Source organism: Cornus florida, unplaced genomic scaffold (assembly GCF_030987335.1).
Source record: "Cornus florida cultivar Cherokee Brave unplaced genomic scaffold, ASM3098733v1 CherokeeBrave_3.0.0_Hap2_Chr05, whole genome shotgun sequence".
Lineage (NCBI taxonomy): Eukaryota > Viridiplantae > Streptophyta > Magnoliopsida > Cornales > Cornaceae > Cornus > Cornus florida.
In genome coordinates this window covers 32712124-32784212 of record NW_026775575.1, presented here as the reverse complement: position 1 = coordinate 32784212, position 72089 = coordinate 32712124, and the positions used below count along the sequence as shown (strand labels likewise).

General features: G+C 36.5%; 1 protein-coding gene and 2 pseudogenes across 1 annotated transcript; all 3 read left to right on the top strand.

Moving 5' to 3' along the window:
• Positions 1–13424: 13424 nt before the first annotated feature.
• Positions 13425–13522, top strand: LOC132310853 (small nucleolar RNA R71; annotated as a pseudogene).
• A 19510-nt stretch (positions 13523–33032) lies between these two features.
• LOC132310642 (small nucleolar RNA R71) lies at positions 33033–33131 on the top strand (annotated as a pseudogene).
• Positions 33132–41233: 8102 nt separating this feature from the next.
• LOC132306252 (outer envelope pore protein 16-4, chloroplastic) lies at positions 41234–55219 on the top strand. Its single transcript, XM_059803576.1, has 6 exons — positions 41234–41349; positions 41513–41564; positions 41668–41699; positions 41939–41972; positions 43667–43734; positions 54830–55219. The coding sequence occupies exons 1-6, from the start codon at positions 41263–41265 to the stop codon at positions 54953–54955; spliced, it is 399 nt and encodes a 132-aa protein (XP_059659559.1). The 5' UTR covers positions 41234–41262; the 3' UTR covers positions 54956–55219.
• The last annotated feature ends 16870 nt before the right edge of the window (positions 55220–72089 follow it).

Sequence of the window (72089 nt, the reverse complement as noted above, 5' to 3'; positions counted from 1 at the left end):
GAAGGTCAAATTAAACATCTTCAATGCCATTCCATATTCCTCAGAAAAAGATGAATGTTTCCTTCTTGATGTTATTGATGAGGATTCAGACACCTTATGACTGGTTTTGGGATGAGGGAGGCAGTTGAGTTGTTGGATATAGGCTAGGGAGTAGCATGCTGTCGAGCTATTGACGTTAAACTTAGCACTTGTTGGTTTGTACTTTAGTTTAGTTTGGTTTGATTTGTTTTCTTTTTCTTTTTCTTTTTCTTTTTCTTCGGTTTATTTTGTTTTCTAGGTTTTTAGTTTATTTGTGTATTTTTCTTTTATTTTTATATTAGGTTTGTTTTGATTAAAAAAAATAAAAAATTTGACTTGTGCATAATGATATATATTTGTTTTCCTTCATATACTTGATACTCTGATGTGTACTTTGGAGTGTAATTATTTTGCCAGGTACTAAGGACTAAGTTTGGGGGTGAGGTGACTACTTTACCCTTCCATGCTATAATTTATGATCTTTGCTGGTTCTGCGTATCTATGGTAATATCTTTCTAATTCTACTTCTGTTTTCACACATTGAGGATAATGTGCATACTAAGTTGGAGGGTAAGGCAGTGCTTTTTAAAATTTTTGTTATTGATATATTGTGTACAAGTGGATGCAATTTAACTGTTTAAGCATGATTTTGAATCTATTGATTGTTGTGATGCCCATATGCAGTCTGATATTGGTTTAAGACGGCTTGTATGCCGAATTCATGCTAAATAGGGATTTTTGAAAATTTTGATATCAGTTGGTAGCCTGTGGTTCACTTTGTTAGAATAATTACAATTTGATAATTTTAATTCCTAGAATACTTCACTTTACACATGTTCATACTTAATTACATGCATTTTGTGGGGTATAAACTTGAAATCTTATTCTGATTTGTGTTAAACTGAGATGAATAGGTGAATTTGATTATTTTGAGAAGAAAAAATAACGGTATGTACGCAATGAAAGATGAAAAGAGTTTCTCACCAATGTGAAAGAAACAAAGGGTCAAGTTTAGGTCTGTACCTAGATTGCTTGAGCAATTAAGTCCTTAGGGGTGTTTCAACACCTAATGCCCTAAAACATCTGGTTTAGGAGCCATTAACTGAAAGTTCGTTACATAAGTGGTTTTGGTTATCTAGATTACTTGAACAATTAAGTCCGTAGGGGTGTTTTAACACCTAATGCCCTAAAACTGTCTGGTTTGAGAGTCATTGGCTGAAAGTAAGGGTGCATAAGGTTCTAGTCGAAACTGAAACTGGAATAGTTCACAACAGTTCCTAAAAAACGGAACCAGAACTGGAACTGTATAGATTGGAACTGAACCAGAACCAAACCATCATTCACAATTCCGTTCCAGTTCTGTTCCACGAAACCGTTGACTGAGGAAGATGATGAAGCCGTGATGATAATGAGAAGATGGCGTCAAAACGGTGTATGGTTCTGAGAAAATAAGAGGCCGGAATCACCAATGAACAACTAATCAAAGTTGAACAGAGGATACTGATACAGAAGATGGGAGGAGGCGGCTTCACCAAAAAATAGATGAGAGGTTTTTCATCGAAAGGAAAAAGAAAAAGATGGGAGGAGGCGGCTTTACCAAAGAACAGATGAGAGGTTTTACATCAGAAAACCAAAAAAGAAAAAGATAGGAGGAGGCGACAGCTTCACCAAAGAAGAGGTGAGAGGTTTTTCATCTGAAAAAAAAAAAAAAAAAAAAAAGATGGTAGTAGGCGGCTTCAACTTCACCAAAAAAGAGATGAGAGGTTAGGTAGGTTTAAAACTTTACTATTTTGCTTTATTGCTTTTGTGGTTTCGAGAAGTCATGTGGGTGAGGAATCTATTGACTAAAATAAACTATACAATTAAATATATATGGCAGACAAACTTGACACTTGACACAGTATGGTTAGTAATATAATATAGTTAAATATATAACATATATATATATACGGTTCCGGTTCTGGCTCCGTTCCACGGGTTTAGAATCAGAACCAGAACCGTAAGTCACGGTTCCAAATTTTTAAAACCGGGACTGGAACCGTGAGAGCTGGAACCAAAGCTTCCAGTTCAGTTCGGTTGTCACGTTTCCACAGTTCTTTTGTGCGCCCCTAGCTGAAAGTTCGTTACATGAGTGATTTAAAAAGCTTAATAGACCTGACCATTGCACAGTACCCTTTCGAAAGAAAAAAAATGAGATGAAAAAAACGAGTGATGAATGAAATAAATGCATACTTGTAGAAAATTAGGAAAAATACCTTAGGGATCAGAATTTAAAAGGTTTACTTGTGAATTGAGGGATAGCATGAGTCAGATATAAGTATAGATAGTAAGCCACATGTTTAAAATTGTGAGTTCACTATTAAAAAGGATTTTGGGGATCGAGATTGTTAAACATGTGATTAAACTAATATATGGGGATCATGGCTGCTGATATGATATTGAGAGTTTAAGATTTTTCCTGTTTAATATAGTTCCTTATATTTGTTGTACTTGACTGATTGATGTATTGCTGGGACATTATAATATGAAAACAAATTTGAATGAGCTTACCATGCAATTAAGGCACTGATTTGAAGTTTGTAGGTATCTTCACTAGAAACCCTCACAAGACTACAACTCGTCCACTATGGGTAACCTAGGGGTTTAAGGGCTTGTTGCATAAGCTAAATGCAACCATGATTCTCATGAAAACAACTTTTTAGTTCTGTATTACTAAGGGACTAGTAATATATAAGTTTGGGGGTGTGATGAGCGCTGAATATTGCATATTCAAGTCCCCTAAATATACGTATGTTATGACCTTATGTAGTACTTCTATCCAGTTTTAGATTGATTTTTATTTATTCTGTGTTTGTAGGTATTTTCCCAAAGAACAAGTTATTGGGATTTTAAGATGAAAAGACTGATATTGAAACTAACAAAGCCATTGCCGATCATCTGAAGCAAGCTTAGAGCCCCCCTCAAAAAGTCTAGACTTGCTTCAGTATTTTGGGCATAACTTTTGACTCGAAACTCTATATTGAGCAAACGAGGTGGCTATGGAAAGAAGACTCGAAGGTTGATGTTTTTATCTCTAATAGTAATTTTGAGATTCGTACTCCAAATATGTCAAAATTACATTACAACTTCAAAATAAGTTGCTGACAGAAAATTAACTAAGGCCTGAAAGCTTAAGCCCTGAGCCAAAAGCTCGAGCTCTAGACCTAGGGCTTGAGCACCATGAAGAAAGGATCGAGTACTATTAAAAGGAAAAACCTAAGTGTTGATAGAAAATACGCTTCGAAAAATATTGGAAGAAATTTGGCTACGTATAGAAGTAGGGATCGAGCACCATTCCTAAAAGCTTGAGCTCTGTCCTAAAAGCTCGAGCTCTGTGCCAAAAAGCTTAACCTTTGCCTGAAAGCTCGAGCCCTGTCCTGAAAGCTCAAGCTTTGCTATTAAGTTAGATTTTCAAGTTGCGAGATTTGTTCTAATTCTGTCATAATTCATCCTAGATGCCCAGATTACCCCAAAAGACCTAAAAGCCCATGCAACCATTATTAGAAATTAATTCTTTTATAAAAGGAGGCACAAGGCCATCATTTGATTCCTCTCTCTTACAGCAGCTTTTAGGGTTTTGAAGAAGAAGATCCAAAAGGAGTTTTGGCGGTCCATGGCGATGAAGACCACAACAACCCAAATTATATTTTGATTCATCATGAGTAGCTAATTCCTCTCTTAGGGCATTGATGTAACCCGAATCCAAATACTATGGTTTGATTGTTCTATACTTTGTGAATTTAAAAAATTATGTATTTTGATTGCATGATTATGGGCAATTAACTTAATTTTATTGGTTTTTGAATGATTAATACCTTGTCTTATATTTAATTATTCTAAAATTATATTCAACATTTTCTTAGTGTACGAGATTGGCGGCTAATAGCTTCTCGGACAATAAGAATAGAAAACATGCAATGATGTTCAAACGTATTTTGTAAATGAATATTTTCATAGTCTATGCCTAGGGAAGACGAGTTATACTACAAAATTATTTAGAAGTAGGTAGGGGGTGGTGGCGGTCGCTACACCATAAGCTTAAGAGTGTGCATTAAGGCGAGGGCCAAGTTTACATTTATAAAAACCACTACTACCTTCACTAAAAATATAGTTAGGGCGAGTAGAGATCGTCCCAAAGGATTGGAGTCGAATTTGGTTGTGGAATCACAATTAGGGTTAGTAGGTCGAGTGATCAAACAAATAGTTGGTTGGTTGATTGAACTAGAGAGCAAATTAAACTAAATAGTTGAATGCAATAAAGAGTAAGTAAAAGAGAGATCTTGGGGTTTAGAGGTCACCACTAAACAATACTTTTCTACACCCTTAACAAGTGACTAATGAGGGAAATGTGTGTTGCAATATTGATGTGTGTGTGTGTTTGGTTGATTCAACTAGCAAGGATGACCAATTAAGTATATATTGTCTAAGCAACATGTGAAAAGCACAATATATCTAACAATTAAGTATATATTGTCTAAGTAGCATGTGAAAAGCACAATATATCTAGCAAGTCATTAATCCTTTCATTAAGCTCACAAGCCAAATACACCACAAGGTTAGAGACATATGTTACTTGCATTCAAAAGTATGGAAGATCAAACAACAAGCATGGATTGTCCTCCCATCTAACAACTATACTACCACTACACTACAATTAAGCTAATGACATGAAATTAAACTAATTAAACTAAGGGAGAGGCACAATCCATCAAGCAATAAACATGAACCATGAAGAAAATTACAAGAGCATTCCATTAAGCACTATGTTTTGACAATCTCTAGATCTATGGCATTAATACACATAGACATGCATCAATAACACAAGAAATAAAGACAAACACATGAACATCTATTCTAGCATACATAGACATATAGATAGAATGAAATGATCAATTGGAAGCATTAAACCACATAAATCATTGAATAAACAAGATCTATATATATAAAAGTGCCAAAACATATATTACAACACTAATCCCTCAATAATACACAAAATTAAGATGTAGAAAGCTTGCTTGTGGCTAACTCTAGCCCCAAGAGGATATCTAGCCACTCATGGTAATGCTTCTCTAACCCTCAAGAGCAAACTCCATGGAAGAAATCTACTCCTTGGTTGATGAAGAGCTCCCAAGCTTGTTTCTCTAGCCTTCTCCTCATTTCTTCCTCCCTAAGAATAGCCTCTATTGTGATAGATCAATCTTTTGAATTCTTCCTCAAAAAATGTATCATATTCTATATATAGGTAGGTCAAGTGACACACAAAATGAGCTGGGGTCATGCACAATATATTCCCCAATGATTGGATAAGGATAGCTTTCAATGAGCTGGAAATTTAACTTTTTCGCACTGGAGGAAGTTCGATTGATCAAACCTCGGACTTGGATCGATCGAACATAGCTGAGATCTATCGAACTGAAGTTGGATCGATCCTCAATGGTGGTGCCGTTTTGGATAAAAACAAATCTGAGATATTTCGAATATATTTTTGGGAAAAGGACAAAAGTGGTTGGTAGGGTGGTACAACTAGATAAGATCAATCATTTGGATAAGGACAAGATAGTTTGATCGATCGAAGAATGATGTTGGATCGATCGAACTTTTGAGATCTCTGAAAATGTCATCATGGCTTAGATCCATCTTGAAGTGCAGAGATCGATCATGTTGGGTCGATCGAACTTTTCTTGAGATCGATCGAAGTTGCTGAAATTCCACCTTTTGCTTCCACTTGACTCCTTTCTTTGATTCATCCCAGAATTACTTCATTTCTGCCCTTATTTGGCTGAGTTAGCTTATTTTCGGGATAAGTGCCTGAAAATGGAAATAACACGAAATAAATCTAAAACAGTAAAGTAAGATAGATAAAGGTACTAGAATGCCTAAGCTTAAAGAGTTTAAATACGCACTTTTCAGCGCTCATCACACCCCCAAACTTAAATATTGCTAGTCCCTAGCAATGAACTAGAAAGTAAATGAATTAAATGAACAACTATACAACTATGTACTAGAAAGTAATAAATGGATAATGCCACTTTCGTAGGGAACACGATTACATTTAGCATATGCAACAAGCCTTTTAAATCCCTAGGTTGCCCCTAGTGGACGAGTGAAGTCTCGTGAGGGTTTCCAGAAATGATACCCACAAACATTAAGCTCATTCTTTCAAAAGAGACACCAATATTGCAAATAAGCATTGGGAGAAAACTACCTCAAGTATGAAAATTTTCAAACATTTCTAAGCAATCTCCCAAAATCTCAACATCAAGCAAGCAAGTATGATCCTCCACACATCAAGAAAATGATTATGAAAATCAAAACAACTCTATAATTCTTTTTGAGTGGACCGGCATCAAATATGTTGCTATCTTAGCCAACTAAAGAATTAATCACATCATTACCCTCAAACTAGCACACAAATCTAGTACCGATCATCAAGACAAAAAGTAGACCTTTTATTAAAGCTTTATTGTTCTAGGTGCACTTATTCTTTTCACTCGATAATATATATATATATTTTTTTTTTAGGATCAAAGATGGAAGTATGGTGTAATGTGGTGATCTATTAAGCTTTCTAGCGATTCATGAGGTCGAGCGTTAGGTCAATGACTCCCAAACCAGACGGCTTTAGGGCATTAGGTGTTCAAACACCCCTACGGACTTACAAGCTCAAATCAACTAGGCTACAAATCAAGACAACATTGATCTAATCATTTCCCACTTCTCACCATTTGGGAGAAGTCCTCACTTTTTATTACTTTTTTTTTTTTTTTTTTTTTTATCATGTTCAATTATTAACCTAGAGTTTGGGCCCTCCACCTTTCGGCGCAAGAAGTTCAGTGCTTGATGAGGCTAGAATCCCGGCTACTTAGTGAAAAGGGGTTGTTATCCACTTTTATCAAGAATGAAAGCTTTCAATGCACTACTAGCCCAATTGGGATATAACCAATTCAAGAATCAACAAAGCATGTAACCCACAAATAAATGCTAGTGTGCACCTGTGCTAGTGTAGAATACTAGAGTGAATCTCAAAACAATCACAAGATCAAGATGATGTGGACCACAAGTGCAAGCAAGATATCAATCTTTCAAAAAATTTACTCATAAATGGCATCCACAAGACATACAAGGAGTATTGGACTCTCAAGTCAAGTAATTTTAAAATTTTAAGCAATAGAGTCCTCAAAAGATCAAAATCATCGCTAATATGGACCAATCATAGAAAATCTCTTAAATACACAAGTCATGCTCAAAATTTTGAATTAAAAAGCAAACACTGTAACATGCACCATTACCCCCAAACTTAAACGGCACAATGTCTTCAATGTGCAAAGAGAACAAAAGGAAAGAGTATACCGGTGCAATTAAGGCAAAGAATGGCTGGGACTGAAGTATCCAAAGTGGGTGGCATGGCCCCCCCAAACTTGGGATTAACTGTGGTCCTGAATTTTGGCACTTGGATAAACTTATCAAATAACAAAAGGGATAATAACAGTGCACAATGGACATGTAAGTGTAAATGAAATAAAGTAATGAGAGAGGTATAAGAGTGGTCCTGAAAATTATGTAGCATTCTCTCTCACTGTAGTCACTGGGATGCACTTCATGGAGTTAACAGATAAATATATCAATAAAAGCATTTGACAACCATAACAAAAGCATACATATCAAAATAAAGTGCATAGTACATCAGAATGTCAAAGCCGCCAGATCCGGCTGTAAATAATATACAGTGACAAAAGTAACAGATATGAACCAGAAAGATGGAGTATAGAGAGATAGAAGAAACTGGGAATCTCAGGTGGACGAGGCAGGACGGGCAGGGCGTGCTCTGCAGATATCGTGAGATAAGTCTTGGAGTGCAGTCATGACATCCATGCGGAATGTAGCAAAATCAGCTCGGTGGGCCACAACATCGGCTCGAATGGCAGCAGTATCAGCTCTGACAGCAACCACTGCATCCTCCAGAGCCTGAAGATGCTGTCCAAAGCTTGGGATCTGACTAGGAGCCTCAGGTACATAAGAATCTGAAGAATGAGAATCCTGAGTTTGCTCCTCCTCGTGTACTGGGGACCCAGCTGGAGAGTGTTGCTCTGCATCATCTACAGCTTACTCTAAATCAATATCCATACGCTCGACAGCCGAATCAACTGGTGCGTCATCCGATGCCGGGTTTGCTGCTGCTGCTGGCTCCTCAGCATATAAATCCCCTAAATCTGAGTCCTCTGCCGCCTGAGCTGCAGCCTCCTGTAATCAGGTAATAATAGCATTATAGCTCTTGTTCCAGTCCTTCTTCAAGAAGTGACAGGATCCTCTCTCAGGGTGCTCCCGTGGATGGAAAAGATAACACTGATTAATCAGAGGTGATGAGGTGGCCAAATGGGATAGACTTAGCCCTTTTGGGCTTCTCCTTGCTGATATGCTCATCTTAGAGCTTCCTCATAACGCTCCAGATGAGCACGGGGATAGATACCCAGTGGCCTGTATAGAATGCGTAGAGGGCTGTCAGATAATCACCTCGCCGCTGAATCTTGTGACCGGCCATATATATGTTCCGAAAGAGAACGGAATCAAAGAACCATAGGTCATCTGGAAAATAAGTGCAGGTGGCGAAAGTCTCGCCATCGGCATGGTGACCTGTTAAGAAAACTGCCATGTCGGCATAAGAAAGCCAGTATAGCCTGGGATAAAGCTCCTGTAGCTCCGAAGGGCATCGGTGTGGACAATGGCATGATCTGGCTAGTGTGTCCACAGTAATAGAAATCTGGTGGCCATCTATGGTAGTGACCAACTTTGCTGTGGTGTGCGGGGACGGTCAGAGCTTCTGGAAGAACACCCGAACTAGCCACAGGTAGACTGGCTCAGTAACTGGGGCAAGAATAGCTACAAGGCCCCTCCGAATAATATCATCATAAGCTAATTGGGTCAGTACCAATCTGGAGAAGAAATCTGTGTAGAAAACTGACTCATGGGCCACTGACATCTGTGCATATCTAGGCGCGGGCCTGTCACGCTCTCGAGCTGGCTGAGCTGGTTGGTGTGGTGGAGATGGTAATGGTGTAAATGCAGGCTAAGCCTGAGAAGGAGATAGATAATGCTCAGCCTCAGCCGTATGAGAAGGTGACTGAGGTGGAATAGGCTCTAATGGCTCCTCCTATGCAGGGTCATGGTCATGAGAAGGACCGGCCTCGGCATCAAAAGTGTGCCTGCCCCAACGGTGATAGTGACCGCGGGCTACAGTCTTGCGCTTAGGCATAGCCTAAAAATAATTTAAAACTTGCAAGGGGAGTCAGTGCCAGAATAAAGAATTTAAAGCACAAAATAGAAACATGCATGTCAAATAAGATAGACAAAATATATATGACATGAATCTATACAAGTGACAGGAGGTGAATATGCTAAGCAGTATGAGTATGAAATGCATCCAATGTGGAATATCACAGGCATTGGGCATATATAAGATAGCATGACACAAGATAAGATGCATAGAATGTGTGTATGAAATCTGTGAAGTTCGATCGATCACAAAAAATGTGAGATCGATCTCAAAACTTTGATCGATTTGAGAAACTGAAAAACTGAGTTCGATCGATCTGAGAAATAAATTTTATCGATCGAACTGTGCGATGTGAAAATCGAAAAGTCACAGATCTGTGACGTGGATGGCACGGGGCCTTCACAAACAGTGTCGTGGGCCCATCAACACAACATACAATCAATCCTACTCATTGTACAAAGCCCATACTCCCATAAATCGAATCAAAACACAGAAATATATACACAACATATATACACATATATAAGCATATAAACACAGTGCTTCAAGCTTCATCAATGAAGGAAATCATCATCAATATATCATGGATTCAACATTTAAAACATGTATTTAACAACTTGAAGCTTGAAATCAAAGATGGGGTTCGGATCTTACCCAAAATCAAGGAGAGAAGATGAGATGCTAAGGGGGTGATGCAAACTCAGATCCGAGAGGAGAGAGAAAAGAGAGAGAGAGAATCGAAGCTCACTAGATCTCGCCGAATATTCGCCAGAGATGATGATGAAGATAGGTGCACAGTGGCGACGGTAATTAGGGACTGAGGGTTTGGAAGAGGGTTGGATCGATCTAATGAATCGATCTTGAGACCCTCAGGTTCTATTTTTTAAAAAACTTTTCCCGTCCAGTTCGATCGATCGAACTGATATTTCAGATTGATCGAACTGTGATGATCTCTCTTCAAAGTATTTTTGAAATTTTTGAAATTTTTGAAAATTCAAAACTAAAATTAAAAATTAAAAATTAAAATTGAAAAATAGAAAATATTTTTGGATTTTTGAAAAATAAGAATAAAAATAAAATAAAATAAAATCTTTTTGGATTTTTGAAAGTAAAATCTCTTTTTTTTTTTTTGAAAAATTAAGTAAATAAAAGAAAATCTTTTTGGTATTTTTGGAAAATAAAATAAAATAAAAATATTTTTGGATTTTTGAAAATTAAAAAGTCAAATAAAGTCAAAGATGATGAGATGAAGAATAGAGATCGATCTGAACAAAATGTTCGATCGATCTGACAGAGAGCAAAAATATGCAGGTTTTTGGTTCAAAATTTTTTCTAAGTGTTGGAACTTGCAGATCGATCCAATGATTAAGTTGGATCGATCGAAAAACTTCAGATCGATCTTGAAATGTTTTCGATCGATGAGATAGAGAGCTGAAATATGCAGGTTGATGCAGGCTCAAAATTTTTCTAAGTGTTGGATCACAAGATCGATCGAACTTTGAAGTTGGATCGGTCTAAGGTCTTCTGATCGATCTGAGAATAAGTTCGAACAATGGGACAGAGAGGTGATTTGGATGCAGGTGGATGCAGGTCAAAATTTTTTCTAAGTGTTGGATGCAGGTAGAAGTTCGATCGATTGAACTCTCCTTTAAGATCGATTGAACTTATACAAAAAGCTCAATTACAACATAAAAGTGCATGCAATCCTAATCACAGTTCCTAGCAATGCATATGAACTAAAAACAAGTATCTAGACTTCACAAGAAATGAAATTAAAGATAGAAATGAGGGAGGAATAGGGTTTTGACACCCTACGAAATGTCGTGCTAGTCTTTAACGTCTCTAGTAAGACATTGGGCTTTTTTTAGCCCGGATCAAAGATCTTGTAATGCATCCCCTCCTTATTGGGGTGATAGATGCATTGAACTCCACCCAACAAATCGTTCTTTGAAGAACTTATTAAATTTAGCTCAAAAGAAACTTTTGATCCCTTGTCAGTGCAATCACAATCTTTGGGCTTCCATGCCCTTTCAAAGTAAGAATTTGAAACAACACTTTGAGAATACAAGGTTGAAGATGATCCCTTTGACGTTTTGGTCTTACACAAAAGCTCACTTCCTTGACATTGAAGATCATAGCATTTATCTACAACATTAACCTCTCCTTCATATTTGTCAAATGAGTTGGGTGTAGGGTTGAAGATATTCAACTTCACCTTCATGTGGCCAAATGAGACCTTCATTATCCTTGTCCTACAATTGATGTTGGCATTAGTGGTTGCCAAGAAGGGACGGCCAAGGTAAAGGGAATTTGGCTTTTAGGTTTGGGGACCGGTTCCGTGTCAATGACAACAAAATCAACAGGAAAGAAAAAAATTTCAATCTTTATCAAAACATCCTCAATGATACCTCTAGGCTTCTTAATGGATCGGTCGGCAAGTTGTAAAACTACCGACGTCGGTTTCAATTCACCTAGGCCCAACTTGACATAAACCGAGTATGGAAGAAGGTTAACACTTGCTCCTAGGTCAAAAAGCACTCGATTAATGATATGATCACCAATGATGCATGATGTGGTAGGTGAACCGGGGTCCTTAAACTTTGGTAAAGTGTTATGTTACAAAATTGAGCTCACTTGCTCGGTCAAAACCGTTTTTCTTGGTGCTTGGCTCTTGTTCTTCCGCTTTTGGGTGCACAAGTCTTTCAAGAATTTAGCATAAGCCGGAATTTGCTTGATTGCATCCAAAAGTGGAAGATTGACTTTCACTTGCCTAAACATTTCCATGATTTCATTGGTTTTTGCCTTTTGCTTGTCTTTTGAAATGGATCCTTATAAGGCATCCGGAAATGGAGCTTTTGGCTCAAACACTTTTTCAGCATTTTCTTTTGAAAACTCTTCAACACAAGAATTTTTCAAATCACTTTGTTTCAAATCATTTTTTAACAAAACCTTTTCAAATTCATTTTTCGGCAAATCTTTATTCAAATCATTTTTAAAATCATTCTTCAAATCACATTTTGAAGCTTTCTCATTCACAAGATCATGTATATGCAATGAAGGAGGAATGGGATGTGAAACAGGATGGGTGACAACTTGAGGTTGCACCAGTTCACTCTCTTCATTGAACATTTCAACTTGATTGTCCACAATCCAACCACTTCGCAAGGTAGTCACCGCATTAACATGCTCAATGGTGTGGCCTTCCGATGATGAATGGGTTTCCACAACACATTGTTGCTTAGGTGGGACATTCATAGGTATCTTTCCCTTCTCTCTTGCATTAAGAGTGCTTGATATTTGCCCTACTTGGGTTTCTAGCTTCGCAATAGATTGAGAGTGGGAATGAAGCAATTGTGTGTTTGCCTCAAGCATGCCCAAATCATTCAAAACTTTTTCTTCAAAGGCGAGACATCTAGCATTTCCTTGGGAATAAGATTGGTTGGGAAAATGAGAGTTAGCAAATTGATTCCCTTGTGATTGATAAGGTCTATAACCTTGGGAATCTTGGTTTTAAAATGGAGGTGGAATGTACTTCCCTTGAAAATCACCTTGGGAAGGGTTTGAGCCTTCTCCTTGGTTTTTCCAAGAGAAGTTCGGATGATTTCTCCAACTTGGATTATAATGAGTACCATAAGGATTGTTCCCTTGGTTCACAAAAGCTGCATTGACTTGTTCATTAGGTTCATTTTGCACTTGTCCGTAAGGACAATGAGAAGTAAAATGAAGAACACTAGAACAAGTCATACATGATTCATTTGATGCACGATGAGAATGGTTAGGGAAGGAAGATACTTGGTTCACCGAGTTTTGGTTAATCAAAAATTGATCAAACCTTTGAGATAAACACTTCATTTCGGCGGCTATTTCATTTGAGTGGTCGACTTGATGTAAGCCAACACTCTTCCTACCTTGTGAATTTCTACCATTCTTGGATGATATTATTCTATGTAAAGAATTTTCACTCATGCTCTCATAAAGACGCCACACGTCACCCTCATGCCTATCAATGTAAGAGCCACCCATAGAGGCATCAACCATGCCTTTGTAATTATCCGATAAGCTCTCAAAGAAATATTGAACTAATTGCCATTTGGGCATGTCATGATGTGGACACTTCCTAAACAATTCATTAAAGCGTTCACATGCCTCATAAAACGTCTCTCCATCCCTATGTGTGAATTCTCTAATGGAAGTTCTCATGGCATTAGTCTTAGAAACCGGATAGTACTTCATCAAGAACTCTTGTTGCATTTCTCCCCAAGAAGTGATTAAAAAAGGCCTAAGATTGTTAAACCAATATTTTGCCTTGTCCTTTAAGGTGAATGGAAAAAGTTTGAGCCTTAAGACCTTTTCCGGCATGTCCGTATATTTTACAGTGGAACATACTTCTAAAAACTCATCCAAATACTTGTAAGGTTCTTCACTTGGAAGTCCATGATAGTTAGGAAGCATTTAAATGGTTTGTGGCTTAATTTCATAGTGATGTGCTCTAAATGGTGGCAATTGTATGTATGTGGGTGCATTGTATTCATTAGGCACATAATGATCTCTTAAAGCAAGTGGAGGATTAGCAATTTGAGGTGCAACATAGACACCTTGGTTGCCTTGAATGATGGGAGGTGGTGGAGCATAGATTGGCTTTGACATTCCCAATGGAACTTAGCCTTGTTGTTGTTGTGATTGGTGAATGAATGGCCTAGGCATGTCTAATGGTACTTGAATGTTCTCATGATGCACATTTGGATGGAGGATACCTTGTTGGTCTATGTGACCAAGGTCCTCTACATGCTCTTCATTATGGCTTTCCATTGATGTGATGGATTGGGTAGAACTAGAACATCCTCTTCCCCTAGGATTTCTAACTACGGATTCAAGATGCAAATCAAGAGGGACAAGAGTTGGTCTTAATGGTCTACGACCTTGCATGCACAATGTAAAACACACAAACACAATGAATGAATAAACACTTCGACTTCACAACAATTCAATGAAACTTCCTCCACAAACACTTAACCCATACTCCTATACTTTAACAATAATGATGCAAAGAATAATTAAGAATGCCTCTACACTGGCTCACGATTTATCTAAGAATTGAAATACAAGCCTCCACGCGGGCCGACGATTTAACTAAGGGATTGAGTAAAGAAAATCTCACAAAGGTCCTTTACCACTTCAACTCCAAATTTATAGCTTAGCTTAGCAAAGCAATTTTTTAAATTTTTAGCATTTTTCCTTGCTTGTTTCGCTCATTTGCTTGCCTCTTAACTCAATGCTCCTTGTCAAAGATGAACAAACACAATAAGTAACAAAAATTGAAAACAAAGTAAAGACACGATCAAAAGAGTACTAATTCCTATTTGATTCCACAAATACGACGTTGCCTAATCCCCGGCAACGACGCCAAAAACTTGGTGGTGGCAGTCGCTACACCATAAGCTTAAGAGTGTGCATTAAGGGGAGGACAAAGTTTTACATTCATAAAAGCCACTACTACCTTCACTAAAAATATAGTTAAGGCGAGTAGGGATCATTTCAAGGAATTGGAGTCGAATTTGGTTGTGAAATCACAATTAGGGTTAGTAGGTCGAGTGATGAAACAAATAGTTGGTTGGTTTATTAAACTAGAGAGCAAATTAAACTAAATAATTGAATGTAATAAAGAGTAAGTAAGAGAGAGATCTTGGGGTTTAGAGGTCACCACCAAACAATACTTTTCTACACCTTTAACAAGTGACTAATGAGGGAAATGTGTGTTACAATATTGATGTGTGTGTGTGTTTGGTTGATTCAACTAGCAAGGATGACCAATTAAGTATATATTGTCTAAGCAACATGTGAAAAGCACAATATATCTAGCAATTAAGTATATATTGTCTAAGTAACATGTGAAAAGTACAATATATCTAGCAAGTCATTAATCCTTTCATTAAGCTCACAAGCTCAATACACCACAAGGTTAGAGACATATGCTACTTGCATTCAAAAGTATGGAAGATCAAACAACAAGTATGGATTGTCCTCCCATCTAACAACTATACTCCACTACACTGCAATTAAACTAATGATATGAAATTAAACTAATTAAGCTAAGGGAGAGGCACAATCCATCAAGCAATGAGCATGAACCATGAAGAAAATTACAAGAGCATTCCATTAAGCACTATGTTTTGACAATCTCTAGATCTATGGCATTAATACACATAGACATGCATCAATAACACAAGAAATAGAGACAAACACATGAACATCTATTCTAGCATACATAGACATATGGATAGAATGAAATGATCAATTGGAAGCATTAAACCACATAAATCATTGAATAAACAAGATCTATATATATAAAAGTGTCAAAACATGTATTACAACACTAATCCCTCAATAATACACAAAATTAAGATGTAGAAAGCATGCTTAGGGCTAACTCTAGCCCCAAGAGGATGTCTAACCACTCATGGTAATGCTTCTCTAACCCTTAAGGGCAAACTCCATGGAAGAAATCTACTCATTGGTTGATGAAGAGCTCCCAAGCTTGTGTCTCTAGCCTTCTCCTCATTTCTTCCTCCCTAAGAATAGCTTCTATTGTGATAGATCAATCTTTTGAAATCTTCCTCAAAAAGTGTATCATATTCTATATATAGGTAGGTCAAGTGACACACAAAATGAGCTGGGGTCGTGCACAAAATATTCCCCAATGATTGGATAAGGACAACTTTCAATGAGCTGAAAATTTAACTTTTTCGCACTGGAGGAAGTTCGATCGATCGAAGCTTGGACTTGGATCGATCGAACATAGCTGAGATCTATCGAACTGAAGTTGGATCGATCCTCAATGGCGGTGCCTTTTTGGATAAAAACAAATTTGAGTTATTTTGAAAATATTTTTGGGAAAAGGATAACAGTGGTTGGTAAGGTGGTATAACTAGATAAGATCAATCATTTGGATAAGGACAAGGTAGTTCGATCGATCGAAGAATGATGTTGGATCGATCGAACTTTTAAGATCTTTGAAAATGTCATCATGGCTCAGATCCATCTTGAAGTGTAGAGATCGATCATGTTGGATCGATCAAACTTTTCTTAAGATCGATCGAAGTTGCTGAAATTCCACCTTTTGCTTTATTTTGCTTCCACTTGACTCCTTTCTTTGATTCATCCCAGAATTGCTTCATTTTTGCTCTTATTTGGCTGAGTTAGCTTATTTTTGGGATAAGTGTCTGAAAATGGAAATAACACGAAATCAATCTAAAACGGTAAAGTAAGATAGATAAAGGTACTAGAATGCCTAAGCTTAAGGGGTTTAAATATGCACTTTTCAGCGCTCATCAGTAGGCAGATAATTCGTGCCAACCGAAGATAGGTTATTATTAAATTCATGTAACATCTTTCTTTAAATCTAAATTAAATGAATGTTATTAAGTTTAATTCCATATATACATAAATTGTGAATTCCCAAAGTTGAACAGTTGACCATAGTATGAGGTTCATGGTGAGGTTAATCCCTAAGATTCTCTCTCTCTGATCTCAATCCCTTTACTTTATTTATTTTCTTTTATGTTATTGAATTATATCACAATACAACAAATCAAATCCTCTTTCTAAATTAAAATAGTGATTAATTGAAGACTCGATAAACCACTGTGATACCCCTTAATTTTGGAACACGGGTTGATCAAATCCGCGCACAAAATTAAGGGATATCAAAAAAAATTAAAGTATTTAAACAAATACAGAATACAAAGCTGAATAATAAAGAATAAATAAGTCGCTGAAAAAACTAATTAATATTAAATCCATTAATCACTCCCAAATGGTTACAACTCGGGAATCCCGTAACTCAATGACCCCTTCACCCAAAAGTTACTATCCAGAATTCTAGAAATAAATACTAATGTCAAATGGAAAGAAAAATAGTAATAATAATTTCCTACTTTTAAATAAACCAAAGAATGGATAAGTCCTCCAGTTGCGGATCCTCAACCTTGAGACTTGAACTTCTACTAACCTGAAAAATAAATCGCGGGTTAAACCCTACGAGCAAGTTCTCTCTACCAAACCTCTGAAAGCCAATAAACAGATCATCTATACCAAAACAAACCCTAATAAAGTTTAAACTTTAATATACAATGCTACAAATATATATAAATACTTTTATACAATATAATAATCCTATCTATTAATAGGTGTAGTTAAATTGTTAAATCCATTTACCAACGATTAATTAATAATCTGACCTAGACCAAAACCATCATTTATAATTTTCCTATAAAATCAACTCCATTCACCTTAATTCCAACCTAACCAGTAACTTAACCATTTGAGCCATAAATTACAATTAAATGAATAATCCACTAAAATCCAAAACCCAGTAATACTTTGATTGTTTAAATTACATATTCAGAAATTTAAGCTTTCACAAATCATTCATGTTTCCAGAAACAATATTTTATTAATATATATCAAATAATACACTAACATGTAACCACTAGATTATTCTAATTCAAGAATATCTAACTTAAAATAGATGAATTTAATCATCTAACATACATAACAATTTAATTATGCTATAACAATTCAACCATGCTATTATGAATATATTTATCTATATATTGGCAACTCAACCATGCCTCCTCAAGTATATATATTTATACTTTTAATTAGCAATTCATCCATACTTTCCATGTATGTATTTTATCTATACGAATAATAAGGCAATATATTTAAGCCTTTGGCAACTTATCCATGCCTACAATTCAACCATGTACCAACCTTAAACTTAACTAATAAGCTAAATCACACATACACATCTTATGCATATAGTAAGCATATCAATAATTAATAACTAACCTCTCTAGATATACCAAATAAGACTAATAATATTAATTATCTTAAATGATATCCATATACACATATATTATGTAATATATACGTATATAATATCTTCCATAATATATATACATATACATATGTATATATATATATATAACTACTTCCGTCCATCCTAATCGCACGTTAAATAAAACATATATACTCATATATGATTATAAATATATATATATATATATATATATATATATTCATTCCCTTCTATAATAATCATTAATTTATTATATTACACAAGCTAAAGGCTACTACATATCTTAGTAACACTCTACAACCTTTAGAAAAACAAGAACACCTCGAAACTTATTCTAGAACCTCTTCGGACTTTACCGGACCTTTTCGAGACACCATACGCACCTTACACTATTCGAAGCGCCTTGTACACACTTCCACACATCTTGCCACGTGCGCACGCACTGATACGCGCCCTTACAAGCGCTGGAGAATGAGCACACGCTCACACGCGCTAAGACGCGCTGACACGCGCATGCACGCGCAGCCACGCGCTGCCACGCGCGCTGGCTGTTTCTCTTATTGACGCAGCGCGCTCCTATTGGTTAGTTGTACCGCGTCCCTGCAGGTGCGCTGCACCGAATCAATCCACCATCATCCACCTCATCCAACGGTCCAGATCAGCGTACCCATCAACATATTATACACCTTAATGGACTGAATCAATCTATTATGTATTTCAAAATTCAATGCCCCAGATTCAAATGCACACACTTTTAGCATAAGCCGCACCACACTGGAATATCACCCTTCTAAGCTACCTCCAGTGCGTAAACATATAACAGTATATATATATATAATTAATTTACACATATATAATTATATATATATATAATTCTAAAAATCCAAAAAAATTTATAAAAAATATCAAATCAGTCTAGAAAATTCTAGGAAAAATCCACAAGCTTAATTTATTAATTTTGGCCATAAATAAATATATGTAATTATATTCTGGTCCATTTAATCTAATTAATCATGCTACATAAAGTTAAAACAAACTATAAGAAAATTTCCGAAAAAAAATTTAATTAATCTACCCTCACATACAATATTTAAATTATCCGAACAATTCATACATATATTCACATGTTTAAATCTATAATTTTTTTTTTTAAAGAATAAACGTGCTCATCTAATCCGATTAATAATTTAATTCAATAAAATACAATTATTATTTCGATAATCAAGGTCATAAGTTTATGAGTTCTAAGAGGAGAAGTAGAGAAAAACTCGCCTGTCTCTTCTAAATTTGGCCTCTTCTTTCTCTGATTCGCCTTCCTTTTTGTTAGCCCTTTTTTCCTTCTCTCTCTAACTCCCTTATTTTTCTAACGTGAACAACTCCTAACCCTAAAATCTTATGTGTATATATAAGCACATTAAAAACCTAAATCCTTTTCCCATTATGATTACCATACAAAAGAAATATTATTTATCTTTTAAATAATATATATACACACATATAATTTAATATAAATATGTATATTACCTTCCATATATAATTATTTAGTTAAATAAATTATATATACCTATATATCAATATATATATATATATATATATATATATATTGACATATATACCCCTCCACATGATTGTTAATTAATTAAATTTATATACATATAATTATATAAATATAATTATGCAAAGATAATTATTAAATATCTTCATAACCATGGGCCTTTACTAATTAACCCAACAAGGCTTCCTTTAAGCCCAATACCACATCCGTTGGTCCAACTTCCCTTAAACCCAATCCAAATAATTTAAATATATAAAATAATTAAATTAAATCTAATAGTTGCCAATAATTAACAATAAAGTTACACAAGCATAAAATCACACAAATCAAATAAACAATTCACTAATTAGCATTCCACAAATCAAACACCATATAAATTTAACAAATAAAATTACAAAATATAATTTAATTAAAACAATACAATTTATCTACGCACTTAATTAAATAAAACAATCACAATTATCTACGTACTTAATTAAATAAAACAAGTCATTTAAAAATAAAATAAAAAATAACTAATTTTTAATTAAAAAATTCTTTTAAAATATCGGGGTATTATAACCACCACAGTCCTTGAGGTTCGACACCCTCAACATAGCCTTATCCTACAAGGATTCGTTCTATTGCAAGTGGTATTTTATTATTGATAAATAAAAACACACATCAGATGGGTCATGCTTAAACTTGATGGGTTGTGCTACACTTAGTTTACTTGTTGGTTAGGTAGATAATTCATGCTTGAATTTGATGGTCTATGCTTAATATCGCAATTGGTAGTTGAATTTTGTTCACAAGAATGTTTTCCTCAATTAGTTGAAAGTATGTGGTTTAGTGAATGAGCTTGGTGGCGATTCCAATGCCCTAAGACCTCTCTTCATATCAATCAAACCCTAGCTCACTTAGTCTAATTTAATTACATTTTCATTTAATTGAACTTAGTGTAATAAACCAACTAAACTCTTTCTCTTTTGCAATCTTGTGATCCACTAGAGTCGAAGTTAAATTCCAACTACGTGTTTAATCCCTACGGACGATCCCTACTCGCTATACTATATAGTAGTAGTGGTTTTATAAGTGTAAATTTGACTAATAAAGCTTCCTAAACCACATTCATATTTTGACCTTGTGAAGCGACCTTTCACATTAAAATTTCTTGTTTTTATCTCGCATAGAAGAGGACTCGTCAGGTATAGCTACAGGTTTTGAACCAAGATATATGATATCCTGTAAGAGATCAAGAGTATACTTCCATTAAGAGAGACCAATGCCTTGTTTCGACTGAGCCACCTAAATTCCTAGAAATACCGAAGTTTGCCCAAATCCTTAATAAGGAAGCTAGAACTCAAGTGATTGATTAAAACTTATATCCCATATCTGTCACTGCCAGTGATAACGATACCATCTATATACACCACAAGAATCATAATACCACGTTCGTTTTCTTTTTTTTTTTTTTTAAAAAAAAAAAAGAGGAAGTAATCATCATGGCTTCTGGTCATACCAGGAGCTACCACTGCTTTACTGAACTTATCAAACCATGCACGAAAGGACTCTTTGAGGCCATAAATAGATCACACACACACACACACACACACACACACACCCCTTTAGACTTAAACCTTGGTGGTTGAGCTATATAGACTATCTCAGTAAGGTTACCATGCAGAAAGGAATTTCTAACATCAAGTTAATGAAGTGACCAGTTTAGATTAGTTGTAAGAGAGATTATCACACAAGCATAATTCAGTTTGGCCACACGAGAGAATATCTCAGTATATCAAGGCCATAAGTCTGAGTGTAGCCTTTAACAACAAGTTGAGCTTTGAGATGGTCAACTGTACCATCAGGCTTCTGTTTAACAGTGAAAACCCAAAAACAACCAACAACCTGAGTATCAGTAAGCTTAGGGACAAGGTCCCAAGTATATTCAATCTTAAAGCATTTATTTCTTCTTCTATAACTTTCCTCCACCTTGGATGAGAAAGTGCATCCCTATAGGACTTAGGAAGAGCAATAGAGGATAACAACAAAGAAAAAGCTTAACAAAAGAAGGACAATTTATTATATGATACAAAATTGGAGATATAGTGATTAGTACAAGACCTTTTACCTTTTCGAACAGCAATAGGTTGATCAAGGTCAGAGTCCGGAGAGATGAAAGAATCTTCTAGCATTAAAATGGCAAGGCTGGGTTTATTACTTTAGTCGTTGGAACATGATTAACTACTGACGACGGCCATTCCTTGTACGCCAAAATTGATGTAGTGAATGTGCGGTTCAAGAAAAGCCTTTTGGGTCAAGTTTAAATTTATAAAAACCACTACCAACACTACTACTAACATAGTAAGAGTGAGTAGGGATCGTCCCAAGGGATTATGGGGATTGAGCAATGTCGGAGTTGATTGTGGAATTGCAATTAGGGCTAGTAGGTCGAGTGATCAAACAATTGGTTGGTTGGTTGATTAAAGAACAACTAAATTAAACTAAGTAATAGCAAAAGAGTGCAATTAAGAGTAAGTAAGAGAAAGAAGAGTCTTGGGGTTTAGAGATCACCACCAAGCAATGCATTTCTATATTATTGACAAGTGATTAATGAGGGCAATTAGGGTGTTGCAATATTGGTGTGTGTGTGTATTTGGTTGATTAAACAAGCAAGGATGACTAGTTAAGCATGTATTGTCTAAACATCATGTGAAAGGCACAATATATCTAAACAATGAAGCATATATTGTCTAAACAACATGTGAAAGGCACAATAAATCAAACCAAGTCATTAATCCTTTCATTAGGCTCACAATCCAAATACAACACAAGATTAGAGACATATGCTAATTGCATTCAAAAGCTTGGATCATCAAACAACAAGCATAGATTGTCCTCCCATTTAACACTACACTACAACTACACTACATCTACACTACTAGCATGAAAATAAACTAGGGGTGAGACACAATCCATCAAGAGATAAGTAAGAACCATCAAAAGAATCACAAAAGCATTCTTTTAAGCACAATTTTTGACAATCTCTAAATCTATGGCATCAATACACATGGACATGCATCAATAACACAAAATCTAGAGATAAGAACATGAACATCAATTCTAACATACATAGACATATGAATAGAATGAAATGATCAATTAGAAGCATTAAACCACACAAATCATTGATTAAACAAGATCTATATATATCAAAGTGTCAAAACATTAATTACAACACTAATCCCTCAATAATACACAAGATTAAGATATACAAAGCATGTTTGGGGCTAACTCTAGCCCCAAGAGGATGTCTAGCCACTCATGGTGAGGATGCTCCAACCCTCAAGGGCTAACTCCATGGAAGAGGTTTCCTCTTTGTTGATGAAGATCTCCAATGGTATTTCTAGCTTCCTCCTCTTCTAAACTTCCTCTCCAAGAGATGATATGAAAAAAAATAATGTTGGCTCCTCTTGAAAAAACAATCTTTATCATTGTATAGGTAGGTCAAAATGACACCCAAAATGAACTGGGGTCGTGCACACAATATTCCCTAATGATTGGATAAAGGACAACTTTCAATGAGATGGAATTTTAACTTTTTCGCACTGGAGGAAGTTCGATCGATCGAAAGCAAGTGAGATCGATCAAAAGTAAGTGAGATCAATCGAACTTAGGCTGGATCGATCCAACTGGCTGAGCTTTTTGGAAAAAGACAAATCCGAGATATTTATGGGAAATATTTATGAGAAAAGGACAAAAGTGGTTAGTGGGTGGTATAGCTGTGGATAGGATCAATTATTTGGATAAGGACAAAGGTGTTCGATCAATCGAAGAATGATGTTGGATCGATCGAACTTTTGACTTAAGTGTTTTGGGTCAAGGCTTGGATCTATCTTGAAGTGCTGAGATCGATCAATGTTTGATCGATCGAACCTTGAACTTGGATCGATCGAACTTGCTGCTTTGCTTCATTTTGCTTCTTTCTTTCTCCACTTTGCTCCTTTCTTTGTTTAATCTCAGAATTGCTTCAATTAAGCTCTTATTTGGCTGAGTTAGCTTATTTTCGAGATAAGTGCCTGAAAATGGAAATAATATGAAATCAATCTAAAACGGTAAAGTAAGATAGATAAAGGTACTAGAATGCCTAAGCTTAAGGGGTTTAAATACGCACTTTTCAGTGCTCATCACACCCCCAAACTTAAATATTGCTAGTCCCTAGCAATGAACTAGAAAGTAAAGGAATGAAATAAACAACTATACAACTATAAATTAGAAAATAATAAATGGATAACGCCATTTTCGTAGGGAACACGATTGCATTTAGCATATGCAACAAGCCTTTTAAACCCCTAGGTTACCCCTAGTGGACGAATGAAGTCTCGTGAGGGTTTCCGGAAATGATACCCACAAACATGAAGCTCATTTTTTCAAAAGAGGTACCAATATTGCAAACAAGCATTGGGAGAAAACTACCTCAAGTATGCAATTTTTTAACCATTTCCAAGCAATTTTCCAAAATCTCAACATCAAATAAGCAAGTATGGTCCTCCACACATCAAGAAAATGATCATGCAAATCAAAACAACTCTAGAATTCTTTTTAGTGGACTGGCATTAATGTGTTGCTATCTTAACCAACTAAAGAATTAATCACATCCTTACCCTCAAACTAGCACACAAATCTAATACCGATCATCAAGACAAAAAGTTAACCTTTTATTAAAGCTTTATTGTTCTAGTGCGCTTATTCTTTTCACTCATTTTTTTTTTCTTTCTTTTTCTTTTAGAGGATCAAAGATGGAAGCATGGTGCAATATATTGATCTATTAAGCTTTCTAGCGATTCATGAGATCGAGCGTTATGTCAATGACTCCCAAACCAAACGGCTTTAGGGCACTAGGTGTTCAAACACCCCTACGGACTTATAAGCTCAAATCAACTAGGCTACAAATCAAGACAACTTCCATCTAATCATTTCCCACTTCTCACTTTTTGGGAGAAGTCCTCACTTTTTATTGCTTTTGCAACTTCTTCTTCTTTTTTTCTTTTTTATTTATTTATTTATTTATTTTTTATTAAACAAGTTCAATTATTAACCTAGAGTTTGGGCCCTCCACCTTTCGGCGCGAGAAGTTCAGTGCTTAGGCTAGAATCCCGACTACTTAGTGAAAAAGGGTTGTTATCCACCTTTATCAAGAATGAAAGCTTTCAATGCACTACTAGCTTAATTGGGATATAACTAATTCAATAATTAACAAAGCATGTTCCCCACAAATGAATGCTAGTGTGCACCGGTGCTAGTGTAGAAGACTAGAGTGAATTTCAAAACAATCACAAAATCAAGATGATGTGGACCACAAGTGCAAACAAGATATCAATCTTTCGAAAAATTTACTCCTAAATGGCATTCATAAGGCTTACAAGGAGTATTGGACTCTCAAGTCAAGCAATTTTTAAATTTTAAGCAATATAGTCCTCAAAAGATCAAAATCAAAGCTAGATATGGACCAATCATAAAAATATCCCTCAAATACACGAGTCATGCTAAAAATTTGAATTCAAAACTAACACTTTAGAGCACCATTCCCCCCCACACTTAAATTGCACAATGTCCTCAATGTGCAAAAAGAACAAAAGAAAGAGTATACCAATGCAACTAAGCAAGAATGATCGGGACTGAAGTATCCGAAGTGGGTGGCATGGCCCCCCCAAACTTGGGATGAACTGTGGTCCTGAAAATTGGCACTTGGATAAACTTATCAGATAACAAACTGGGATAATCAGTGCACAGTGAACATGCAAGTGCAAATAGGATAAATAGATAACAAAATGAGAGAGGTATAAGGGTGGTCCTGGAAATTGGGTAGCACTCTCTCACTGAAGTCACTGTGATGCACCTGATGGAGTCAAACATACAGATATAAGAATACAATCATATGACAGCCATAGCAAAAATAGATATATAAAATAGAGAAAGTGCAGGTACAACAAAAATATCAAAGCCGACAGACCGGCTGTAAAAATAATACAGTGACAATAATAAAGTATCAAAAGGAGAGAGGGATCATAAGATAGAAAAGACTAGGAGCTCAGGAAGATGAGGTATGACGGGCAGGTCTGGCTCCGCGGATGTCACGGGATAAATCTCTGAACATAGCTGTGACATCCGTGCGGAAGGTAGCGAACTCCGCTCTGTGGGCCGTGTGGTCAGCTCTGATGGCAACAACAGTGTCCTCGAGGGTCTGCAGACGCACTCCGAAGCTGGGGGTCAAGTCTGGTATGGATGAGTCAAAAAACAGCTCCTGGGTCTGCTCCTGCTCGTGGATAGGTGACCCGGCTGAAGAATGCTGAGCTGTGTCATCCGCTGAGTGCTCCAAGTCAATGTCTATATCAATGTCATCATGATCGGCAGCTGGATCGACTGGTGCATCGTCCGCTGCGGGAGCTGCTGCTGCTGGCTCTGCTGGTGCCAGGGCTGCTTGTGTTGCCGCCTCTTCCTTTAACTCCAGCTCTGCAGTCGCCAGTACGGCATGGATCTGCAGGCGAGTGATAATAGCTCTGTAACTCTTGTCCCAGTCCTTCTTGAGGAAGTGACAGGAACCTCTCTCGGGGTCCTCCTGCAGGTGGACGGGATAACGCTGGTTGATGAGAATCTGGGTGATAAGGTGGCTGAATGGAAGAGACTTGGCCTTTCCGGGCGCCTCCTTGCTGACGTATTCATCGTAGAGCTTCCTCATCACGCTCCAGATAAGCGTAGGAATAGACACCTAGTGGCTGGTATAGAAGGCGTACAGGGCTGCTAGATAGTCGCCCCGCCTCTGAATCTTGTGTCCTGCCATGTATATGTTTCGGTAGAGCACCAAATCTGTAAACCACAGGTCATCCGGCAAGAATGTCTGGGTGGCGAAGGTCTCGCCACCGGCATGGTGACCTGTGAGAAAAATCGCCATATCGGCGTAAGAAGGCCTGTGGAGCCTGGGATAGGTTTCCTGAAGCTCTGACGGGCACCGATGTGGACAGCGAGTCAAACGGGCCAGAGTCTCCACTATAATGGTGATCTCATGGCTATCGATAGAGGTGATGAGCTAGGTTGTAGTACGCGGCGATGGTTGGAGGTTCTGGTTAAACAACCGTATCAGTCGCAGGTAGATCGGCTCTGTGACTGGGGCAAGAATAACTGAGAGGCCCCGCTGAATGATGTCCTGATAGGCAGATCGAGTCAGCACCGATCTGGAGAAGAATGCGGTGTCGAACACTCGTGCTCGATAGTCATGTGTGTATATCTAGGCGCGAACCTATCGCGTTGTAGATGAGCTGGCTAAATAGGTGGAGCCGGTTGAGCTGGCTGCTCAGTGCTTCTATGTGGTGGAGATGGTGATGGAGTGAATGCTGGACGAGCCGGCGACTGGGGTGGAGTAGGGTGTAATGGCTCATTTGTATGAGAGGGCTGTGCCGTCTCCCCAGTCCGCTGTAGGACTCTCCTCTGTGTGTGATCGACGGTCAAAATCAATTATAAATCAACCCTCTTCGCAATAGCATGAATCATTGTAAAATAGGGCTATTGGACGGGTAAGTCGAACCACTGGGACTGCGTTAGTCTTAAGGCAACCTAAGTATCTAAAGTCATTTTAGAGTGATGAAGGGTTTATAAAGGGTTTGTGTGTTTGTCACTAAACTAAGAAATTAAAATGCATAAAACAATAGATTACAATGAAATTGAAGAAGTGAGATACAAGTAGAAAAGAATAGGGAGATGAATCCACACTACACCCTAAGTACATGTTAGATTAGGTCTAAATTTGGGGATAAATAGCATATATGCAATGGTCAAGAAATATGAAGCAACTCCGTTGCTTAATAATCATCAAGAAGTTCACTTAATCAAAACAAGAATGATCCATCAAAAGCTACCATAGTTGAACTACTTAAACTAAGGTGTAGAATCAAATACACTATCTCAAGCAAAAGACCATCAAGCTTTCAATCAAATGGTGAAGCACATGAAGGTAGGAATCAAGTATAAACCATCAAAGGAGGTACCTAAGCAATGGAATATCAAGTTTCAAAATCAACATGCCTTGAAAAACATTCATAGTCTATATTTTCATTGTCACTATGAAAATAAAAGCAATAAGATTGATCCAAGAATCATCAAAGATATGACAATGAACTTACATCAACCATTTACACATTAAAATTCATTACAAGAAGGAATATGCTCTTAGACTATGAAACTACCATACATTATACATTATAGTCCCCAAAAGTATAGCCTAATCTAGAACATGATCAAAAGAGGAGGCTTCATCACCTCCCTAGATGGAGGTTTAGCTCTCCATTGATACAAAAATGGAAGAAGAAGACGAAGAATACAACTTCATTTTCGAGCTCTATTGTAGCACTCAAGAACACTCTCTTCCTTGCTCTCTTCTCTCTCCTCTAATCTTGTAAGAATGAATGATCACATCTATGTGGTCCTCCCTCTCTCTTATCAAGCTCAAGTCAAGGCTCTCTCTCCTCCAAGGAACACCTCCAACCACTTCATAAAGAAGGAAGATGGCATTGAGGAAACCAATGTGCAAGTGGCTAAAATTGAGCCATTTCCGAGTGCAATCTGCCAGAATTTCGAGCACTCGAAGGGTGGTCTCGAGCACTCGAAATTAGTGTAATGAGCAACATGCAATTCTTGCCCATCTCTGACCCACTGTGGAAGAATGACCATAACTTTGTACTCCGAACTCCGAATGATGATCTGTTTGAAGATTTGGAGAGCTGATTCAGAGCTTTAAAAACTTCATGTTTTAATGAAGACCCAATTCTCAAGTCTGGTTGGTCGAAAATGGGGAGAAAGGCAGCACTTCAGTGCTGCCAGGCAGTTCTGCGCACCTCTGGTAAAAAGATCATAACTCTCTGCTCTGAACTCCGAATGATGAACCGCTTGAAGATTTGGAAAGCAGATTCAGAGCTCTAAATCTTTTATGTTATGATAGAAGTCCAGTTCTTGAGTTTATTAGGTCGAAAATGGCAACAAAAGTCAGGTTCTACTGCTGCCAGAATTTCAGAATTGGCACCCTTTTTGTTCAAAATTCCACAAGGCATCATTTTTGCTTCCTTTTTGCAATTTAACCTGAAAATGTACAAAAACATGCAAATGGAGATAATCTACATAAAATAATCAATTAATGGACTTTGTTAATGTAATTTAGGGCGCTTGAATATACAGTATTCGGCGCTTATCAGTGTGTGGTCGGGAGTAGGGTCCCGGACATAAGATGAACCAGCCCCGTCGTCAAGTCTGCGTCTGGTGCCGTAATGGTGTCTATGCGCTACAGTCTTTACATGAGCCATAGTCTACAAATAGAAATTCAAAAGTTAGTGCCAGCATATATAGAATATAAGGTACAATATAGAAACGTGTATGTCAAATAAGATAGACAAAACAAAATATCGCATGATTCTATGGGAGTGGTAGAATATGAAACATGCTAAACAATGTAAGTATGAAATGCATCCAATGTGGAATATCACAGGCATCGGGCATATATAAGGTAGCATGAACATAAGATAAGATGAATGAAGTGTGTATATGAGATCTGTGAAATTCGATCAATCAGAAAAAGAAATGAGATCGATCACAAAAGTTGGATCGATCCAAAGTTAAGTTGGATCGATTGCAAATATTAGATCGATCATAAATTTGTTCGATCGATCGAACAGTGCGACGATGAAACCTAACAGTCACAGATCTGTGACTTTTGAAGCACGGGGCCCACACGAGTGAGTTCGTAGGCCCTCCAATCAACACAAATCAAGCCTAAATGCACCCAAAACATGGCCCAAACGCCCAAATCTAACAAAATCTTCAAAATCTATGCACACATATACACATATATATATATAGACATGGATGCCAAAGCTTTGAGAATGGAAGATTCAACATGAGAGTAATATGATTACGACATTTGAAACAAGTATTGATGCATGAGAGTTTAAATCTAGGGAAGGATGTCTCAGATCTTACCTCAAGAGAGCGAGAGAATGGAGAATGAACTGAGATGATCTGAGATGAAGAGGATGGAGATGAACTGAGATTCGAGATGCTTGGATCTCGCCGGAGGAGTTGCCGGAGCTTAGAGAGATGATTCACAGTAAAGAGGGACGAGAGGCTTGGGTTTGGTGAGTGAGATCGATCCAAATGATCGATCCTAAGACCCTTGGATCTATTTTTAAAAATATTTCTCGACTAGTTCGATCGATCGAAGATGAGTTGTGATCGATCGAACTTTGATGAACTACTTTCAAAGTATTTTTGGATTTTTGGTTTTTTTTTTTTAATTTAATTAATTAAAAACTAAATAAATTAAAATATTTTTGAATTTTTGAAAACTTGTTGAAAATTAAAACAAAATAAAATAGGAGTGAAAATAGAATAAAATAAAAATGAAAATATTTTTGGATTTTTAAAAAGTTGAAAAGTCAAACAAAAGTTAAAATAATAAAATAAAAATTTGTGATCGATCGAAACAAGAGTTCGATCGATCAGACAGAGAGCAAAAATATGCAGGTTTTTGGTTCAAAATTTTGGCTAAGTGTTGGAACATGAGATCGATCGAACTGGAAAGTTGGATTGATCGAAGAACTTTCAGATCGATCTTGGAATGTTTCGAACGATGGGACAAAGAGCTGAAATATGCAGGTTTATGCAGGCTCAAAATTTTTTCTAAGTGTTAAGTCATGAGATCGATCGAACCTAGAAGTTGGATCGATCGAAGATATCTGATCGATCTAAGAATAAGTTCGAACGATGGGACCGAGAGCTGATTTTGGATGCAGGTGGATGCAGGTCGAAATTTTTTCTAAGTGTTGAGTGCAATCCACAGTTCGATCGATCGAACTCCAATGTGAGATCGATCGAACTTTGCCAAATGCTCAATTATAACATAAAAGCTTATGCAATCCTCACCAAAGTTCCTTTCAATGCATGTGAACCTAAAACAAGTATCTAGACTTCGTAAGAAACAAAATGAAAGATAGAAATAGGGGAGGAATAGGGTTTTGACACCCTACGATTGCCTTTGCTAGTGTTTAACGTCTCTAACAAGATGTTGGGCTCTTTTAGCCAGGATTAAAGATCTTGTGATGCATCCCCTCCTTGTTGGGGTGATAAATGCTTTGAACTCCACCCAACAAATGGTCATTTGAAGAACTTGTTGGATTAAGCTCAAAAGAAGCTTTTGATCCTTTGTTTATGCAATTAAAACCTTTGGGTTTCCATGCCCTTTCAAAGCAAGAATTTGAAACAACACTTTGAGAATGCAAGGTTGAAGATGATCCTTTGGAAGTTTTGGTTTTACTCAAAAGCTCATTTCCTTGGCAATGAAGATCATAACATTTTTCTACAACATTGACCTCTCCTTCATACTTGTCAAGTGAATTGGGTGTGGGATTAAAGATATTCAACTTTACCTTCATGTGGCCAAATGAAATCTTCATCACCCCTGTTCTACAATTGATGTTGGCATTGGTGGTTGCCAAGAAAGGACGGCCAAGGATAACGGGAATTTGGCTCTTAAGATTGGAAATCGGTTCCGTGTCAATGACAACGAAATCAACCGGGAAGAAGAATTTATCAATCTTGATCAAAACATCCTCAATGACACCCCTAGGTTTCTTAATGGATCGGTCGGCAAGTTGCAAAACTACCGACTTCGGTTTCAATTCACCTAGGCCCAATTTAACATAGACCGAATATGGAATAAGGTTAACACTTGCTCCTAAGTCAAGAAGTGCCCGATTAATGATATGATCACCAATGATGCATGATGTAGTGGGTGAACCGGGGTCCTCAAACTTTGGAAGAGTGTTATGTTGCAAAATTGAGCTTACTTGCTCGGTCAAAACCACTTTTCTTAGTGCTTGGCTCTTATTCTTCCGCTTTTGGGTGCACAAGTCTTTCAAGAATTTGGCATAAGCCGGAATTTGCTTGATTACATCCAATAGTGGAAGGTTAACTTTCACTTGCCTAAACATTTCCATGATTTCATTGGTTTTTGCCTTTTGCTTGTCTTTTGAAATGGATCATTTTAAGGCATCCGGAAATGGAACCTTTGGTTCAAACACTTTTTCAAAATTTTCTTTTGAACTCTCTTTAACACAAGAAGTTTTCAAATCATTTTTCAACAAAACCTTTTCAACATCATTTTTCAAAACTTCTTTTTCAAACATATTTTTCAAAACTTTCTCATTTGCAAGATCATGTGTATGCAACGAAGGAGGAATGGGATGTGAAACGGGATGGGTGGCAACTTGAGGTTGCACCGGTTCACTCTCTTCATTGGATATTTCAACTTGATTGTCCACAACTCTACCACTCCGTAAGGTAGTCACCGCATTAACATGTTCAATGATATGCCCTTCCAATGAGGAATGGGTTTCCACAACACATTGTTGTTTAAGTGGGGCATTAATGGGCATCTTTCCCTTCTCTCTTGCATTAAGAGTGCTTGCTATTTGCCCTACTCGGGTTTCTAGCTTAGCAATGGATTGAGAGTGAGAATGAAGTAATTGAGTGTTAGCCTCAAGAGTCCCCAAAACATTTAAAACTTTTTCTTCAAAGGCAGGACTTCTAGTGTTTCCTTAGGAATAAGATTGGTTGGGAAAATGAGAATTAACAAATTGATTCCCTTGTGATTGATAGGGTCTATAACCTTGGAATCCTTGGTTTTGAAGTAGAGGTGGAATGTATTTCCTTTGGAAACCGCTTTGGGAAGGGTTTAAGCCTTCTCCTTGGTTTTTTCAAGAGAAATTCGGATGATTCCTCCAACTGGATTATAATGAGTATCATAAGGATTGTTCCCTTGGTTTAAAAAAGCCACATTGACTTGTTCATTCGGTTCATTATGCACATGTCCATGAGGACAATGAGAAGTAGAATGAAGAACACTAGGACAAGTCATACATGTTTCATTTGATGCACGATGAGAATGGTTAGGGAAGGAAGATACTTGGTTCGCCAAGTTTTGGTTAATCAAAAATTGATCAAACCTTTAAGACAAAGACTTCATTTCGGCGGCTATTTCATTTGAATGTTCGACTTGATGTAAGCCTACACTCTTCCTACCGTGTGAATTTCTACCATTCCTGGATGATAGTGTTCTATGCAAAGAATTTTCACTCATGCTTTCATAGAGACGCCACACGTCATCCTCATGCCTATCAAAGTAAGAGCCACCCATGGAAGCATCAACCATACCCATATAGTTGTCCGATAAGCTCTTAAAGAAGTATTGAACTAATTGCCATTTAGGCATGTCATGATGTGGACACTTCCTAAGAAATTCATTGAAGCGTTCCCATGCCTCATGAAATGTTTCTCCATCCCCATGTGAAAATTCTCGAATTGAGGTTCTCATGGCATTGGTCTTAGAAACCGGATAGTACTTCTTCAAGAACTCTTGTTACATTTCTGCCCAAGAAGTGATTGAAAAAGGCCTAAGATTATTAAACCAATACTTTGCTTTGTCTTTGAAGGTGAGTGGAAAAAGTTTGAGTCTTAAGACCTCTTCTGGCATGTCCGTATATTTTACGGTGGAACATACTTCAAGAAACTCATCCAAATGCTTGTAAGGTTCTTCACTAGGAAGTCCATGAAAGTTAGGAAGCATTTGAATAGTTTGTGTTTTAATTTCATAATGATGTGCTCTAAATGGTGGCAATTGAATGCATGTGGGTGCATTGTATTCATTAGACACATAGTGATCTCTCAAAGCAAGAGGTAGATTAGCTACTTGAGGTGCAACATGAACACCTTGGTTATGAATTCCTTGATTAATGACGGGAGGTTGTGGAGCATACATTGGCCTTGGCATTTCATACGAAACTTGGCTTTGTTGTTGTAGTGGTTGGATAAATGGCCTTGGCATGCCTGATGGTACTTGTATGTTCTCATTATGCACATTGGGATGAAGGATACCTTGTTGGTCTATGTGACCAATGTCCTCAACATGATTATCATTATGGTCATCCATTGAAAGATTGGCTTGATTTGAACTTCCTCTTCCCCTAAGATTTCTAACGATAGATTCAAGATGCAAATCAAGAGGGGCAAGAGTTGGTCTCAATGAACGATGCCTATGCATGCACAATACAAAACACAACAAACACAAAGAATGACAAACACTATGCCTTCACAACAATGCAATTAAACTTCTTCCACAAACATTAAATTCATACTCCCATACTTTAACTCAATGATGCAAGACACTAAAAAATAAGCCTCCATGCGGGCCGACGATTTAACTAAGGGATTGAGTAAAGAAAATCTCACAAAGGTCATTTAGCACTTCAACTCCAAATTTTAAAGCTTAGCTTAGCAAATTTTTTTTAAGTTTTTAGCATTTTTCCTTTCTTTGCTTGCTTGAATTAAATGCTCAATGGCTCATTTGTTGGCTTCCTCTCCAACAATGCACCTAGTTAAGTAAGAACAACACAATAAGTAACCAAAAAGAAAAATAAAAATAAAGTAAAAACACGATCAAAAGAGTACTAATCCTAATCAATTCCACAAATCCGACGTTACCAAATCTAATCAACAAATCTTCGGCAACGGCGCCAAAATTTGACGATGGCCGTTCCTTGTACGCAAAAATTGATGTAGTGAATGTGCAATTCAAGAAAAGCCTTTTGGGTCAAGTTTAAATTTATAAAAACCACTACCAACACTACTACTAACGTAGTAAGAGTGAGTAGGGATCGTCCCAAGGGATTATGGGGATTGAGCAATGTCGGAGTTGATTGTGGAATCGCAATTAGGGCTAGTAGGTCAAGTGATCAAACAATTGGTTGGTTGGTTGATTAAAGAGCAACTAAATTAAACTAAGTAATAGCAAAAGAGTGCAATTAAGAGTAAGTAAGAGAGAGAAGAGTCTTGGGGTTTAGAGATCACCACCAAGCAATGCATTTCTATATTATTGACAAGTGATTAATGAGGGCAATTAGGGTGTTGCAATATTGGTGTGTGTGTGTATTTGGTTGATTAAACAAGCAAGGATGACTAGTTAAGCATGTATTGTCTAAACATCATGTGAAAGGTACAATATATCTAAACAATGAAGCATATATTATCTAAAAAACATGTGAAAGGCACAATAAATCAAACCAAGTCATTAATCCTTTCATTAGGCTCACAATCCAAATACAACACAAGATTAGAGACATATGCTAATTGCATTCAAAAGCTTGGATCATCAAACAACAAGCATAGATTGTCCTCCCATTTAACACTACACTACAACTACACTACATCTACACTACTAGCATGAAAATAAACTAGGGGAGAGGCACAATCCATCAAGAGATAAGCATGAACCATCAAGAGAATCATAAAAGCATTCTTTTAAGCACAATGTTTTGACAATCTCTAAATCTATGGCATCAATACATATGGACATGCATCAATAACACAAAATCTAGAGACAAGAACATGAACAATTCTAGCATACATAGACATATGAATAGAATGAAATGATTAATTGAAAGTATTAAACCACACAAATCATTGATTAAACAAGATCTATATATATCAAAGTGTCAAAACATTAATTACAACACTAATTCCTCAATAATACACAAGATTAAGATATACAAAGCATGCTTGGGGCTAACTCTAACCCCAAGAGGATGTCTAGCCACTCATGGTGAGGATGCTCCAACCCTCAAGGGCTAACTCCATGGAAGAGGTTTGCTCCTTGTTGATGAAGATCTCTAATGGTGTCTCTAGCCTCCTCCTCCTCTAAACGTCCTCTCCAAGAGATGATATGAAAAAAAATAATGTTGGCTCCTCTTGAAAAAGCAATCCTTATCCTTATATAGGTAGGTTAAAATGACACCCAAAACGAGCTGGAGTCGTGCACATAATATTCCCTAATGATTGGATAAATGATAACTTTCAATGAGATGGAATTTTAACTTTTTCGCACTGGAGGAAGTTCGATCGATCAAAAGTAAGTGAGATCGATCGAACTTAGGCTGAATCGATCCAACTGGCTGAACTTTTTGGAAAAAGACAAATCCGAGATATTTATGGGAAATATTTATGGGAAAAGGACAAAAGTGGTTAGTGGGTGGTACAACTGTGGATAGGATCAATCATTTGGGTAAGGACAAAGGTGTTTGATCGATCGAAGAATGATGTTGGATCGATCGAACTTTTGGACTTAAGTGCTTTAGGTCAAGGCTTGGATCTATCTTGAAGTGTTGAGATCGATCAATGTTCGATCGATCGAACCTTAAACTTGGATCGATTGAACTTGCTGCTTTGCTTCATTTTGCTTCTTTCTTTCTCCACTTTGCTCATTTATTTGTTTAATCTCAGAATTGCTTCAATTAAGCTCTTATTTGGCTGAGTTAGCTTATTTTCGTGATAAGTGCCTGAAAATGGAAATAATACGAAATCAATCTAAAATGGTAAAGTAAGATAGATAAAGGTACTAGAATGCCTAAGCTTAAGGGGTTTAAATACGCACTTTTCAGTGCTCATCAACTACTCTTTTCCAGCGACGAGCATAGACATAAAGAGTTGGTGGGATGTCAGAATCAAAAACCGAAGTTGGAAGAACAGACTCTTAAAGAACATAGTCCTCCAAATGAATGCCTTCTGAGGAACAATAAGAAACATCCTCAAAGAAAGTTACATCTGCACACATAAATTGTTTTCTAAGAGTTGGACTCTAGCATTTATATCCATTTTAAGTGTGAGAATAACCCAAGAAAATACATTAATGGGCACGAGGATCAAGTTTATCTTATCCCAAGCTTAGATTATGAACAAGACAGACACACCCAAACACCTTTGGAGGAATAAAAAAAATATTTTTGTCAGAAAACATTATTTGGAAGGGTACTTTTCCTTGAAGGAGGAACCAAAACTGCATCTGCCCAAAAATGTTTTGGGACATGCAGTTGAATTATTAAAGTACGAATCATAGCTAGGAGTGGTCCATTCTTCCGCTGAGCAATTCTATTTTGTTGAAGGATATCAACACAAGATGTTTGATGGTTAATGCCCTTGACTCAAGAAACTTTTGAAAAATATTGACTTTATATTCAAGGGTATTGTCATTTCTAAGAACAAATAATTTTGCATTAAATTGATTTTGAATTTCAGCATAATAAGATTGAAAAATAGGGAATACTTAAGATCTATCTTTAAGAATATAAACCTAAATTAATCGTGAATAATCATAAACAAATGACACAAAATAAGGAGCACCAAATAAACTAATAGTACGAGCTGGTCCCCATACACTCGAATGTACTAACTCAAGAGATTTCAAACTTTTATTATCAAAATGAGACTTAAAAGTAGCTCGACAATGTTTATTGAGTTCGCAAGTTAAGTTTGAACTTAGAAAAATTAACTAAAGAAGGGACCAAGGTTCGAAGATTATTTGAAGAGAGATGTACAAGGCGACAATGCCACTAGTAAGCTGAAGAGGAGGTGGAATGTATAGTTGTCGGAGTAGTAGTTAGTTGGAAGTAGTATAGATCATCCTTCTCAAACCCCCCACCAATCGTCTTCTTCATCTTGAGATCTTGAAATACACAACGGGAAGGAGAAAAAATAACTAAGAAATTGAAATCTGATATGATTTTGCAAACTGACAATAAATTGACTAAAAATTGAGGTATTTATAAAACTGATGAAAAAGTGAGACCCAAAGTGCGGAAGTACCAATTCCATGAACATGTGATTTGGCATTATTCGCTAGTAATAATCGACGGTGAGAAAACATGAGAAATATCAAAAAGAAGAGATGGGTTACCTATCATGTGATCGGATGCCCCTGAATCAATGATCCAAGGTACAAAAGATAAAACATGGAGACAGGTATTACCTGTAGTAACAATAGTAGCGGTGGAGGAAGGCTGATTTACATGCTCACGCTTTACCGCTTTACCAGATATCATACTCGGCTTTGGTGAGAACTGTTTTTTTATTTGTAGGAGTGGGAGTAGTCTCATCCTGAACTGAAGCTTGATTAGCCCAAGATAGCTTGACATTAAGAGCCCAGCAGAAGTTAATAGAGTGATTGTTTCGGCCAAAATGAGAACAATTCTTACTACCGCGACCCCCTTTGCAGCCATGAGTACCACAACCTGGGTTAGAAGGACCTCTGCCCTCTCGTCCTCCATGAAAAGTATCATGTCACTTAGTAGGAACAACAAGGGCAGAGCGGTTTTCCTTCTCAATCACAGGGGCATAAATAGATGCACTTCGAACTCGAGTGAAAGTCTAACAAGCTGTGGGTATCTCATTGCTAGACAAAATCTACAAACTGATCGGAATGAGTTTAGGTTTAAGTCTAGATAAAAAATTTGTAGCCCGAAACTCATCCCTGTGTGCCCTTTTTGTTATTCTACGTGTGTAGTCAATGGTTGGTAGACATTGAATTCTTCCTATATACCTTTCAATTCCGAGTAATAATCTTCAACAGAACGATGTCCTTATTAGATATTAAAAATATCCTGGTACAACTGATAAATACGTGAATATTCTTCTTTGAATAATACATGTCCCTGAAATTTTCCTATATATCTTTTTGGCAGACTCTAGGAATGACACGTTGTAAAAGATCTCAGGCTCCAAGCTATTCCATAACCAAGTTATAATCTGAGCATCTTCTTTCTCCTAAGCCTCAATAATATTTTATCACTGTGGGTTTGTAAGAACATCTTTACAGCTCGAGACCATTGAAGGTAGTTAGAGCCTTTCGGTTTTGGTGCTGGTTATTGACCCAAGAAGATGAGCTTCTTTGGTATCCATAACAAAAATTGCCAAACAAATGAGATATAATAACAAGAGGGAGCCAAGATAAGAGAACCAAGATCAAGTCGAGATGAACCCGAGAGAAAGTATTGAGAGAGCTGAAAAGGGATTCGAGAGAAATTTTCGAGGCGATAACCGAGATCACCGAAGAGAGATCGTCGAGAAGAGATTGCTAAGAGAAAACCAATATGGAATCAAGATCAGAGTCTGAGTAAGACTGTAAAAATAAAAAATTAAAAAATAAAGAGGAATCGATTTCCGCTATGATACCATGTTGAAAAAGAGAGAGAATATATGAAAACGTATATGTTATTGAGTTAGTAATACAATAATATAATAATGCTTATATAGAAGAAGTTGCATGAATAGGTGAGTGCAGAACAAATAAACCCTATATATGGTAATGAGGGATAGGAGAAGGCGGCTACTAGTCCTATCAACGGATCGGATTCGGACCGGATCATAGTAAATCCAATCCGAATCCGATAAGCACAATAGGCGATCCGATTTGATCCAATAATCTGACAGATTTTTATTTAATGAATCCATATCCGAAACACATATTATGGGATGTCCGATCCGACAATCCGATCCAATTAAATTATATCATTTTCCACAAATCAAGCAATGAGTGCAAATTGACTTAAAACCCAAATATCATAATCGCATGATTTTACTAATAATATGTTCAAAATTTTCAAGTTTAAGGTAACAGTGAGATAAAGAGAAAGGAAAATGAGAGTGAGAGGAAGAAGAAGAAGATGGGAAAAAAATCTGAAACAACTTTGGATGAAAGAAAATTAGGGCTTCTAAGAAGAAGAAAAGGAATAAAAGAATGGAAGGGAGAGAGAATATGAAAGTAAAATACTGGCTAAATGAAAGTTCCGGCAAGGATTCCGACGTCCATCAACCAGCTCTCTTCCAGTCGTCGTTTTCCTTGCTCCTCAAAATATCACGCTATTCTGAAACTTCCATTCTGTTGTGTGGGTTGTGAAGCTAATTGTCACGTTCCGATTCCTAACGACGCCATGAGCATAGAAGACACGCATGCTGGTTGGCAAAGAGCATTCATTGACTGGGAATGGTTCCAGGGAAGGGGCGTGCAGGACCACATGATGGTACCTCTTCAGAGTTCAGGTAGGTCGACTCGGTTCAGTTCGAGGTGCTTGTCGCTAATCGTGGACTTGACTATGAAAAAGGGAGTTGGCCATCCCTGCACAAACTGGTCGGGAGTTGGAGCCATTCTCCTGACGAGGCCATGGCAGGCCGAAACCAGTCAGCATGTATCCTTGGGAGGGCAGGTCGTGGTGGTTGACCAGGGCGCTTGCGCGAGCTGAAGCAACGCCTGGGTGCCGCACGGGTCGTGTCGCTGCACCAAATCTCTAGGCCCTTGACATAATGCTATGTATAAGGGAAATGTTCTAGTGTAGGTGAGAACACACTATGTAAATATATATACCATTATGATTAGTCGTTTTTATACAAATGCGACTGTTGATATACCCAATTTATAAGATATAAATATAATAATATATTATTTTAATCAAATTGGATTGGCCTAATTCAAATTCAATTTGTTAAGCTATTGGATTAACGGATTCGAATTATTATCGTGTTATCGGATTTGTTACTCAATTCATATCCGGATAATCGGATTGAATTCAATTGACAGGTCTAGCGGCTAGAGAATACATGAAACTCTAGTAATATATAATGTAATTTAACTATACATGTATAATAACTAATACAATACTGTATAACATAGATCAAGTGCGCCAACTACCCCAGTTGGTGTCACTCCGGGATCTAGCTTACCCATCTTCATCACTACCACTAACTTCTGCCCAGAAAACCACGCCATGCCCAACGAAAATGGTGGCTGGTGCAACCCTCCTCAGACCCCACTTTGACCTTGCCATGCCCAATGACAATGGTGACTGGTGCAACCCTCCATCGACCCCACTTTGACCTCGCCATGCCCATGTTCCTCAAGATAGCCGAGTACCATGCCGGAATCGTGCCTGTTGCCTACCACCGGTAAGAAACTTCTTCACTCTCTCTATATACACACAGCAAATGTATTATTTTGTTTTTCTTGCCCACTTGAGCAAGCATATAAATATTAATTCTTTTTTTAACTAACTGATCAAAGATTTTATCGAGTTTATTGACATCAAAAAAGTCAATCCTTCCGGCCTCAAACATCTTCCTCTTTTCTTTTGTTATGAAAACGGAGTTTCAATCGTTCTTTATTTGCACGGCTTACTTAATGTTTTACGTTAGTGCAAAAGAGTTCAAGTATCTATTATGATATTTTGAAATTTAAGAATAAGAATTTTGGGAGTATTTCGAACTTTGCCTTTGTGATTATTTTGTTTAATTTAATCAAATTAAAAGATAAAATTTTAAAATAGACCACTCCTATGTTTACTTAGGAGTCATCTTTCATATTTACTCCTATATATCTTTCTTATTTATATATATATATTTTACCCTTTAGTTTGCAATATTCATTTTCGCTGTGTTTTTTATACAATGGTAATATACAATTATACAATAGTGTATATACTAATTGATTATTAAAAAAGGCCAAGAAGAGAAAAACTTAAATTCGGGTCTCAAAACGACATCGTACTCGTACAGCACCGACCCGAAACGATAGAGAATCCGAACGCGTGAATGTGATGTCCCTAAAATGAAACATTTTACTGAATGAATGGACAGATGGAGGAAGTAGACATCGTCGGCATCGCACCCTGCTCTTCTCTCGCCGTCGATTCCGTCCTTCGCGTCGGAACTGTTAGCGACTCTCTCTATTCTATTGGTTTTTTTTTTTCTTTCCCTGTGGTTTTAATATTTCTATATTAAACTTCATATTGTGCTATTTACCGAAAAAGAAAAAAAACTTCAAATTGTGCTATCATTATTCATTACGCGGCAAGTGATTTAATTTTTATTTCAGGCCGGTATAATCTGGGGTCTATGCTCTGGTCCGTACGATGCTAACAAAATAGGTACTCCATAGTTCTTGAATTCAATTAAATTATTCACAATTTTTAACCAAATTATGCATTTTAATCAGTTTTATCTGTTTATTGTGTTATCGTTCAAATATAGGCCTCACCGGAATCGCCCGTGCTTCTTTCGTGGTAACGAATTTTTTTTTTTCTTTTTCTTTCAATTACACCTATATATGTATGTATTATATACTTGTATGTGAGCATTTATCTGAATTGTTTTGCTTATTTATTTTTCTTATTTATTTTGCATGAATTTGGGTAGATTGAGAGTTGGAGCCCTTGTGGGTGTGTTTGCATTTGCTTAAACTTTCAAGAAAAGAATCTATGCTCTTTAATTTGACTACTGTACTGTTTTAAATCTCTTGCAGGCAAAGTCAGTTGGTAAATTCGGCTTTCAATGTGGTACGAAAACACACTAATTCGGTTTAGCATGTCATAGTTCTTGAATGATCCAAATTATACAAGGACAATTATATGCTTGCTAATTTATGCTTGTAAACCCTGTTGTTGTTGACTTTAGGAATTTATTTTTTAATTTTGTTTTGCTTACGTCCTTGCTTTTAGTGGATAGAAATGGATAGCGTTGGTGACACTAGGGCTTTGATTTAGTTTAACCTTCTAGGCATCGGACAATGCATTCAATATTCAAGGAATAATTCTTGTTGCTGCTTCTTTGATTTAAAGAATATATCTGAGAATGGCTGAGTCTTCATTCCTTACACTGGTGGTCATCATTTGCTGCTTTGATCTTATCAGGAAATTGTGGTTATATAACTGTTTAGGTTGGATTAATTGTTTTAGTAACATGTGACTCTTAATATTGAACAGTGAGATGAAGCCTTTTTGCCCCGTTGTATAAAGGAAAGGTTCCATAAACATGACAACCTAACAAGTTTTGATCATCTCCTTCCCCTAATATTTGTTTTGACTCCTTAATTGCATTAAAGTGAATGATCCAGTCGAAGGTGATTGTGAAGTTTAAAAGTATGATGGATTTTATTGCTCTAGCATGTCTTGATGTTTTAACAATATGTACATATTAAAACTAAAATCTTGATACAATAGGCATACATTGTTGGGCATGCATGTTCAAAATAGTCATTCCTTTTAGGCAGAGTCGTTGGCAATATAACTTCTTCACTTCAAGGAAACTGAGAAAAAAGAATCTTGATTAGCCATATGCTGGAACTAAAAGTGATTATTGAGGCTTTCAATATATAGCTACTGGCGATGTGACTGATTTTGTTAATCAGAATGTTAACATGTTTTTAGTAGAGTCAAAATATACACTGGTCATTTTTTGTCATGTTTGCAATATATCGCCAGCTCTGTATGTACTCTGCATGTCTTGTAATTTCTTGTGCGGAAGCAGCAAAATTGTCACATTTGAGATGTATTGAACATACTTGGATATTTTTGTCCATGATGCTAGCACTATTTTGGTGCTTTTCGTGACATTGCCATTTGCATCTCATCTTCGTATTGATAATGCTCTTCCATTTTCATTAACATTTGTATTTTATTAAAATATTTAAAGTTATGTTATTAAATGTATGATAAGTGCCCTTAGAGCATCTAAAAGTATTTTATTAGAATTATGTGCTCCCGCGTGACATTTGCTGTTCACATCTCACCTTCCAATTTCATTAGGTGCTTCCATTTTCATCAACTTCTGGAATATGATAGTTAAATAACATTAATGTTATTAAATGTATGATTATTTTCTCTGAGGGCATCTGCATGTATGTTCTCGCTTGATAATAATTGAGGGAGTATCTGATTTGGTACTTGTATGATTATGCATTCAATACTTAATTTTAACCCAGTTTACAGGACCTTGTAAGTTCCATTTTCACCCCATATTTCATCATTTCACTATTTTGCATTTTGTTGATTGTTTGCTTTTGCATTTACAACTCTAATAATATCTTGTTTATGCCCTTTTTGGAGCTACTGATTTTTTTGTTTATGCCCTTTTTGGAGCTACTGATTTGTTTCTTAGTGTTTCTTATCACCTATTTTGATGATTTTAGGATTTTCATGTTTTCAATTATTTTGATCTTACAAGATTTGCTTCATACTCTCTTATTCTTTAGGACTTTTTGCTGGAATTTTTTCTTTCACTCGCTGTGGGATTCAAAGTTATCGGAAGAAGAATGATTGGGTTAGTTGTATATCTGCCTTTATTGCCACTTTTCTATATGGAATGGCTTAATGACGTTCAGGGAATTTTGGTGCTTAACAGTATGACACCTTGAGATTTATGTCCCCAAAGTATCGTATTTGACCATCCTATATGCAAGACCGTTTCTTAACTATTATCTTCTAAGAGAAGGAGATCTTGAATAGGATAGAACATTGAATAGCAAATGTGGGGTAACATTATACGCCCCCTCATATGTGGCCTTCTTTTTGGTCCAACACATGTTTTCAATTATAATAATCAGGGTGATGGTGAGGTGATATAGGGTTAAGAAGAATAGAGTTTGAGGGAGAAGAAGAAGAATAGAGAGGGAAGAAATTTCAACAATAATCTCAATAACTGTATCAATATTCATAAAACATGTCTCATAATGTATCCATCACCCAAATATATAGGCATAAAAACCCTAAATGATTAAGGAAAGTCAAATATAAAATAATAGGAAAGATAAACCCTAAATAAACAAGGAAATTAAAAAATTTAATAAAACAGAAAAGTGACATCCTCTACGTCTACGCCTATGGTAAGTGCATAGACCTGTTGGCTCAGGATCTCCATCATGAGGTTTGAACACAGGACCCATGTTGACAACCATCCATTCTAAAAGCTTAAGCTGTTAGAGAGGGTGTAACTTTAATATTTAAATCATTCAACAACAGCCATTTAGATTATTTTTCCTTAATTGATAGATGGTGTTTTAAGAGTTGGAGAGGGTGTAACTTTAATATTTAAATCCTTCAACAACGGCACAAATTTAATATGATTTTGTTGCCATTCAACATTTAAGTGCCAGTTTTTCTAGTGGCGCTGCTGTTGGAACATCGACTATAAATCTTAATTGTATCATTGGAAAGATATGGACATTGAACCAATATGCATTGAGCTTGGAGCATCATAAGAGGTTTGGTCAGGTGGAGCATGAGCATTAGAATGGAGGAGTACTGAACACAAAAACCATCATGATTAGTAGACACAAAAGTGCGATGAGTATTATCCAAGCCTTTGTTCAAGTGTCCGAAGTCATCGATTGGAAAATTTTATTCTTTAGCCTTGTTGCAGAGTGAGGATATTCATGAGGAGGGGATTGTTGTTAGGTGAGGGATATGAAGACATGCAATAACAACTTCAAGTGACCTTAGTTCAAATGTGATTGCAGTTATGACATCACTTTTACTTTTTTGTGAAGTCCAGCAATCTTCAGATATCTAATGCTCCTTTTGGCTAGATGGAAACAACAAGAAAAGAAAGGGAATGTAAAATTTTTGAACAATTTAGGAGTTTGGTTAGCGAGAAAAGGAAAATTTTGAGGGAAAATTACTTTCCATTACCACCTAACTTTCTTGTAAAATTTTCCTACAAAAAATACAGGAAAATTTTGATTTCTTGAGAAAGTTTTATGGACTTACAATAATACATTTCATGTTATTAAAATCATAAAATGGTAATTTCTCATATTTTTCTTGAAAATTTTTCATCCTAAACAATGCACGATAGAAAACTTATTTTCTTTTCATTTTCTTTACTTTTTTTTACTTTCACTTTTCACTATGAATATCCATCTAAACAAAGAGTAAGGGAAGGAATCAGAGCAGTTGGATCAGGCTCGAGATGTAACAACTGTGTAAAATATTTTAATTTCTAGATGAAACAATTATAAGAGGGGTTTGCAAATGAATTGAGATACAAGGTATCGTGGTTGGAATGGGTGATTTTTTTTTTGTCCTAAATGGGATTATTTTATAATTGAAAAAATTAATGGTACACAATATATAAGGGGCATACCCCTTAATTACAAAATAAGACGAAAGAGAAAGCCCATTTCCAGTATAGGCCAAACCACCACCATCTAGTACAAAACACCATATACTAATGAAAAATAAGTAACAAGTCCTCAAGAGAGCACTTCATTGAGAAGAGCACCTCCCATAAGATATTGGTAGCAGTAGCCTCATAATTTGTTTTGCATCCTTGATGAAGAACTAAATTCCTGTGAGGCCAAATTGTCTATATAGTATTAACAAATACAGAGCACAGTGCATTCGATCTTATAGAACCAATCCTAGTCTGCTGAAGAAACCAGTTGACCAAAACATCTATATTTTCAAAATCCCCAGCCACTATATTAATTTTGCCTAACACCTCTCTCCATACAGCAGCAGCAAAAGAACAGGAGCAAAAGAGGTGATTATTGTCATCCACAGCCCCAAAACAATCGTGACAGATGGAAGTGAGCACAATACAACTTCTCTGCAGGTGCACGCTGGACAAGTTTCTGTTTTATAAAATCAAAGTCACAGCCACAGACACTCTAGGCCTACAGAATTTCTTACAAAGCTTTGTCCATCTCAGAATCTAACTATGCACTCGACAGGCATTCCAAGCTGATTTCAAACTAAACTGACCATGATTCCAGCTGATGACATCAGGCTCATCTCTAACAGGAAGAGCAGCAACAACCTGCCTGGCCTCTTGAGGGAAAAGACCATTAAACCTCCATTGCCTTCATAATAATCGAGTTAAGACTTGCTTGATGAGCATAGCCTCTAAACCTGTTGGCACCAAATCTCTGCACAAGGGACATACCATCACATCAAGGATCTAGCAGAAGGGAAAATTTATCCCCACAACCAATCTTATAAGTGCAATGGTTTAACATCATGTCCCTCACATCCACAATCTGTTTCCAAACTGCAGAGTCATTTGCTTTAGGAACCACATTCCAGAAGGAACAGATATGCAAATATCTCAATCTAAACCATGACACCCACACTTTGTCCTTTTGCTGCAGTAAATCCCAGCATAAAGATAATTTGGTTGCATACCGATAATGGGACAGAATTTCTAATGCAAGATTTCTTTGCTTCATCAGAATTTATTCACCAAACATCTTGCTTTGCCACACACGAACAAAATGGTGTTGTTGAACGTAAATATAGGCACCTACTTGAGGTTGCTCATGCTCTTCATTTCCAAGCTAATTTACCCAAACTAAGGAATATAAAGCATACTTTCTTACCCATATGGATGAGATCCCCTCTGGCGCCAGTGTAATTCTGATCGATAGGTGGTTGACCATCCCCCTGGCGACTTTCCTGATATTGAAACCACCCTCTGCAGAAGGTAAGGTCACATTTTTCCATCTTAGTTGAGCCATCTTCCTTATATTAGTTTTTCCGCTCCACAAGAAATGCTTGAACTTTCTTTCCAACCACAATTGAACTTCCTAGGGGTTTTTTAAAACCAAATAGCCAATAGTACAAGTAGGAATATAACACTGATTTGATGAGTTCCAGCCTTCATGCAATAGAAATATTCACTGAATTCCAATGTGATAGTTTGGCCATTCACCTTATCAAACAGTTTCTTAAAATCTGCTGCCTTTAAGTCCTTATCAGAAAGGGGCACACCTAAATACTGAATTGGGAATTCAGTATTTGCAAATTGTAATACCTCCATGGTCCTCTTCTTCCTCCTCACAGCCTTTTAAAAAATTATGGAGCTCTTTTCCTTATTCACATGCAGGCCTGATATTGCTCAGAAGGATTTAAACACCTCATCAAGGGCTTTAGCAGAAGAGGTACTGGCCTTAACCATTATCATCAACAATGAAGCTGACGAGATTCAATTTTTCCATTACCAACTCAGAGAAGTGCTCAGTTATCAAGAAGAACAACAATGGAGACAGAGGACAGCCCTGTCTTAGGCCCCTTTGAGAAGAGAATTATCGTGCAGGCACACCATTAAACAGTATAGAAAAAGGAGGAGTTGAAATTCACTCCATGATTCAGTCAATCCATCTAGAACCAAATCCATAAGCAACCAACAAATTTTTGAGGTATCCTCAATAGAATCATAAGCTTACTGCAAATCCACTTTAAGAGCCCTGGCTGGATCCCCTCTCTTCCATCCAAAGCTCCTTATCAGATCAGAAACCAGAAGGATATTGTCATGAATCTTTCTGTTTCAAATGCAGACTATTCTAAGCCTACCAGAGAAATAAGCACCACACTCAGCCCATTTGCCATAATTTTAGCAATTATTTTGTAGAGAAAATTGTGTAGAGATATAGGTCTGTACCTGTTAATCTCATCACCATGATGTTCCTTAGGTATCAAAGTAAGGAAAGTAGAATTTACTTCCTTAGGTAATTTAAGAGAGTGGAAAAAGTGAAGCACAGCAGTGATGACATCCTGTCCAACCACACTCCATTATTTTTGAAAAATTCTGGCTGGGAAGCCATCTGGTCCAGGAGCCCTGTCTGGATGAAATTTTTTACCTACCTGTTCAATCTCCTCTGCAGTAATGTTCATCTACAACCTATTAGCCTCTACAGCAGATAGGATCTTTCTAGGTTGCCTAACAGCACCAACAGATTCCACAGAAGCATAAATTTTTTCGAAGTGCTCCACCAACCAAGCTTTCATAACAGTTGGGTCATCAGAACCATCCTCATTTTTAAACTGAGTTATAGCACTATAAGACCTTCTCTGCTTCGCTGTGTTGTGAAAGTATGAAGTGCATCTGTCCCCCTCAGAGAACCATCATATCCTTGATTTTTGAGCCCATAAAATCTCCTCTATGAGTTAAATGTTGTACCCTTGACGCACACTCCTTTACTTATAATCTCTTCCCTGAGCATGCAACATCTCCTCCCTAGCATTTTGCACTTGCTCTGAAATTAAACCTTCACTCTTATTCCACTTCTTAACTCCAGCTTTAATTTCTGAGTTTCTGCATCAACTGATGGATTGGGCTGCCCTGCATTTGAACTTTCCAAGCATTAGCAAAAATTTCATCCACCTCCTCCTGGGAGCGCCAAATCTTCAAGAATTTAAAAGGTTTAGGCCCAGCAGCACAGGAAGCATTCCATTTCACAGCCAAACCAAAATGGTCAGAGAAAGATGGGGCAGTAAGGTGCAGCTTAGAATCTGAAAATTTATCAAACCACTGTTTATTAGCCACAACCATATCCAATCTAACTTTATTTCTTCTCTTCACACATTGCTTATTAGTCCAAGATCATTCTCCATTGTGCATAGGAAGATCACTTAATTTTAGGTTTCTCAGAATACCATTAAATTCACCAAGAACACCTTGAGGTACTGACACACCTCCTCTTTTCTCACTGTGGTATCTAACCAAGTTCCAATCTCCCACTGCCACCCAAGGACCCATTAACCAGACCAGAATGAGTCTTTAGAGACTTCCAAAGCCCTTGTCTTTCCCTCACAGTATTGGCAGCATAAACTGGAGAGACAAACACCGTCAATCCTGCTTCAATGAACCGAACCTTTAGTAACATAGCTTGACTGCTTTCATGAACCAGTGATACATCCAGAATCAAATTATTCCTAGCAACCCATATCTTTCCTAGTTGATGACTTCTGTAGTTGTCAGCCATTGCCACCTAGGACAGACCTTTTTTTGTTTCCTGAATTTTAGCAGCCCTCACTTCATTCACTCTAGTTTCAACCAAAATAATAAGGGCAAATTTATTCTCAGAAAACCAGTATTTCACTTCTTTCTGCATACAAGGCCTATTGAGGCTCTTAAACACTCCATGCACCTAGCATTAAGACAAGGAAGGAGTAGGTGGAAGAGCACCACCTATTGATCTAGTGATCCTATCTGTTGAAGGAGGAGGCTGTTTTTTTCTTCTGTATTTCTTCTCCACCACCACAGGATGAGACAAAGCCACTTCTACACCAGTGTCCACATCTGAACCACCAACCTCCCCATTCACATGGTCAATACAAGCATCTTTATCTTCAGTAAAGGCCTGAGCAACACCCTCTTTGATATTCACTGCTTGATTATCAGTGCCATCATCTAGACCAATATCAGGGCCATCGGCTGTATCAGCATCAAACTTTTCATCTACACTACCAACATTTGCATTCTTAAACACCACAAGAGCCTCAGATTGGTGAGAAGTACCTTCACTATGATGAAGGCTATCCACCTCCAGTTCCACATTCTCTTCACCATCATTATGCATGTCACCAAGGACATCAAACTGATTGGAGGTAACAATGCCATTAGCATCGCCTATGGCATTATGAACAATAGTAACATTCTGGGATAGCTGAGCCTGCTCCTCCTGCACGAACTTGCCCTTAAGCTTTACAATCCATTTATCAACACCTTGCCCTTCGCGTTTTTGCTTCTGTTCGCCCATTAATCTTTGAGACATTTGTCAAACACATGGTCTACCTTGTTACATATATTGCATACAATTGGCTTCCATTCATATTCAATGTACACAATACAATCCTCCCCATTGCACAATGTCGTCAGGTAGAGCATCCTTAATACCAACCTCCAGCATTACACGCACAAACTGACCTCTGTTTGCAGCCGCATTATCTAGAAAAATAGGTTTATCAAAGTTTGAACATACCTTCAAAGTTTGATCCAAATCGGTACTGACTCAAGCATGTCTTTCTTCAGATTCACATTGCAGTTCCACTTCTTCAGAATAACCGGCTTTCCTTCAAAAGTATGCACTCTCTGCAAAACCCTATTAACCCCCTCTTCATTGTTGAACTTTGCCACAATGTAGCCATCCCGAAGGTAAGTTCGTTTTGTATTAGGGCACCATCTCTTCTGTACATACTTCTTGAAGAAATGATAATAGAGTTTTTTGCCCATGACATATTCAATGATAGAGTACTTACATATGGAAACATTTTCTTCAACATCTGCATCCTCTATCACCACTTTCTCCTTACACTTGAAACCTTCATGGTAATCTAAATTAATGAAAGACGTTTCTGTAGATTTCGTGAAAAAACTGCACCATGACTGACGTGGAGGCGAACCTTGCAGAGGAGATGAGACTGCTCCCGGCGGCTGTGTGGAGGAGGAATTACCCTCCTCCATGAGAAGCACCATCTTCTCCACGTAACCGACTCAAAACCCTAAGAAACACCCCGACAATAGCTGTTGATGTGGCTATGATTCTATCCGTCTTCCTCTAGACCCTATCAGTGGACATTCTAGGATCCAATTGCTTCTTTGGAATGGGTGATTTCTAAAAGAATGGGTTGATGACAAAGATAACCTGCTGCTAGATAGAACACATCTTTTGTTGGATTTTTGACCATCCAGAAAAGTCTCCCTTGATAAAAACTTTCTTGATCCAGTCTCTAAGAAATTTGATTTAGATTTGGAATTGATATTTATTTCAAGAAAATAGTTAACTGGTGGAGAAAGCCACTTTTCCAGGCCCTATGATATGGTGAACTCTGATAATTGTTTGGGATTTTACAAATTTAAAAATAAATGACCATATGTGTGAAGAGCAAGATAGTACAGCTTTTTTTTGTAGTTATGAAAAGTAGGCCCCTATGAAATGTTAAATTAAGGTACGGGAAAAACCCTGCTACTGTTTTGCTTGTGACACAGTAAATAGGTCTTTTGTTGATAATGGGCTCCACATTGTTTTTCATAATAATATAGATTACTTACTAGTTTATTTTACAGGAAATAGACTGGAACATACCAGTTTCATCTGGTTCATGTTAGAAAATTCTTCGGTGATACATCTTGTCAGTATCACATCTTCTTTTTGTTTCATCCACAATTACACATAGATTCCTTGCTATTATGTATCAATGTATCAAGTTTAGCACCAGGATTACCCAGTGAAAACAGGATCAGTAAATCAACAAATAATAAAGAGAGAGAAAGAGAGACTCAAATAGATGCTTGAAATAAACAATTTCGTTGACCTCTGGCATATCTAAGCATTTCATGGTCAAAGTACTCTGGCCTAAACTTCTTAAATAACTTTATGGAGCAAATTTAGGCAGCATTTGGTTGGTGTAATGGTAAAACTAACCCTTTCAAGAGCTTGCAGGTGAAAGGGAAACAACCTCCAAATAATATCAACTTTTAGTCTCGTACCTAGTACTCCCCTTCCTGTGCCCTGCATTGTCAGGACCGACCCAGATTTGTGGTCTTTTCTTAATTTTATGAAGTAATATTAGATAATCAAAATTTGTAAAATCTTTAATTTGTGTGTTGAGTTTTGAAAGTGATAGAGGACTGTCAAGAAAGGTCTTACTGGGTCGATTAGTATTTTGATTTTGTGGGCAAAAGGTCTGTGGAGATGGATGATTTTAAGTTTCATAAAGTATGTCAGAAAGTGGTAAGGTTTTGGAATTATATTGAGGCAAACGGTTGTTGTGGGTATTGTAAATATTACTGCATGAACTACCGTTGAATATTTAGTTCCTTCCGTGTGCTATGGTTGTGGAAGGCTATGTTACTTGGACTCAGCAGATTAGCCCAAGGTGTCTGTGTCGACACGACACGAACACCGACACCGGATACTTGTCAGATCTTGCACTGTACTAGTCGGACACGGTGATTTAAGAAAAAGCTGTCTCGATTGGTTGGTAATAGTGGTCACTGGTTTGGTTGTCTTGGCCGTCGAGAGAGGTTTTTTGAAGAAGACTGGTTTGGCTGTAGACTGAAGGTGGAAAAAGAAACTGGAATTCACGCAACTTTACTATCCATATAATTATAGTCTTATATATATAATATTTATATAATAGTATATATGTATATAGATATTAATATGTAATGGATTAGTGGTTGGGTTACAGTTGCCCACTAACTCATTACTTTGTCCTTCACATAATTTTATATTTAATATACTATGGGTTTGTGTGGTGGGTTCAACTGTCCATGTGCTGGTTATCATTAAAATAAATAATGACAATGATGTAATGGGCTATGTTACCCGGACTCGGGTACGGGTGTCAGACACGGGTACGTGTCTGGAGGTTGGATCCACTAATTTATTCAATTATAGGACACGGGGACACATAATATATAAGTGTCCAAAATTCGGACACGGGTACTTAGACACGGCATATAACAGAGCTTGAACCACTTATTTACATGAGTACACAGCTGTGGTTCAACACGTGGTTTATAAAAATTGTTTTATACTATAGATCATATATAAAATATTCTGTTATGATGAGTTGAAGGCTATCTTTTTTATTGTATCTTTTTTTTTTTTTTTTTTTTTTTTTTTTTTTTAAACACCGTTCATTAGTTCTAGAATTTATTATTTATTTAGACCCATGCTTATACTGCACTGTTATATACTAGTATATATATATACTGTGGCCCGTGGCATGTCATTTACTTATTACCACAACTTTTGACCACTTTTAACCCATCACATCATTGTCATTATTTCTTTTAATGATAACCAGCACATGGACAGTTGAACCCACCACACCAACCCATAGTATATTAATTTAAAATTATCTAAAGGACAAAGTAATGAGTTAGTGGGCAACTGTAACCCACCCACTAATCCATTATATATTAATATCTATATACATATATACTATTATATAAATTATATATATATATATCAGACTATAATTATATGGATAGTAAAGTTGCGTGAATTCCAGTTTCTTCTTCCACCTTTAGTCTACGACCAAACTAGTCTTCTTCAAAAATACCTCTCTCGACGGCTAAGACAACCAAACGAGTGACCACTATTACCAACCAATCGAGACAGCATTTTCTTAAATCGCCGTGTCCAACCTGTACAGTGCAAGATCCAACATGTATCCGGTGTCCGTGTCGACACGGACACCTTGGGCTAATCTGCCTAGTCCAGGTAACATAGGTGATGGGTCTAAAGTGGTCAAAAGTTGTGGTAATAAAAGTAAATGACATGCCACGCAATATATATATATATATATACTAATATATAACAGTGCAGTATGAGCATGAGTCTAAATAAATACTATCTCCGTCCCAAATTAGATGTCCTGTTTGGAGAACCGTGACTCACTTAGATGTCCTGTTTGGGGAACTGTGACTCACAATTGTGAGTCACGTTCTTCAAACAGAACATCTTTTTTGGGACAGAGGGAGTAATAAATTCTAGAGCTAATGATCGGTGCTTTTTTTTTTTTTTTTTAAAAAAAAAAAAAAAAGATACAGTAAAAGGATGGCCTTCAATCGATCATAATAGAATATTTTTTATATGATCTATAGTATAAGACAATTTTTGTAAATCACATGTGTTGAACCACAACTGTGTGCTTATGTAAATAAGTGGTTCAAGCTCTATTATATGCCGTGTCCCAATTTTGGACACTTTTATTCCGTGTCCTCGTGTCCTATAATTGAATAGATTGGTGGATCCGACCTCTTAGACACGTATCCATGTCCGGCACTCGTACCTGAGTCTGGGTAACATAGGTGGAAGGTGTTTGGACTTGTGGAATTGAATTTCTAAGTGTAGAAAAGATGAACATATTTTCTTTGGAGGCTAAAGAAGTGCAGAAAATTAAGAATACGAGGAAGAAACTCTTGGAGTCTCTCCTAGAATAAGGTAGGCATCACTTAAAGTGTTCACAATTCTCAGAGTATAATTAAAAATTTCTCCAGAACCTTGTACATTGTTCAACTGAAAGCATTACATGATTCTTTTAAGGCCTTCAAGTAATTCAAGCTCTAGTATGACTTGAACTCCATATTTGAAAATTATGGGGCTCGATTAGAAAGACAGATATAAACTTACTCTATTCAAGGATTCCTTGTCAGCTACATGAATCTTGTTTTGCCAATTTGGTTCTTGTAGGACCATAACTTCAATTTATACTCACCCACATAAATCTAGTAAAGTTTATACATAAAACCTAATACCAGAACTAGACCCAAAAGATGACCCATGCCACATCTACAATCCATGTCTAGTGAATATGAAATTACAAAAATACAATTGACTCAAAACTGGCAAGAAGCCATAACAGAAATATATCATAAATAAATAATTTTTAGTGACCTTGAAACAAAGCCTTACTCTAAGTACCTTAGTTCTAATGACTCTATCTGAGGGATGTGTTGGGTACACACTTGGTCACATACTCTAAGTACCTTAGTTCTAACCAGATGTTATTATTATTCAAGAAACTAAAAACTTTTCAATCTGTAGTGTTTTGTGGACATGGGTTGATCATGTATTGATGAACAATTGAACAATCAAGTATTTAATTTTTCTTCCTTGATTCAGGTAAATGCTTTGATTGCGGGCGCTGTAGCGGGGGCAGCTGCTGGTGCCGGCACCCGAAGCTGGAAACAGGTCGCGGGGATGGCCGGTCTTGTTTCTGCCTTTTGTGCTGTAGCTGACAACTCCTAAAACAATTTGAAGTTCCTCCTTGTAAAAAGTCTTACGGTGGAGGACGAAAAGGAAGTGCTCAACCTCATCTTACACCTCCACTTGTGTGCTGCCAATTCAATTCTTCTTCTCTCTCTCTGTTATAGGAACTATATTTATTTTTTTAAACTTTAAAACGGGGTGAATCTTTCTGATTTATAGTTGTTCTCGGAGTCTCGTACTAACTGTGTTGCTGCTATACATAATACAATCATAATATCTCAACTCGTGAAACAAGTTATGATATTTTCATCTTTACACACATATATACATGAGCACATGCAACCAAAAAAATGTATGAAATGTAATATTGGGAATGCTATAAGAATACCGTGAAATACCAGTTTTCTTTCCGGATTTGATTCTCCCGGAGGGGGAGAAAAAAGTTATTTATTTGTCATTGTAAGAACCATTAAACAGGCATGATAGAAATAAGCAGCAAAAAACTTAAGCCTGCATAACTTGTATCAGATATTCATTTCTATTATTATTATTATTTTTTTTTTATTACTCTATATATATATATATATATATTTATATATGGGCTACTGGGAGTGATTCTCCGTATGAGCTCCAGGGAGTGATTCTTACATTATTATTTTTCATTGGCCACATTTTATCCACAGGTAAGATGTGAGATAACTCGTCTTTGATGTTATCAGTTACTTATCAAAATAAAAATAAAAAAGAAGGAAAAAAAATAAATTGATTGTTAAGCGCTTGTTTGGTGGCCCATATCTGATATTATTTTGGTGTTTTAGTTTTGGTTTTGGTTTTGGGCCAATATCATGTTTGGAGCGGGTTGATATGGTATTTAATAGTGCCAAAACATTATCATTTTTGGGCCAAAACTCATATCAACATTTTGGTGATATTAGACTGATATGGCACTGTAGCGGTAAATTGTTCTCAAACCAAAACCAAACCAACCCTCATTTTTACTGTAGCGGTGATATCACGTATATAAAGGTCGCATATCAGATTTAGGGCATTTTTTAGCGTCGTTTCTCTCTCTTCGCGTAGCTCCTTGGAGGCGACTTCAGTGGCGATCCAACCTCTTCCATCACCGATCTGGCAGAGCTCCTCCACCAGGTACCTCATTTTGTATCTCTGTTTGTATCTATAGATCACATATATCTTCGCTTTTGAGATTTACATTTGGGAGGTCCTCGTGTTCACTTTCTCTCTCTAACATATTGTGACAATCACTTTCTCTCTCGCGTTTCCAAGTTCTGATCTTTATTCCAATCATGTTGTGAGTGTTGTAATTTAGGGCATTTGTGTCCAGATCTCAAATTTCATGAGGCTGTGACGGAGATCTAGGGTTTGATTTTAGCCCTTTTCTGGGTTGTTTGTTCTATCAACCATGGTTCTGATTTAAGGGTTTAGGTGTCATCCATCGATTGTGTGTGTTGCAATTTCATATAATTTAGTTCTTGAATGACAGTCTCATCAATTTTACTCTTTTCTTTAAAGGCCTCTCGGACCTCAGCTTGTGCCTTCTCCAATCTCCATTACTCTTGGGTTCTTTAGTAGTTCTGACATTGCCCATTCTATGGTTGTTGTAGAAGTCTCACTCCCTGTCACAAAAATGTCCTGAAATTAAAAAATGATTGAGCTACCATGAAATAAAAAAAGACCATGAATGTCAGTTAATTTGTTAGCATTACTGAATTTCCATATTATGCCATGTCTATTTAAACTAAATCAGTACTACTTCTAATTAATTTTTATTCCAAATTAATGGTATTACATGAAATGAATATTGCCAGTTATGCTAGCAGTATAATACTTTCAGATGCTAGTCAATTCATGTTCAACTCATGAGTCCTGACTTCTATTCTCTCTCATCATCCTCGTGTAACATGAACACACGAGAGCAATCTTCGTGAGTGCTTTTTCAGTTCAGATGAGTCTCATCCAGTGTGTTATACTGTTATATACCACTTTCCTTCACCTTACGCTTAGATATGCTAAACTAGTAGTTAGCGTACAAACTGGAACAAAGAGCTAGCCTCAAATACTAAATTTCGACTACGCTAAACTAGTAGTTAGTGTACAATTGCAACAAAGAGCTAGCCTCAAATACTAAATTTTGACTACAATTTTTGTTTTATTTCTGCAAAAAATAATTTTAAAATGTTGAAAATTGTTTTATATCTTAATCTTTGCAGTGCTTCATGTATACATGTATTATGTGTGGATATAAATATATACATGAAACATTATAAAATTGTATGAATATATACATACCAAAATCACAGCTTTGATGTTGTCAGTTGTGAGAGAGAAGTTGAGATCATTACTCTTCTCAACCTTTAGGAGACCATCAACTAGAGAAATGGAAACTTATCCAATTTGAATCACCTAGTTTATATAGAAATTGACTTTGAAATTCAGGAAGGAGACTGATTTTTAAGAAAATCATGTGGTTGATTTAATTGATTTTGACAAATAGAATTTGAACTGAAGAAAATGGTGAGAATTTGAACCGAAGAAAATGAAGAAAATGGAAGGAGACTGATTTTTATCACATTTTTACTTCTTTTTTTCTTCTTTTTTGCCCCTTATTGAAGTGTTTTATAGACAGTACCTTCTTTACTTATCATTGACGTGTTGAATTATGAGTCAAAACACAATTCAATATACTAAACTATTTAATTACTTAATAATAATTAGATCGACATGAACAATGACAATGTTGAACAATACCCATCAAGAGACATTCATTCTCTTGATGGTGAGAATGGTCAGGATGTTGTAGTTATTGAACAGGCCGATGCCGCTGTTTGGTGTGATGCCTATCAAGAGAAATTCATGCTCTTGATGGAGGAAGAGGTTGGAAAAGGAAATCGTACAGGCACGACTTTTAATCCAAATGGGTGGACACATATTGTGAACACAATGTTATTGGAAACTTGAAAGAAGTACACAAAGGACCAATGTAGACAAAAATTCAATAATATAAGAGCACTGTACAAAGATTGCAAACAAATATTATCTGAGACTGGTGTAGGGTACAACAGTGAAACTAGGATGATTGAGTTGGAAGCTGAAAGATGGGTTCGATTGTGCAAGGTTAGTATTTCAATACGTGTCTATTTACGATACATACAGTTAGTAATTAGTGATTTAGTATTACAAGGGTTTGATGAACAATAATTGTAAGCTAATAACGTGTAGGTTCTCAAGCATGGCAAAAAAATAAAAAAAACAGGGGTGTAAGAATTATGAGCAGATGGTAAGGATTTTTGGGAATACACATGCTACTGGCAAGCATGTTCATCCTTCTACAAAGACACCCAGACCTCACCAAGTGCTAACAATGCCTCAAGTGGCAACACATGAAGTTGAAATTCATAACACTGACGGCAATGCGGGCATGACTGATTTAGAACGGCCTAATATAGAAGGACCTATTGACTTCAGTCCTACTCCCAAACTTGTAGCTAAGAAACAGAAGAAAGGAACTTTTTCAGAAACAATGTCTTTAGTGATAGAATGTTTGACTAATATTGGGAACGCGAAAGCTGATAAAATTGCAAAAGCCATAGCAGAATCATCTTCTAGTTGTCAACCATCTCGATTTACCAAAATGCCTGAAGTGACATCTCCCAGTAAAAAAGAAAAACAAATGGATCCCCAGCTTGAAGAGTGCATTAAGATCGTCAACACATTAGTAGGGATTGATGATACCTATTATGCTAAGATCATAAGGATGTTTGGTGAGGACAAGGTGTGGAGGGACATATTTCTTCGCATTCCTGATGACAGGAAGGTTGGGTGGGTGATGAATCAGCCTCTGTGATTTCTTCGGTATCTTACTTTTATGTGCTTTTGGACGACTGTTTTATAACTGCTTTTACATTACTGTTGGATGACTGTAATGAATTTTTCTTATCTACTGTTTTTACAATATTGTTGGAAGACTATATTTAATTCTTCTATCTACTGCTTTTAAATTAATGCTGGATAACTATTTATGTTCTATATCTATTGCTTTTACATTATTGTTGGATAATTGTATGATTTGGTATGTCTTTTCCATTTTGCTTAATTTTTATTACAATAACTGCTTCTGTTTATTCTTAAATAGGATAGTAGCTATGGATATAAGGACAATATTAACCATTTATGATGATGATGATGAGGAGGAAATTCTTGTACTGATCGCAGCCGTATATGAGTACTATCATAAACATTTTGATAAGCAACGTTGTAGGGATTCCATGTTACAAGGGGAAGATTACATATTCGAGCTCTTAAATGGCTATGAAGATAGGTGTTATGAAAATTTTCGGATGTACCCCAACACCTTAAGGGCATTGTGTCGTGAGTTGAAATTGTTACGATTGAAAGATTCAACATTTCTAATGGTAGAAGAACAAGTTGCAATTTTCTTACTTACTGTGTCTCACAATGAAAGGAATCGTATTGTTGCTGAAAGATTCCAACACTCTACATCCACAATTTCATATCACTTTCATACTTTATTAAAGTTAATTTGTGAGTTAGAGACTAAGATTATTGTTCCCTCGGGTTTGAATGAAATTCCTAAAGAGATAAAGAACAATCCAAAGTTTTACCCATACTTTAAGAATTGTATAGGAGCCATAGATGGTACTCATATCCATGATGTAGTGCCAGTTGACCAACAAATACCCTTTCGTGGTAGAAAGGGTGATACGACCCAAAATGTCATGGCCGTGTGTTCATTTGATATGAAAGTCTCATACATTCTAGCAAGGTGGGAAGGGTCTGCTAATGATTCGAAGATTTTAAATGAGTGCATTCAGAATGAGGATTTCAATTTTCCATCACCACCCGAAGGTAAAAATATTACATTTCCATATTTATGCATTTAATGTTACAAATACGTTAATTTTAATACTTAACATGACAGGTAAGTTTTATTTAGTGGACTTTGGGTACGCCAATCAACCGGGGTCAACGTTACCACATGCAGGAATATCGTAGACATACTAGAGGACCACGTGGTAGAGAAGAGGTGTACAATTTTAGGCACTCATCATTGAGGAATATCATAGAGCGATGTTTTGGGTTGGTAAAGATAAGATTCGCTCTATTGAAGCAAATGCCCCCTTATCACTTTGACACTCAAGTTCTTATTGTCATTGCATGTTGTACATTGCATAATTTCATAAGATCCCAAGGTGAATCTGATGAAAATTTTAATTCTGAAACCCCTCAATCTTCACAAAATGAACCTGATGTGGATGACGATGTTCAGGTGGTCAGTGCTACTAATACACAGATACGACAAATGGATATTTATCGTGATGGTATTGCCAACCTAATTTGGGAGCACTGTAATCACTAATTATAAAACTGTCTCATAGTGTGTAGAATTTTAATATGGATAACTGTAATAACTAATTATATTACATAAATCAAACTTAGATGCTCCTTATTTATGGATAACTGTAATAACTAATTATATTATGACATCAAATATTAAATGCTTTAGTACTTGTAGGCGCACTTATGTATAGGCTTGAAGGTGAGCGACCACAATGTGCATGTGGTAGAGGTCCTATGCATCTGTATAGGGCTCGAACTCTAAAAAATGATGGTCGACAATTCTATAGGTGTTCACCTCGGGAGGTATGGTTTTAAACTTTTAGGTGTTATTTCTGTTACTGTTTCCTAATTGTATAATTTATATTTGTTGTAGTCACATATGAATGCATTTATGTGGGTGGATGAGTTGCACCAAGGTGCACAAGTTGAAGAACAGGTTCAATCTGACTTGGACAGAGTCATTGCAATGATTCAAAATGAACAATGTAGACAGAAGTACATGCTCTTCCTAGGTTGTGGATGTCTTGCTATCACAATCATGTTTATTGTGATTGTCCTCTTGTTGCTCATTATTGTTGTTATTGAAAGATGAAGTTAGATAAACTTCCATCTTTTGTAATATATGACATGTAATACGTATTTAGTTAATTTCCTGTGTTTCATTTGGTATGTAATATATACTTAAATGGTATATTTTGAACTGCGTATTAGTTGCTGTTGTGTTCTCTTCTCTGTCATTTTGGGAGTGAGCTTTAGGGCATTTCTAAAATTTGCTACTGAGGTCATTTACACTCTAAATTTGCAACTTAGTCGGAAAAAAGGTTAGATATATCTTGTTTATTACTTCTAATTATTTCATTCCTACCGTGTATTATTTTGTTTTTCTCTAATATTGTTCATGTGTTTGGTTTTGCATGAAGTCATTTACAATTTAAATTTACAACTAAGCCTGAAAAAAGGTTAGATATATCTTGTTTACTATTTCTAATTATTCCTTTCCTACCGTGTGTTATGTGTTATTTTGTTTTTATCTAATATTGTTCATGTGTTTTGTTTTGTATAAGGTCATTTACACTTTAAATTTACAACTAAGCTTGAAAAAAGGTTAGATATATCTTGTTTACTACTTCTAATTATTTCATTCCTACCGTGTGTTATTTTGTTTTTATCTAATGTTGTTCATGTGTTTTGTTTTGCATGAGGTCATTTACACTCCAAATTTGCAGCTTAGCCTGAAAAAAGGTTATATATATCTTCTTTACTACTTCTAATTATTTCATTCCTACCGTGTGTTATTTTGTTTTTATCTAATATTGTTCATGTATTTTGTTTTGCATGAGGTCATTTACACTCCAAATTTGCAGCTTAGCCTGAAAAAAGGTTAAATATATCTTGTTTACTACTTCTAATTATTTCATTCCTACCGTATGTTATTTTGTTTTTCTCTAATGTTGTTTATGTGTTTTGTTTTGCATGAGGTCATTTACACTCCAAATTTGCAGCTTAGCCAGAAAGAAGGTAAGATATATCTTGCTGGAAAGGAAATTTGTGGACGGTGTCCCTTATTAATTGAATTTTGTGGGCGGTATCCCTTGTTGAAATAATTTTGTGAGCGGTGTCCCTTGTTAAATGAATTTTGTGGGCGGTGTCCCTTGTTGAATTAATTTTGTGGGCGGTGGCCCTTGTGTTTATTGTGTTTTGAAATTTTGGAAATGTCCATTTTTAAGGGGAAATCATGCTGGATTTTTTAAAAATAAAATAAAAAAATTGAATTTAACTCTGCTTTATATTTTGCTACTATAGGTAATGTCTTTTTTTTTGTTAGTTAAAGTACTATAGGTAATGTCTTGTTTTACATTTAAATTCATTTTTTGCTACTATATTGAAGGACATGGCATTAAGTTGTAGGCAGTGGCACCAGTGGGATTGATAGGAAGCATTCTCCAATTGCTGCAACTCCAGGAAGCTAGTGATCTCTAAGTTAATCAAATGGAGGCCTATGCAAGTATAAAGAAGTGGGTGTACATTTTATGGAATGAATATTAGTGATCTCCAGTTGTGTGTATATTTTATGTAAGTGTAATGAAGTGTGTGTGTACACACATACTATTTTTAAGGAATGTCTAGCTCCTTATATATGGAAGTATATATGTGAATGGTGCAACACTCAAGTTCTTAAGATTGTGATGTACAAAGCAAAACTATACGTGAAAGTATATATGTCAATGTTGTTCAGTCTTGTAAGAGAGAGATCTTTCTTGATTGCTTACTTTTAATCTTTATTCATATTTATCAATTCTGCTTATGGTTGGATATTGTATGAAATATTCACAAGTCGGTTATCAAAATAAATACCTAAGAAAAGGGGAAATGGTCTCATGACTAAACAAAAAAAATATTACCACTTTGAAGGACCTCCACTACAAAATTTTAAACTAATCTAAGTGAAGTAAAACTATTCACAAGCTTCAATGTTCACCAAATCTCAACTCTGACCAATTCAAGAAGATCAACGTTTTGGCTTTGTTTATTGTTAGTTTCAACTACAAGGATCTCTCTCTCTCTCACATTCATCATGAATTTATAATATATATATATATATATATATATATATATATATGAAACAAAACAAAGTTGAATGGAATGCAAGCCAAAAGAAAAGGATAAATGGAGTGCAAAGATCTGCTCTCATTGAAAGATTATTACAAAGTTAGATTTGTAATTTGGTTGCCATTAATCATGTTTATGCAGATTTATTCATTATTACAAAGTTTAAGATTTGTAGTTTGGTTGCCACTATACATGTAAATTTATTTATAATTTTTTTTCCCAACTCTAATGCAGAATATTTTTATTTATTTATTTTTTAAAATATTAACAAATTATCTCAAATCATAAAGAAAAATGGACTATTTACATATAAACTTACAATTGTATTCATATATATAATTTTTCAAAACAAAAACAAAATAGTCTTTACCAAACAGGTATTCTGTTATTGATTCAGAATTTTTGATAACAAAACTAACTTCCCAAACGTGTTTTGTTTTCGGATTCCTTAAAACGCATGACAATACCAAACGCGTTATCATGTTTCTGATATACAATTATCAAAAACAAAACAATATCTACCAAACATGGATCCGATTTATACTAAAAACATACCAATACCAAAACGGTTGTTTTCATATCATATCAAACCATAACATATAACGTTATCGCTATCCAAACAGACCCTAAGAGTTTCAAACACTGTTTGGGGGTATAAGTCTTGAGAAGTGATACTTCCTCTTAAGAGTACTAACTAAACATTGTTTGGGGTATAAGCCTTTAGTTCAAATGATATTTTCTTGTTCTTTTTCTTTTATTTTTTCATAATTAAGGTCTCCTTACATGTCCAAAGAAAAAGGAAAAAGTATTGTTTGGGTACGGTTTTTAAATTATTTTTCATTAATAATATTTTTTTTTTTTTTTTTTTTTTTTTTTTTTTTTTTTTTTTTTTTTTTTTTTTGATAAAAGATAAATATTCTCCTTCCGTAAACAGCTATTACATTTTACGGAATATATTTTAAGCAATAAAAGTAGTGTACAAAATTACATTCTCATGTTGCATATGTTATAAAGTTTCACTATTATCACAAAATAAATACAATTTAATTAAGGAAAAGAATCACATAACCCTCCTCTACTATCATTTTCGTCCAAAAAAATCCATAAAAATTAAACACCCCCAAACAAAAAAAATGCTATCAAGTTACCACATACCCGTAACCTACTTGTTTATTCAGGTTGTGAAATGATATCAAATTACCACATACTCGTGACCCACCCGTTTATTAAGTTGTGAAATAACAAAAATAACTTTATGATTTAATATTTATTATTGTGAAAATCTCCATTTTTAACTTTATGATAAGGAAAAATGGAAATAGGCCTCCATTTTTCCTTATCTTGCTCTCTCTCTCTCTCTCTCTCTCTCCTCCCACTCTCTCACTCTCCTTACATTGAAAATCTCCATTCTGACTATTATGTTCGAGCTTCAAATACACATATATATAGTATATAGTAGACTCCATAACTCGTAACATAGGTTCCATGAATAGAGCCCCAAAAACACTCTCTTTCCATCTCTAAGAACATCATCTTGACGAAAGTATGTTGAGGGTTCAATTAAGGTTCGTACGTTTATCTTCTTCTCCTTCTTCTTCTTCAAATCATGATGGCACGTGGACTGTGATCTGCGCATTTGAGCAATCTTGAATGTAAAGACGATACAATCTGTCCTAGCTCAAGTCTGCACCACACACACCATTTTTGTTCTATGGTGCCCCAATTATCAAAAGTGTTCCTCAAGAATACAGCCCTCAATGTGTATAGAGTATATTTTCTATAGATTTGACTGTGTGTCGCTGTCATCTATTTATTTATTGATATCAATCTGCAGTAGAAGCATCTCCATTTCAAGAGCTCTGCTTGCTAGAAGCTTCAGCAGACAATTCTCTACCCACAACAATAGGTGTGTTAAGAAGCGCTCTCGCTCTTGCTCTCACAAGAGGTAGCACAATATATCAAGAAATAAGCATAATTCATCAAATAAACTATAAGAGTGATCGATTAAGTACCATGCCTTGACCATCACTAGATCCACAATTCCAACACACATAGACATCCATTAGACTCATAAAATAGTGTAAAGACATAATCATCCATTCCATCACACATAAACATATAAATAGAATGAAAAATTAATTGAAAGAATTAATCCATAGAAATTATATAGAAACTCAAGATTTATATATAATCATAGGTCAAAACATCAATTACAACTAAAATCACCAAAAACTACAAAGTACTAAAGTTTAGGAGGCAAGCCTAGGGCTATCTCTAGCCCCAAGAGAAAGATCTAGCCACTCATGGTTGTTGTCATCCAACCCTCAAGGACTTTTTTTAATATAGGCACTATCTTCTTCCTCTTGCTTTGGTCTCCAAAACCCTAATATAGAGAGGGAAAATTACGTCTAAAACTATTAACAACAATAGCTAAAAGTTGGAACAAAAACCCTATACAATTGGTTCAATTTCATTTAAATACAAGCTTCTTTGAATAGGTAACAAGTCAGAAAATAGGCCTTTGATTAATGCAACCTATAATCTTTCAGGCTAAGGCTTTGGCGGGAGTTGAAGGGGACCGGGTGCTTAAATCTACTCCTCGATCAAGGTAAAAAAATTGTCATTTATTATATTTTACAAGGTAATATTAGTAATAATATATAGGGAAAAATGATATAACCATCTACTATTATTACGATATGTTGTACATATGGTTGGTAGCAAAAAAGTATAAATGAATTTGAGAGCGCCACTCATTTTAGTCGGTCAAGACTTACTGTACAACATCTCCGAGCCTCTATCATGCTTCTTGTGCACCCGAGGCAGAACCAATGAACCCCGAACAAACCTAAACATGACCCAACTATCCAGGGCCACTGAAAAAATACAGGAACATATTATCTACCAACTCCTCATCTCTCTCGCCCGTACAACACCAGTTCACAATGATTTGTTTCCTCAGGTTATCCAACATCGGAATCCTCTTCAGGGACTATCGTCCAAGCAAAGAATCCCAGCTTTAGAAGAGCATTGTGCACAAAACAGCCTTTCAGGGGACAGCAAGCCCTGTAGCAACTGAAAGCCTCCTATAGAAAGAGTGCACATTGAACCTCTCCTGAGATGAGGTCGTCCATTCCTAGATGTCAGGCCCCCGGCCCCTCCCCCATCCACCTTCTAGTGGTACGACAATGCCATAAACTCGATGAATGTTGAGAGAGATGATTATGATGAGCGAAGAGTGAGAGTTGAAGCTTGAGAGAGATGAGGGGAAGTGAGAGACAGTTTTGAGTGAGATGAGTTCTGTCGTTTAAGACACAGTTACTGTTTATCCCATTTCTACAGCACTGCTTATAAATTTTAGAAAATGCTGCCGTAGTTACCAAACATGTTTCATGTGGCCGTTTCTAATTTTTTGCATTTTCGCAGCAGGAAACGGAGGTTATTATCAAACAGGGCCTAACTAAGCCAATGAAATCCTTCTATCCATGTTGGATGGGAAAAAAAATCCAATCAGTCATTTACTTTGAGTACGTAAATGACTGATTTTTTTTATGGTTTTATTTTATTTTATTTTTTGCCTATCAGATTCCTTCGACAATTCAAGAGGATTCTGTGTAAAGTTTTACTCGAAGGATTTGGCATCCATAATATCACTTGCTCATTGAACTAGACCTTTTCAATTTTCATAAGGCCATAGAATATTGGTTTTAGACTTGCGGAACACCTAAACTCTAGACTAAACTGACACTGGAATTAAGAAGAGATGATCAAGATCTTTCATTTGGTCACTGCAAAAGACACAGGAAGAGGTAGAAACGATGCCCATCTATATGCAACTTACTTTGAGTACGTAAGTTGTCAAAAGTAGCAGTGGTGGTGGCAGCAATGTTGTGTTTGTGTGTGTGTGTGTGTGAGAGAGAGAGAGAGGGAGGGAGGGAGAGGGAGTGGTGTTGGCGGACACGGGCTATTGGAGAGAGAAGAGGGTTTGGCGATGGTGGAGTTAGGCAGTGGAGAGAGAGAGAGAGAGAGGGGGTGGGCTGTGTGAGATGTAGAGACAAACAGGGGTGGTATTATTAATAAGAGGCAAAATTGAGATTCACACAACTCTTAATGTTGTTTGGATACCAACTCTGTGGGTTTTGTGTAGGTGTTTCCGAACTTGGCATCCGCCTGTAGTAACTACCTTACCTTTGGCGGCGTTGGTGTAATTAACCCTATATGTGTGTGTGTGTGTGTGTATAACGTTTTTCGGTGTTGTTTGCAGGTGACTCCAGATATCATGAAAGTAATTTGCCAAGTTTAGCTCAATGGAACTGAATGTATACTTCTTAATTTTGAATTGAGTTGCTATTTAAATAGGATATCAGTTGTGGAACTCCTTAAAACTGTGTATTGACAACTAATGATGGTAGGTTTGTCTCGGCAGATTATACATATTAGTTACAACTAATGATGAAGCTTAATAGTTTACATCGTTGATGATCTTGTATTTATTTTTACAGTGTAATTGCGGATGGGAGTTTTCTTACATGCATACATAAAAAATTGATTGCTTGCTTCTTGTATTTATTTATACAGTAAAATTGCGGATGGGACTCCATGTTTTAAGCGGGGGAGGGAAAATCTGTGACTTGCAATAGATACTCAGGTCGAATCTTGCTGCTCATTTCAGCCTGAAAACCTGAGGTGCTTGAATTTCCTGTAACAGACCCTTCTTCATCCAAACATTAATTTTTAAAATTCAATTAGCAGAAGGGTACTTATGTCCGACTGATACTGTAATTTCAGTTCACATGAGGGAGGGACAATTTGGCCGTCGTCTCACAATAGAAAGGTTATTAGGTGAATGAAACCACAAGGGTGTTGACCAAATATATCCAGCCACATTTTGCCTTAATGCAAGAGATAAAAACTTGAGGGGTGGGTACTTTCTGTAATTTTTCCAAAAGTTTAAATTTGTTAGTTCGATATTCTATGACACAAATAACCAGTTGTTTAGTGGTTAAGAAAAGTTTAAATGATCATAACCGTTGGATCTAATTTGTTTAATGAGTTGCTTGGTCAGTCGAAATCAATATGGTAAGAAAAAGGGCCTATAAAATGGCTTAGGGTGAATCCTACACAAATACATTCACAAACTCATAAATGATAGAGATAAAAAATTATAGCGGGTGGGGTTACCAAGTTCAGAGAAACTCCGATGAAACTCAACAAACTTTTCAACGACCCGAGTCCAGAACTCGTTTTTGGCGCTCAAACCAAATGCGCTGATCAATTTTTTGGTAAAAGAAAAATCAAGGAATTCCATTTTGGTAAAGTTTTCAATCGATCTGTCAGTTCATTGAATTATCTTAGTACGTAACTCACTGTTACCATGCCTACCGGTGACTATTTTTTTTTTATTGTAAATCTTGCACATAAGTAAAAGAATAGTCATTTTACCGAACAATGATACTTAAGGCCGATGATTCGGACCTAAAACACTACCGAATGAATTTTATTCCGCAAATATGTTTTTCGTAAGAAATATGAAGTCCACTTGAAATATATCCAAAATAAATAAGACTTCGGTTAGCACCCACATTGGTATAAATTTACGAGTTGAAAAAATCAACCAAGCCCGGCCTAATTAGTAAAAATGATTACTAGTGATAAATCGCAATGTAATCGGGTTGAGTTTGGGTGACCCACCCAAGTTGCTCTACAAGTTTTAACACTGAACAACAAATTCTAGAAATTGAAACGAGACTCAGAGATTACGAATCAAACATTAGTCCTGTCATAAACACCACATTATCACATTTTCAATTGATGCTTGTCAATGTCAATAATAGATTTTATCACCTTACCGCCCCTTTATTATCATTTTGGTCCAAAAAAATCCATGAAAATTAAATACCCCCAAACAAAAAAAAGTTATTATCACATACCCATAACCCACTCGTTTATTAAGGTTGTGGAATGATATCAAGTTACCACATACTCGTGACCCAACCGTCTATTAGGTTGTGATATGATTTAATATTTATTATTGTGAAATTCCCCCAAAACCAAAAATGGAACTAGGCCTCTATTTTTCCTTATCTTACTCTCTCTCCCCTCCCACTCTCTCACTCCTCTTCTCTCCCTCTCCTCACATTGAAAATCTCCATTCTGACTGTTATGTTGGAGCTTCAAATACACATATATATAGTATATAGTAAATTTCGTAACTCGTAACGTAGGTTCCACGAACAGAGCCCCAAAAACACTCTCTCTCCATCTCTAAGAACATCATCTTGACGAAAGTATGTTGAGGGTTCAATTAAGGTTCGTATGTTTATCTTCTTCTTCCTCTTCTTCAAATCATGATGGCACGTGGACTGTGATCTGCGCATTCTTGATAAATTGAGCAATCTTGAGTGTAAAGACGATACAATCTGTCCTAGCTCAAGTCTGCACCACACACACCATTTTTGTTCTATGGTGCCCCAATTATCAAAAGTGTTCCTCAAGAATACAGCCCTCAATGTGTATAGAGTATATTTTACGTAGATTTGACTGTGTGTCTGTAATGACCCTAACTGATGCCAAAATTTAAAAAAAAATTCGGCATGACCTCAGCTAAAAATCGTCCTACAACAACCTGTTTAAAAGTATTTTTAACCTGTCTCAACACAATAAACATCTAATACATTTCATGGTGGTACAACCACATACTATATCATCCAGGTATCATAATTACAGTCCCAAAATAAAGGATTTATATCAAATGTCCATGTTTAACAACGTTTAGACAGCTCATACAAAAGTTACAGCCCGTAGGTATAATTAAAATATTAAAAGTCCATGAGTCGTCGTACAAAATATATTATGCTTAGTCTTACAAAATAGTGAGACCCAAGTACAAAAATAACAAAAGAAGCTCCTAATCCATACTAAGTCGGTGGTAGAATGTCATCCACCACTTCTTTCCCGTTTCCTATAAAAAAATGTTAAATAAAAGGGGTGAGCAAAATTGCTCAGTAGGTGGTGCCTAAAACACACCTCTTGTGTCCCCGTGAATCCAAATAAGGAATAGAACAATAGGAATTTGGGGTCATGCAAAGCCGGGAAAACACAATATCAATTCTAAGTTCAAAACAAACAAATTTCGTGCCATGAATGCAATGTTATGCATGTCACTCCCCATTTTCAGAAAACATCATCACTTCACAAACTGTTAATATAACCCACCCTTTGGTGACTCCGCAGTGACACGAGAGAAGTATTGGCTACTGTCCTTGACCTTTGGTACCTCCGCAGCGTCATTTGAGGCCCAGATAGCTCAACCACGCTAGGGCAATCTCCCTAGTTCCCTCTAGGCTATATTAACACACCGGCCCTTTGGTGACTCCGCGGCGACCGGGTTTTTCTCAAAAACTGTTTCATCAAATTCTCCCCAAAAATTCCCTTTTTCATTCTTATCAAAACATTGTACCCTTTTTCTTTCATGCCCAATGCTATGGATGTATGTCACATGCTTTTACCATTTCAAAAAAAATTAGAGAAAATTTTCTACTACACAATTTAGCATGCATCCATATAATAAACACTTAGGCATGACAATTAACATATTAAGCATAATTTACAATAATTTTAGGACAATTTTCATAAACTTTCAGGAATAATTTCTAGCAATTTATCAACACAATAATATAGAGAATCCCATAATCAAGTATATTTTTCATACAATTCAACAATTTCACATACTCACATGCTATATATACAAAATCAAGTCATTTAAAAGGCAAATAAATCAAATTGATCATACTTGACAACAATTATGGTAGAATGACTCACAAAAGCACAAGATAGTGTGAATTAGAGACCCCCACCTCTATTACATGCAAAACCCCCAATTTGCACCACAAACCCTCAAAATGGGTCAAGATTTTCAGACTCCCTAGGTTGCTCAAAACTGAAATTGCTGGTACACACGTGTAGAGCTCGCCGTGGTCTCCGTTTTGTCGCAAATGACATTCAAAATTACCAAGGGATGAAAGAGAAATCAAGATTTGAAGTTGTAAAAGAAAAAAGAAAAAAGAAAATACAAAAGCAGCGAGAGAGAGAGACTAAAGCTGGCCGAGAGAGAAAGCAGATTGAAAACTAAATAGGTCTGTAATGACCCTTATATCACAGGTGGGCCCCACAGTAGAAAAAGTCGTTGTTTACTAATTATATGTATATTGATAAACATTACATTCTCCCCAACTTAAAAAGATTTCGTCCCCGAAATCAAGACATACCTGAGGAAGAAAACAACGCTGGGTACTTGGAGCGAACCTCCCATTCGAGTTCCTAAGTAGCCTCCTCGACTCCGTAGTGTCTCCAAAGAACTTTCACCATTAGTATCATCTTATTCCTTAACACCTTTTGCTGTGTGTCAAAGATCTGAACTGGTCCCTCCTCGTAGGAAACATCCTCATCAATGTCCATATCAACCCAACTTAAAATGTGAGATGGATCCAACTCGTACTTTCGTAGCATTGATACATGGAAAACATTATGGACCCTGTCCAACTGTGGTGGCAAAGCAAGTCTGTAGGCAACCTCTCCTACACAGTCCAAAATCTCAAAAGGTCCTATGAATCATGGCGATAACTTGCCACTCTTCCCGAACCTCAACAACCCTTTCCGTGGAGAAACCCGAAGAAAAACGTGGTCTCCCATCTCAAAGGATAACGGCCGTCTCCGCTTATCTGCATAGCTCTTCTGTCGGCTCTGAGCTGTAAGTAACCTCTGTCTGATCAGCTTAATCTTCTCCGTAGTCTCGAGTACTATGTCGGGTCCTAAGGTGGTAGTCTCACCCACCTCAATCCAATAAACAGGAGACCTACAAGGTCTACCATATGATGCCTCAAATGGAGCCATCTAGATACTCGCTTGATAACTGTTGTTATAGGCAAACTCAATAAGTGGTAGATGATCTTCCCAACTGCCACCCAAGTCAAGCACACATGCCCGAAGCATATCCTCCAAGATCTGGATAGTACGTTCCGACTGGCCGTCCGTCTATGGATGGAATGCCGTACTAAGATGCAACGCTGAACCAAACACTGCTTGAAGTCCTTCCCAAAACTTTGAAGTGAACTTGGCATCCCTATCTGAGACAATGGTTACTGGAACTCTATGCAATCTTACAATCTCCTTCACATAAAGTACA

What these genes read in the sequence shown, in the direction of transcription:
- LOC132306252 (XM_059803576.1), top strand. Translation starts at nt 41,263, where the DNA reads ATGAATGGACAGATGGAGGAAGTAGACATCGTCGGCATCGCACCCTGC. An exon ending in GTACGATGCTAACAAAATAG is followed by an intron (nt 41,565 to 41,667) that starts GTACTCCATAGT and finishes GTTCAAATATAG; the next exon opens with GCCTCACCGGAATCGCCCGT. An exon ending in TAAATTCGGCTTTCAATGTG is followed by an intron (nt 41,973 to 43,666) that starts GTACGAAAACAC and finishes CTTATTCTTTAG; the next exon opens with GACTTTTTGCTGGAATTTTT.